The 72,089-nt window shown below is 38.2% G+C and overlaps 1 protein-coding gene and 1 long non-coding RNA gene across 2 annotated transcripts; one reads left to right on the plus strand and one right to left on the minus strand.

Moving 5' to 3' along the window:
- Positions 1-10,862: 10,862 nt before the first annotated feature.
- LOC142181751 (uncharacterized) lies at positions 10,863-23,045 on the minus strand. The gene is made up of 2 exons (XM_075255255.1): positions 22,577-23,045; positions 10,863-10,957 (listed from the first exon to the last, which is right to left on the minus strand). Exons 1-2 carry the CDS (start codon positions 23,043-23,045, stop codon positions 10,863-10,865), a joined length of 564 nt encoding a protein of 187 aa, XP_075111356.1.
- A 12,443-nt stretch (positions 23,046-35,488) lies between these two features.
- LOC107799795 (uncharacterized) lies at positions 35,489-40,726 on the plus strand. Its single transcript, XR_001651215.2, has 7 exons — positions 35,489-35,660; positions 36,979-37,133; positions 37,965-38,174; positions 38,335-38,427; positions 38,506-38,557; positions 38,692-39,047; positions 40,501-40,726. It is a non-coding gene; the product is annotated as an uncharacterized LOC107799795 (long non-coding RNA).
- Positions 40,727-72,089: the final 31,363 nt, after the last annotated feature.

The following is a 72,089-nucleotide window of genomic DNA, read 5'->3' on the forward strand; positions in this document are numbered from 1 at the left end:
CATTTCTCCCAATTAAGAACAAGATTGGTTTCTTCACAAAGGGCCAACACTCTATCAAGATTTTTCAAACACTCATCAAGTGAATCATCCACAACACTAAAGTTGTCCATGAACACCTCCAAAATATCTTCCACCATATTGGTGAAAATGGCAATCATATACCACTGAAATGTAGTTGGTGCATTACATAACCCAAAGGCATCCTAGAAAAGGCAAAGGTGCCATATAGACAAGTGAATATGGTCTTCTCCTGATCTTCCGGAGCAATCAAGAATTGGTTATATCCAGAATACCCATCCAAGAAACAGCAGAAGACACGCCCAGCAAGTTGGTCAAACATCTGATCAAGAAAAAGAAATAAAGTGATCCTTGAAGGTCACTTTATTCAACTTGTGCTAGTCCATGCATACCCTCCAACCGGTGACAGTTCTGGTAGGAATCAACTCATTTTGTGAATTTTCAACCATGGTCATGCAACCCTTCTTCGGTACACATTACACCGGCGAAGTCCAAGAGCTATCATAAATGGGGTACAAAACCTCGGCATCCAACCACTTGATCACCTCCTTTTTCACAACTTCTTGCATTGCCTCGTTCAACATCCTTTGATGATCCAAGGAGGGCTTTGCATCATCTTCCAAAATAATCTTGTGTATACAGAATGCGGGGCTTGTCCCCCGATTATCAGCTAAAGTCCATCCAATTGCCTTCTTCCGCTTTTGGAGCACCACCAATGTGGCATCAACATGCATGTTAGTAAGGCAAGAAGAAAGAATAACTGACAAAGTAGAACAAGGGCCTAAGAACTCATACCTGAGGTGTGGAGGCAACAGCTTCAACTCCAACACCGGAGGTTCTTCAATTGAAGGTTTTGTTGGTGGAGTCTTCCTATTCCCAAGGTCCAAAGATAGTTCCCTAGGCTCATAAGAGTAAGATCACATCCCATGTAATACAATTCACACACTCCACTCTGCCTTCATCCTCATTGACATCAAGATTCAACAATATGGCCTCTAGAGGGTCCTCCACATTGATCATTGCACTGGTATCATCACCTTTCACTGGTGTGACAAGGTCCACAAAAGAGAACACCTCGGAACTGTTGGGCTGCTTCATTGACTTACACACATAAAAGACCATTTTTTGATCTCCCACCCGGAAGGTGAGTTCCCCTGCTTCCACATCAACTAAGGCCTTACCAGTAGCAAGGAAAGGTCTCCCTAATATGATTGGAACATCATTATCCACCTCACAATCCAAGATCACGAAATCAGCTGGTAGGATAAATTTGTCCACCCGGACAAGCACATCATCAATAATACCCAATGGTCTCTTCATCGTTCTATCCGCCATTTGCAATCTCATGGAAGTCGGCCTCGGTTTCCCAATACCCAAAGTCTTGAAAACTGAGTAGGGCATCAAGTTGATACTTGCCCCCAAATCACATAGAGCCTTGGCAAAGTCTGCACTCCTAATGGTGCAAGGAATGGTGAAAGAACTAGGATCTTCAAGCTTCGGGGCCATTGAATGCACTGTTGCTCTAACTTGGTGGGTCATCTTTATAGTTTCACAATCCATGGATCGTTTCTTTGTCACCAAGTCCTTCATAAATTTAGCATAGCCGGGCATTTGTTCAAGAGCCTCCACCAAAGGCACATTAGTGGATAAGCTCTTCATCATATCAATAAACTTTTTGAACTGATTCTCATTTTTCTACTTAGCGAGCCTTTGAGGATAAGGTCCAGGTGGCCTTGGCAAAGGAGCCTTGGCTTTAGGCACAACCGGCTTTGGCACATCTATTACATGTTCCCTAGATGGGTTCACGTCATTTTGAGTTTCCACCTCGATATCTTGAATATCAATCCTCACTTCTTCATTCACATTCTCATCAATCACATTTTCAACCACCAAAGGAATTTCATCTTCTTGCAACTCAACTTCATCACTCACAATGTGTTTTTATTGGAGGCATTCACATCACCGCCTCTCCCACTTCTTGTAGTTACCGCCATAACATGATTGTTCCCACCCTTCCGGCTAACCACCGTATCACTAGGTAGAGCCCCCTTAGAACGAGTATTCAAGGATTGAGAAATTTGGCCTAATTGAACCTCCAAGTTTCTAATTGAAGTATTATGGGAAGCCAACTGAGCATCAGAGTCTGCATTCATTTTCGTCATCTATTCAAACATCATCTCATTTCTCCCCATTTCATTGTTAGAGGAACTCGGGCCTTGGGATGGAAATGGCGGTGGATTGTTTAGTTGTTTGTACATTAGGGCCCTTTGAAAGCCTTGCCCCCGGTTTCCTTGATTGCCATTGTTCCAACCACCTTGATTGTTGTTACCACCCTAGTTGTTGTTGTTGTTATTTCAATTACCCTGATTGTTCTGATTATTGTTCTGATTGCCCCAATTGGAATTTTGGTTGTTGTTCCCCCAATAATTATTGCCTTGTTGTTGTTGTTGTTATTGATTTCTCCAATTGCCTTTGGGTCTCCATTATTGTTGGTTGGAAGTATTGCCTCTTTGGCCTTGATAGTTGTTCACGTATTGCACCTCTTCATTCTGCCCATCATAACCATTATGTTGGAATCAACCACAATCATTGTCAAATTGCTCCAAATTCCCTTGGTTCTGTTGATCTCTTTGTCTTCTTTTGTTCAATAGCATGCTGACACCCTCCATGGAATTCACTTGGACAGGATTTTGAACTTGTTGCAACCGTGCCTTTTTCTAGTTAGTTCATTGTATTTGTCAGTTCAGCTATAGCCTGTCCATGGTCATGTAGCTCTTGTGCAAATGAGTGACTGTGGGGTCACCCTGGGGTACATTGGCTCTACTTTGTCAAATGGAGGAAGTGTCAGCCATCTCATCAAGAATGTCACAAGCCTCATCATAAGTCAGCTTCATGAAGTTGCCCCCAGCAAGTTGGTTCACTATGCGCTGGTTTGTTGTGTTAATGCCCTGGTAGAAAGTATGTTGGATCATCACCTCAGTCATATCATTGTTGGGGCATTCTTTTGCCATTGTTCTATAGCGCTCCCAAATCTCATGTAATGGTTCGGTGCGATCCTGCTTGAAAGCAAAGATCTCATCTCTCAATGCTTCCATATGACCTGGTGAGAAAAACTTTGCAATAAACTTGTCCGCTAACTCATCCCAAGTAGTGATGGAGTGGTTGGGAAGTCGCTTAAGCCAATCCAATGTGTTCCCTCTAAGTGAAAATGGGAAGAGTCTCTACCGAAGTGCATCCTCAGACACATTAGTTTGTTTGCTCCACCAACAGGTATCCACGAATCCCTTGAGATGTTTGTAAGCATTTTGATTGGCAGCGCCCGTGAAATATCCACGCTCCTCCAACAATGTCAGCATCACATCGGTAATTTGAAAATTGCCCGCCCGGATCCGTGGTAGGACAATTGCACTTGCATAGCCTTGGTTTGGAAGCACTCGAGGAGCCACTCTTGGAGGTGGCGGAGGAAGGTCTGGAATATTGTCATTGTCATTGGCCTGACAGCCTCTACGTTGTCCTTGAAGTACAAGAGGCACCTCATCATCTCCAACATCATCTACCTCCTCCCCCACAATCATATTTCCAAGAGGGTCATTGTTGTTTGCTACCATTTGGTATGACACAAACAAATTAGTAACGCAGAAGAAAAGAAGAACAATACACAAAACTATTTAGATAGATATCCAAAACCATTAGCTCCCTGGCAACGTCTCCAAAAAGTGATCGAGGCCAACCCTGTACTACTACAAAGTAGCAAGAGTGGTCAAAGAAGCTTTTACCCGAGAAGTTCGGGATCGATTTCAACAGGGAGCTCGACATTGGAATTGAGTTTCTATCTAAATTGGAGTTACATAGTTGTTCCTAATTGCACTTCTAAACATAGTTGGTTTTGATTTCACTTCTAATTATATACTATGAAGATGCTAAATTGAGCTAAGTTAAGCTAAGAGTAAACTATTGAAGGTTGTCTAAATAGGTAAAAGGCACTAGGGAAGTGACTTTCTCCTAGGTGGGTAATTGATGGATTCTCGAATCTGAGGCTAGATTGTCATATTTGGGGATTACGACATAACCATTTCATGATACTACTCACTCTATACCTCTCGGTAGTTCGAGTGATTTTGCCCTAATTGACTTTCTCATGACCAATTGGGTATGATAATTTGTGCAAGCAATTGAGGTTTAAGTCGGGTATTACCATCTCCAGGTTTAACGCTTTAATTGGGGCTACAATCTCTTGAATACACGCCAATTCCTTGTTGGACCAATTTCATAGACTTAGGCTCTCTTTCTCAAGAAGTGCCAAAGTCAACTAGGCATAAACTAGTGTTTGCAACCACTAATCCAACATTAAAACCATAATTTAGTCCAAATATCAAACACTCATAGACATTCAAGCCTTAAAAACAATACCCATCAATTACCCACACTAGGGTTGAGCCACAATCCTAGCTAATGGATCTAGCTACTCATGATTATAGAAGAAAACAGAGAAATAAATGAAGAAAACCCCATAATATTTAATTACTAGATAAAACTTGAAGATTCAATGATGAAACTATTGTTAAATTACTCAAAATGGTAAAAGAACACTATTCACGAGTGCAGCTACTGTCTAGAATACAACTGATGACATAAAAATGGGAAAAGAAACTATTTATACTAGGCCGAAAATTCTGGACAAAAATACCCCTGCGGGACTAGTGTGGACCGCACAAAATCGAGTGCAGCCACACTAAGGCTCTTGGCTGAAACATCTGCTCTCTGAACTTGATCTTTGCGGACCGCACAAAGTCGAGTGTAGCCGCAATGAAGTCAATACGGTCCGCATGAAATGCTTTGCGACCGCATTGCTTGGCTGCCTAAAATGAGCACTCTCTGAACCTTCTCTTTTTGGACCGCACAGAATGGAGTGTGGCCACAATGGTACTGTTATACTGAGCTTGGACTTTTTCTTGGTACTTGTACATGTTTCACTCCTTTTTGAGCTTGTTTTGATGAATCGTCACCTTGTTGACCAAACCATGCAATCAAGTACAACATGTGAGCCTTTGAGACTATTTTGTACACATTTCTAACCAAAACTTAAGTAATAAGGAGTGTAAAATGCATCATTATCCCTAGTTATCAGGTGGAGGCTGCTTTGTGATTTCTTGAAAGCAGTCTTCGAGTGAAGGCTTGCTCGCGCTTGGACTATCTGGAAGCGTGTTTTAGTATGAGTAGTCTTACAGTGCTATAGATAGATTCTAAAAGGGGGTTTTGTCCGACCCTGAACGTCACCCGGATCTAGGTCCGTACGGGCGACGTTCAAAGAAAAAATGCTCATCTCTTCATAGCCTGGTTCCCTTTGATGGAGATCCTTGAAATCGTGTGCCACCCTTGTGTTGGCTAAGGCGTTGTCGGCTCTCCGGAGCACAACCTTACTTTAACGGAGCTCCTCGAGGTCGGGTACCGCCTCGTGGCCGGACAGGAGGCTTTTGGTTGGCGTTCCTGATTGGTTTTGAAGTAGGCGAATTGTCACCGCCTTTCCCACATATAATATGAGGCTGCTTCCGCCTTCTCAGGGGCTTTCCCATCTTATGCAGTTGCCATTTTCTTTCCTCACCACGTTTTCGGTATTGACACGCCTGTACATCTTTTCGCCTTATAACTCTTCAACGCCTGTACAGGCTCGGGCAAAAAGATGTACAGGCGAAAAGATGTCCTCACCACGTTTTCGGTATTGACACGCCTGCACATTCTCCTCGAGAAAATGTTGCCCGAGCCTGTTGTTCCTGAAGTCTTCGGTTCCGGAGCGGTGGTTCCCCCGAGTGATCATGCTTCGACCGGGGTTGGTTCTTCTAGGACTGAGGGGACTGGACTAATCATAAGTGTGCTCGGCCTTCAAGGAAGTCCGCCGGCTTCACTTCATGGTGAGTTTTGGCATAGGCCTTCAGTGTCTCGCGTCTTCCCTTCCTTATCGAGTTTTTCTTCTGCAGGCCTTTGACAGGCTTAGGCCTAAGCTGGTCCGGTATGGAGCTAGGCTTTAGAAAGCTCTGGTCAAGGGTAGGTCCCTCAGGCTCCTCTGCGAAGAGGAGAAAGTTGAGTTGATGCACTGGTGATATGAGGCGTATCGGAGCTCGAGCTACGAGAGATATTCGATGGAGCAGGTAACTTCTCGTGGTATGCATTTCGCCTTTTACCCTTTTAGGTTAACTTCTTGCCTATCTCAGTTACAGAAAAGGCAGAGGCTCTGGAGTGCCTCAAGGGCAAAGCCAACCGAGTTAGGAATGATTGTGGCGAGCTAAGAGCTCAGGTTCAGGCCCAAGCTTCAGGGGAAAAGGGTGCTTTGGCTAAAGTTCCTGCCTTCGATGTCCAACTCCGCTTGGCTCGTGACAACGCTTCAGTTCAAGAGGATATTATCACAAAGCTCGAGTCCAAACTTTTGAAGGTTAGGGTTGAGATCGTTGATGCTCGGGCTTAAGCAATATTAAGCCGGACTAAGGCTGATCTGGAGATGGCGATTCATTTGAAGGAGGCTACTGATGCCCAAGCCGAGTTGAAGAGGGTCCTCAATCATAAAAAGAGGGTCGAGGAATATGTTTGTTGCAGATCCTGAAGATAGGTACTTGAAGAGATCGCTGCCAGGGGTTTTGTTCCCCTGGGAAAGCTGGCTCGAGCGAGGGTAGACGAGCGTGATGCTCGGTCACTTTTTGCCGATGCTGTGGAGAGTGAAGATGGGGTTGGCAGGTCGTAGCCTTCTGAAGTGGAGCGTAGATTTTGCCATTTTGTGCGTGATATTCACACAGCGCATTTGTAGATGGAGAACGTACAATTTGCGTGTGAAAATAAAAGAAACCCTAAAGCTTTATCTCTTATGTATCCCTTTCTTCTTTTCTTTTGACCAGGCGGGCTGGTTTCGGAGTTTGATGAGAATTTTTAGATTCGTATTACGGTTACGGAGCTCATCAGGCAGGCCCGAAGGCTTTTTTATTCTCGGTTAATGTGTCTTCTAACGCAAGCTAGTGTTAGAACTCTTATGCTTTGCTCAGCTATTATGGGTTTAGTCTCCGACTCAGGTTTTGACTCAAGCCTATTTGACCTTCAATCTTTTGTGCCTGCATGGGCGGATGACAATAGCTCTTACGTTTTGCCCTTGGGCATTTGTATTTTAACTATTTTGGGTTTAGTCTCCGTGTTGGGTTGCGACTCAAGCTTAATTGACCCTCAAGTTATTTTTTGTACCTGCATGGGCGGATGACAATGGCTCTTATGCCTTGGGTCGAAGCGACCTTTTAGGTATGTGGCCCTGAGGCTCGTGAAGCTATGGCTCTTACGCTGTGCCTTTAGGCATGTATAATTAACTATTTTGGATTCGGTCTTCGAATCGGGTTATGGCTTGAGCTCTTTTTAATCCTCAAGTTTTCAACTTTTAAGCTGGTGAAAGTGGCTCTTACGCTTTTGGTCGTTCCGACCTTTTAGTGTGTGGCCTTGAGGCTTATTTGGCTGGCAAAAATGGCTCTTACGCTTTTGCCCATGGGCATATGTAAGATTTGTTTTCCTCTTGTTAAGTTCTTTTTGAAATGATTTTGCCTAACCCGTCATTGGTTCGGGAAGAACCTCGATTTCAAGTCGTTAGCGGCGATGTTCGAGCACCTCGGAAGGTTTAGCTCGTAGGCTGAGTAGCTCGAAGCCTTGTGATTTGGAGTTGACATAGTTTAAGCTCGTTTGCCTATTGAGGGTAGCCTATTTTAACCGGTTCTTTTCGAAGTAGATTCGAAGTAATGGCTTGTTATTTAGTTAGCGACGGTCGAGCTTCCCCGAGTAGCGTTAATTTTGCTGGTGCAGCCATTTTGACCGTAGTCATATGTTTTTGGCCAGAGCCATTTTTGATCCCGCATGATAGTTTAGGCGTCTGTATCGAGGGTATGCCCTTTCGGGAGTCTTACAAATGCAACACATAGCCTAAACTTCAAGATTGAGTTTTATGCCTGTTGTAAGGTCTTAGAAAATTTTCATGCCTGTTGAGGTCTTACAGTTTTTTCATGCCTGTTGAGGTCTTACAGTTTTATCACGCCTGTTGAGGTCTTACAGTTTTTTTGTTGTTATGTAAAATAGATCTGGCTAGATCGATTTTGTTCGCTCGGGGTCTTACAGCCTCGGGTTTTCCAATGAATGGCAATTGGCGACAGTCTCCGAGTTATCGAGTTCACTTAGACTCGAAAGTCGTTACTCGTGAGCTCAAAATTGCCTCGTTGATATCTTACGAGCGTGGAGTTCCAACCCTGAGGTCATATGGGTATCAAATTGTTGACGCTAAGTCTCCGAGTATTTCGGGACGTACTCGATGGAGGGATCCTTGCCGTGAGTATACTGAATTTTCTTTGGAGCACGAGATGCCTTTGGCGAAAGATATTCTTTGATTGCTTAATATAAGTACATGTTGTTTCCTTGCCGTGAGCTCGGCCTGTGCGGGCACGACTCTTTTGACCGTTTGGCTCGGTACATTATTTCCTATTGGAACTTTGTTTGTCGTTCCTCGACCCTTTCAAGCAGATGTCGTCTTCAAGGGGGTACCTTCTGGAGTTCGGGGTTGATTATAAGAGAATTTTTTAGAATTTGCTGAGTTTCCCTTAGGCAGCTCGCAGACGTTGCCTCGTTAAAAACATTGCCGGTAAAACCCTTCTCTTGGGACAAAATCTCGGCCGAAGGAAAAGAGTACAATGGGTGCATTTTAGAACCTTAAGGTCTTCGGGCAGGGTTAGCGTTCTGACTGCTCCGATTAAGTGCCTGCATAAGGGTTAGCCCTAAATTTGAAACAAAAACGGAGATGGTCGTACCTTGAAGAGAGACATGCGGGCGATGCCTCGGGATTGATTCGCTACAATCGTAATGGCTGATTTGTTTCAATTGCCCGAGGTGAAGACACGGTATGGTTCTTTACTTTGTTCTGTCAAGTTTGAACGGGGTGAGGCCCGATTCGCCCTTTGGTTTACTCGGGGGCGGAGGCATGAACGTTGGTACCACATCGTGTATTGTGAATATATCCCTCGGCGCATGCCGTTCCCTGTACACGGTTTTAATTTCGTCTTATGTTGGAAATTTTATCATCTGGTGAAGGGTGGACAGTACTGCTCTCATGCAATGTATCCACGATCACCCGAATAAGGCATTATACCTCATGTCTCATTCGATGACATGGAATTTGGCGTCTTGGGTCGTGCCTGCCACGGTGACCGAAATGATGATTTCTCCTTTCGTTGTTTCGCTTGCCATATTGAATCTGTTGAGGACTCAAGTGGCAGGCATGATTTGGTTGAGCAATCTGAGTTGCTCTATCACCCTCGACCTGACAATATTAGACGAGCTACCTGGATCCACGATTACACATTTTATTTGAAAAGAATTTACAAGGAAGGAGATTACCAGTGCGTCATTGTGGGGTTGAGACAAGGTCTCAGTGTCCTTTTCACTAAAAGTGAGGGCGTCCTCGGGAATATATCCCTGAGTCCGCTTTTCTCTGGTGATGGATATTTTTGGTCTTCTAATTACGGGTTCCTGCGGGGCATTGGCGCACCCCATGATCATAAGGATGACATGTTGCGGCTCATTTGCCTCGTTCTTCTTGGTTGCCTCTCTTTCTCTGAACTGATTTTTGGCTCGATCGCTAAGAAATTCCCGGAGATGTCCTTTGTTAAACAGTTAAGCTACCTCTTCTCGTAGTTGATGACAATCCTCAAACCTGTGGCCATGCGTGTTGTGAAATTCGCATACCAAGTTGTAATTCCTTTGCGAAGGATCCGATTGTATAGGTTTGGGCCACATGGCTTCTCTGATTTTACTGATGTCAAGCACGATATCCAACACATCGACATTGAAGTTGTATTTTGACAAATGGGACGCATTCATTGTCACTACGTTCTGATCGAACCTAGCTCTGTTGATGAGCCCTCGAGGATCCTTTCCTCGATCCACTCTCCGATCATTGCGAGGTAGGTTGCGCTTTGGGGCGTTCCTTTTATTTTCAAGGTATCGCTGATACCTTTCTTTGTTTAGTTTTGGTTCCTTTTCCAGGAGCCTGCTCGGGTACACTGAACCCGAAAGGGCTCCCAGCTGGTCATCCTCGGCCCTGATCTTTGACTGGTACCGATTGTGGATGTCTGACCAGGTCACTGCTGGGTACTCGATCAGGTTTTGTTTCAGCTAGTTCGAAGCCACCGAGATTTGTTTGTTCAGACCTTGAGTAAAGTCCTACACTGCCCAGTCATTGAAGACTGGCGATAGCTCCATCCACTCTATCTGAAAGCAAGACACAAACTCCCGCACCATCTCGTTCTCCCTTTGCTTGATTTTAAAAACGTCGGACTTCCTTGTCGCTACTTTGATGGCACCGGCATGTGCCTTTATGAAGGAGTCTGCTAGCATGGCGAATGAATCTATGGAGTTAGGAGCCAAGCTGTGATACCACATCATGGCCCCTTTCGAAAGAGTTTCCCCGAATTTTTTCAACAATACAGACTCGATCTCGTCATTCTTTTATCGTTGCCCTTTACCGCACATGTGTAGGCTGTAACGTGCTCATTAGGGTCAGTGCTCCCGTTGTACATAGGGAGTTCCATCATTATAACTTCTTTGGAATGGGTTTTGGGGCCGCCTCCTCGGGGAACGACCTTTGTATGAACTTCTTCGAATCCACGCCCTTGAGGACCTAGGGCGCACCCAGGATCTGGTCAACCCTAGAGTTGTAGGTATCGACCTTCCTGTCATTGGCTGCTATCATTTTCTCGCTCGATTAGATCCTTTTGGTGAGATCCTCAAGCATTTTTGCTATGGCCGGGTCAGCTATCGACCCGTTATTGCTCGATCTCTCAAGTACCTGTTCGGCTAGGGGAGCTGTTTCCAGTGCTACTGTGCTGTGAGTCTTTGGATGGCTTTGTAACTGAGGGATAGCCAACTGTTATGCCTGCAACATTTCAAAAATAACACGAAGACTAACTTCCTATTCTTCCTGGGCTGGGGTTTTTTGGACTTCCTGTTAGTCGTCATGCCGTATGCTTCTGTCGGTGTGTGAGGTTTCGTTGACCTGCTGTGTGTCCTGCGAATCTGCGTCTGCTAAAATCGGTCCGCGAGCGTTATCAAGATTCTGCGGTGACGCGCCGACAACTGGAACAGCCACACCGTTTTCCCCGTGGTTTTCGAGGTTGTCGTTCTTGATTCTGTTTACTGAGCCAGACATTTTGTCCTAAAATCAAAAGATCTTGGACAAGAAAAAGTGTGAAACATAACTTGCGTTTTTGTAATTAAACCAGCAAGAAAATAATCACTATTATTTTTAGCCCCACGGTGGGCGCCAAACTGTTTACCGTGAAAATGGTAACAAGAATTAAATTTGTAAATGGGACTCTAAAAATACATGATCTATTTTTATGCTAGTTTTTAGAGCAGTTAATGCTCGGCGTATGAAGTTTAATGGTGAAATACAAGTTAAAATGGGGCAATAATCAAACCGAGGGGCTTGCTTTCCGGGTTTTGGATTGATCGGTGAAAGGCCTCGAGGTCGATACTCTGCTCGAGCTCGAGCTATCGGGTGTAAACAGGAAGGCGATAACAATTACGATATAATTAAAGAAGGCTCTTTATGGCCAATATCAAGCAATAAATGAAGAGCATGTATGAAAGCAATAAATAAAGAAGTAACCTCGAGCGAGTGAGTTAGATAGAAAAGAGAGAGAAATGTCATTGATCTTCAAAAGAATAGTTGAAGTTCGTCTTACAGAGTGTTAATGATTCTCCTTTTATAAGGGGGGGGGGTCCAAACTTAGTACAAGATACGTTGAGTAATAAAGGAAGTGTGATGGGACAGCTAACTAGCTTCATGACTTACACGTAGAACAATATTAGGCTGCCCAGATATACTTAATCGGCTCTGGATGCATTCTTTGGAAGCCTCCCATGCTTGTCGAGGTCTCAGCTGACATTATTCCCAGGTCGGGTATCGACAGATCTTGAGGGAAGTATTCAGCTCGAGGTCTCGAGTCTCCGAGGCAATCTCCTGAAGCACTTTGTTAACGAGAAATAGGTCCCCCCGATTTCACCGTACACAAGCCTTACTAGAAGCACATTGAATTAATGTACATATTTATACTTTGTAATGCATGTGATACCATTACTCCTAATGAGTAATAAAAATGATGCTTAGAATACAGTTTTAGAGTTTTTGCTCCACATATTTGCAAATCAGTCTGGGATTTTGTTATTAAATATGAAGTTGACATACCTTATGCATGTATCATGTTTAAGACAAGCTAATCAATGGGTTCCATTGATGGGAGTTAGCTCGCTAGTGTTAAAGATCCTGGTAAGGATAGAGTCGAGTAACTAATGTGATAAGCTTATTTAAATTGAGAATTAGAGCAGAGCACGAGTTAAAGGAGGAACAATCTTACAATTAGCTCTATCACACAATCTAGAGCATCAAATAAAGGTGTTATTCGTAAATGCAAGTAGCCTCCTAATTATAGATGTGGTCGGTAATACACCGATAAGAAGAACTCTACGAGACACGAATCCGAGACATCCTAGGACACTTTAAAACTTTAGGCTCTGATACCAAGTTTTTCATGCCCCGACCTCGGGGAGCGCTACCAGCGCTCAACCAAGATAATTCGGCCGAACAAGCCTGCTAGATTTCATTCTAACCAAACTCACTCATGAATAATGAGAAGAAATACGTTAATTAGACAACGAGGAGATCATGTATATAACACCAATTCATTACCATTAGTTACTTCATTTTAAAGTCTCAAAATACACACACTTTCATAGTTTGAAGTGGAACAAGTGATTCAAACACAACATAACTAATTTAACTTTCCCAACACTAGTATACAACCAATACTATGTATACATAGCCTCTTATAGATACAAAAGTTCTATAATATTGCTGTCAACAAGGTACTGACTATACCTCAAAACATAATACACAAGAACAAAAGATACACGACCCCGAAATGAAGTGGGGCTCACCAAGTCAGCTGAGAAGAGGGTGTACAACTATCACTAATCAATGTCGCCTGCTGTGGAACCACCTACATCCATTAAAGATGCAGTGCCCCTCGCAAAAGGGACGTTAGTACATATGGAATAGTACTAGTATGTATGACTAAACACCCTCTCAATAGAACAAGTAATAATAAAAGAAAGAACAATGATATAATTAATGGAAGCCTCAAACAATAACAAAACATCAAGTTAGGATCAAGATAAGTTTTCAAGTAAATTTCCATATGTTAGGTTGGGAGATCTTTAGTACCGATATAATACCATATTTTTACCACGGAGACCGATCTCGGCCCGATCAGCTAAGCTGTCTCATCAGACACATCCAATTACAACACCACCATATACGGTATGGCATCCGATCTCAACTCGATCAGCTAAGCCGTCTGACCACAATGTCGTGTGGGTCGGCATCACAATCCGCTAGAAATCATCTCATCCCAAATAAGGGGAATAATCTCATCCCAATTAAGGGGAATAATCTCATCACATTAATACGGGAATTTACCCCTCAATAGCTCCTACACCGGCACATGTAGTTTCGGGGTTAGGTTATTTTGACCTACCCTTCATCGGTGACTAAACGATACTCCCATAGCATTTATTATTTAAAGGATTTACAACTCATTTCATACTCTTTCGCACATCTTTCCATTTCATTGGCACTAGTTACCACAATTGTAATATCATTCTCGCCACGTCGGCTGTATTTCGTATTTCATGCTCACCTCTTTCACTTTCAAACATCATCATGGATTTTCAAAAACAAGGCATATCTATTCAATACATTAAATACAAATGTGAGCAAATAAGAGTCGTAAGCACATTGAGATTTCCTTACACAATTTGGCGTGATACCTTTCATTTGGAACACAACTAGAGGTCCTAACATTTTAATACGAAACCCATACTTTGAACACAATCCCGAAGGAAAACACCATATGATAAGAGAATTCAGAACCCATTTTTGACATATAACTTTCAACACAGAGTTTATTCGGAATAGTCAAATTTATAACAAATAACTCGGGACTTATGAGAACATCGTGGGATTCAACTCTAAGAAATAAGTTTAGCCGACATACTTTTCCTTGATCTTCCTTAAAATACTACAATGACCCGAACACTCTAGCAAACTCAGTCTATTTGGAAACATAACAAAAAATGGATACAAATTAGGAAGATATTCGTGGTTTCAGCTCATTTGAGCATTTTATCAAACACTAGGTGTGCATCATGATTTTTCAAGGTTCTTCTATGGTGGATTCCTTTATCCCACAACCCAATCCTTACCCATTTGAGCTCAACAACCTTCCTACAATACTTGGAGGATTTAGGAAAGAAATTCTTACCTTTTAGAAACCCTAGCAAGCCTCTTGAGGAAATTCCAAGGCTTGATCCAAGTTGAGTAGTGAAATCCTTGAATCTCCCTTTTAGAATAGCTCTCTCCTCTCTCTAAAATATTAGATAACCCCTAAAAATGACCCCTATGGCTAGATGAAATGATGGGGTCAGGTTATGAACTTAGAAAACTGAAGCCCTGATGTAGATTTGTGGTCGTATATGCGACCACATAACACTTCTGCGGTCTGCAAAATGGACCTCATATGACCCTCCAAAACTGGGCACTTCTATGCAGGTGTGCGACAGGTCTACGGTCCGCAGACCAATTCTATGGTCACGTATTCGACTGCAAAACCCCTTCCAAAATTTCTCATGCTGGTTCTGCGATGGATGTGCGTCCCGCAAAACGCTTATGCAATCGCATAGCTGGCCGCAAAACAACCGTAAAAATTGGCTCATTTCTCTGCTTCACTCTGTGGCAGATCTGCGGTCCGCATATCAGTTTTGCGGTTGCATAATTGACTGCAGAAATGCCCTGTTCTACAAAAACATTTCTTCAACTCCCCAACACATTCTACAATCATCAAACTCTTTAGCACACCTCAGCACCATGAAAACCTCGTGTTCTAGTAATATTTTTATGGGGCCTTATAGAGGCGGCCACTAGAAGAAGAGTAAATGAACAAGTTCTTTGTCAAAGCTCAAGATCCACAATATTATGAAATATTGTTGGTTATAGGAAATCACAAGTTCTCAAACATCATCAAGTTAGGAGAAAGGATAGAAGAAGGAATCAAGAGTGGTATGGTGACCAATTTTGAGGCGCTTCAAGCCACCAATAAAGCGTTACAGTCAGGAGGTATCTTGAAGAAGAAGGAAGTGGGTATCGTGATGGTAGTCTAGGGCCCTAAGTCTCTCTTTACCTATCAAACACCTCCACTCACATATCAACCCTTACCTCCAAAATACCAATACCCTACCACTACTTACCATACCTAAAATACCAAACCTACATATTACCATTCTCCTTCTCCCGCCTGCAAAAACCTTCCAAAGTGTTACACCTGTAGTGTTGTACGTTGAATTTGTCGTAAGATAATTGACATCAGTTCAAGGACAAGATTATTTTGAGGGTATAAGTATTTGGCTATTTCAAACAAGGGATAAGTAAATTCGTAAAGGTGAGAGGGTAAACATATCAAAGAAAATGTGTTCCGTTTAAGGTTGTCAATTTGGGATAAAATACGGTCCAAGATATAATACCACGTATTTGTGGACTAGTGCCATACAAGGTACCACATGACTATGATAGTAAGAAGTATGAAGTGTCTTAAAAGTGATAAGTATTTTAGGTAATTTGATATAATTCTTAATTATTTGTGAGAAATTGGTTAATTATTGGTTTAATTGGACTTTAACAAGCTAATTAGGAAATTATGGATAATTATTAGGTGGGGACATCACCCCAACATGATAGCAGGACAATTGAGGTGACAATGACTCTTTGGTTTATGTACTAGATGGCATATTTAGGAGATTTTTGGCTAAGTAATCACCTAAAATGGGGCCACCCACTATGATAAAAAACCACATCCCTACATCATTAAAGGAAAATGAAATTGTTTGCTAAGTAATGGATGGGAATTCTCAAAATGAATTCATATCAACCCCCACAATGTAATAGCAACGTGACTTGCAATTCTAAGGGAGCCCGGTACAATCTTTCTCAAGAATATCATACGGAGTTTCCCTACTTCGATCCACCGTTACGTGTTTTATCATAAAAGACGTATGTTAGAGGGATTTTAAGTAGAACCGGCTCAGGTATGTTAAGGCTATCCATTCTTTCCTTGTAGCATGATCCATACTATACAAACGGAATGAGCAAATGCACAACTTTCATAAATGACTCTATTCATAAAAATACTAGAGGTGCCTATGTTCTTGATTCCCCATGTGTCCTATTATTCTATCATCTGTTCATGGGTCTCAGAAAATATGTAAATTAATAAAGTTTATTACATGATATTAATCAAAGGCATATTGATCTTTTGACATACCGAAATCTTATAAACTCACTTCTTATGCATTGCATTCAGTTATACATGCACATTGACCCATGTCTTAATGTTGTTATATATATATATATATATATATATATATATATATATATATATATATATATATATATATATAGTATGTTGAAAAGATTATGGCGTTATATACGCACCACCACCTGATCAGCTGGTATATGTTGATGATTTTGCCCACAGTGGCCGAGATAATATGATGGGATGCCCTCAGAGGCTTGATGATGTTATGTACACATATACCTATGCATGATATGACATTTATACACATATGCATGACATTATAAATTTTTCATGATTCACAGATCTATTCATACGATACAAACGGAATGAGCAAATGCACAACGTTCATAAATGACTCTATTCATAGAAATAGTATAGGTGCCTATGTTCTTGATTCCTCATGTGTTCTATTATTCTATCATTTGTTCATGGGTCTCATAAAATAGGTAAGTTAATAAAGTTTACTTCAGGATATTAATCAAAGGCATATTGATCTTATGACATACCGAGAAATCTTATTAACTCACTTCTTATGCATTGCATTTAGTTATACATGCACATTGACCCATGACCAAATGACGTTATATACGCGTATATGTATATATATATATATATATATATGTATGTATATGTATATATATGTATATGGGGTATGAGGAAAGGTTATGGTGTTATATATGCACCACCACCTGATCAACTGATATACGTTGATGATTTTGCGCATACTGGCCAAGATGATATGATGGGATGTTCTCAAAAGCTTGATGATGTTATGTATGCATATACCTATACATTATATGGCATTTATAAGCATATTCATGACAATGTAAATGTTTCATGATTAACAAAGCTATTCAGACTTGTAAGTCGAGTCTTTTACTACATGTTTCTTTCATGTCTATTATATACGACTTTTCCTGCTTTACATACTCGGTACATTATTTGTATTGACGTCCCTTTTGCCTGGGGACGCTGCGTTTCATGCCTGTAGGTTCCGATAGATAGGTTGAGAGTCCTCCACTTAAGTATTAGCTCAACAGAAGGTGTTGGTGCACTCCATTTGCTCCGGAGTTGCCTATTTGGTTAGTATGATTTGGACATGTATTGACTGGTATGGCGGAGCCCTGTCTTGACTTTTATGACATTTATATACTCGTAGAGGCTTGTAGACAGATTTCATGTATACAAATATTTTTATGGCCTTGTCGTCCTATGTTTTGAGTATACAAAGCATCATGCCGGCCTTATAGGCCCGTACATCATATGTATAAGTCGGTATATCAAGTTAGGTGATCTTATATCGAGTATTTCCTCATGTTTTATTCTAGTTATCTCATGACAACCTTTCTCGTTCATTTACCTATGATAATATGATACGAAAGATACGTTATGTTGGTACTTAATTGAGTAAGGCACCAGGTGCCTGTCGCGGCCCATTGGTCTGGGTCATGACAAAAATGGTATTAGAGAAATTCTATCCTAGGGAGTCTACAAGCCATGTCTAGTAGAGTCTTGTTTATGGGTGTGTTGTTCATTACACTTATAAGTAGGAGGCTACAGGGCATTTATGACTGTCACTCTTTCTTCTAACTCTAGATCGTGTAGTAGAGCTCAGTTGTAAGAACTCAAAATTCGAACTTCTATTTTATTTGTAATACAATGATACCTACATCTAGAAGGACGATTGGTAAAAGATATAGCTATGGAAGAGTTAAGTTAGAAGAACTCGATTTTACATCATGCATATGATGAGTAAATGTAAGGTCTTCAGCAGATCATGTGTATAGTAAAATGTGTAAGCTTATTGATAAGGAGCCCTAAGGCATGAATATCTATCCACCCAGATGGTAAAATGAATAAGAGAATCTGAAGGTAGATACAATTTCAACAAGTAAAAGAAGCAAGGTAAAGAAGGGTATGAGCTACCCAGCTAGTGAAGATTATCATTAATTACCATTCAGGAAGAGAGATATAAGCATTTTGAGTTACCTTCAACAGTAACAGAGGTATGTATAATTGGCCACACCGATCTAAGTTATGCTCTATTGGAGCTAACAGATATAGTTTAAGAGAAGGACGAATTATCAGGATCCGGGCTAGGGTTAGAGTTACCCAACATGGTGGATGGATTGTTTACATTAGTTGACATTTCCGAAGGATATTGCAAATGTGCTAATAGATCTTCTTGTGAGACACCCAGATAGTGCACTCTAGAATAGTACCGCTAGATTTGAATACTAGAATGCTCAAAAAAAACTTAATTACAAAGATAGGCACTGGAATCCTGGAAGGGACAAATATTACCTTAGTATGACTCTCGTCCCTAGTAGATAGAGAGTGTTAGGCAACCCGAAGTGCCAATGGATAGAGCAAGAGGAGCGAAAAGTAAAAAAATGTCTTGTTGAGGTTTTCAGAATAAAGTGATAGACGGAAATATTAGCAGGGAAATAAAAAGAGAGATAATGAAGCATTATGAGTAAGATGTGATACATGGATGACAACGGTAGATAAAAAAATGAATGACACTATTACAGAGTCTATAGTCAAGGAAAGGAACAGACGAGAGGTGATAGGCCTTGAGACAATAAAAGAGTATAGGCCATAAAGTCATATCCTCATTTCGAGAATTAAGTTCGTGACTCCAACGCGACTACCAGAAGGAAAAGTTAGACCCCAGAGTAATAGCAATCAGTATGGGCTGGTGAATAAGATAAACTAAGTATGAATTATGGACTGAGTGATTTGATAATAGTCGGCATCATGAAAATTTCAAAGATTGCATTCCGGCGATAATACAATGGACGACAGAAGAACTACCTTTAAAGGTCATTCAGGAAGACTCTTCCCTAAAGCAAGCAATGTGAGTAAAGTTAATCTTAAGGAACTATGTGTGCCAGTTACATTAGGTGTCACCCTCGTGGGTAAGGAATTTTGTTATAATTGGTACAAAAGGATTACCGTAAGGCGAGTAAGGATCATCGATGATTTGAAAAGATGGCAAAGATAAAAAGGTAAAACATCTATAGGTAGATCGTCGTAGCTCTGAACCTTAGTACTCCCCTAAAGGGGGTAATATGGAGTGATGTGGCATTAATTCGGAATTAAGTGGTTCTAGTAACTATGAAATGGTAAAGGAAGAATGTGATAAAAATTAGAAAGGGGTGAGATTGCAGCTATTCAAATCCTATAAATATACTACGATTCTAGAATATTATGCAAACATAATGTCAAAGAGAGGAAGTAAGGGTTCCTGCCCGAGATTTTATTGATAAATAAGGAGCTAGAGCGAGAGGTAAGTTAAATAACCGAAGAAAGATTATGCGGAATATTTATATGAGAATGGACCACCGAGTAGTTAGTAGTTTATTTAGGAAGAGCCTAGTTATGGCTAGACAGGAGGTTACAGACAAATCAGCAAATCTACAAGATAAACATAGTAAAACCCAATATAGTGAATTCAGCCTCGCAGTTATGACATTGTAATACTCGAGATATATTCAGATAGGAGTTGGGGTAGTTAAATGTATTGTATGAGTGTTACGGAAATAAAAGAGAGTGCCAGTGGGAAGACAGTCAAAATATTAGTTCAGAGGCAACCCTACAAGTACAGGGGTGTGGAGATAAGTAACTACGGATAATTATAGGTGAGGAAGAACATCAAAAACTTCGTCGAGTATACCATGTAATATGCTCACATCTTTACAAGAGTTATAGGGTCCTCCTTAAGTACCACAATGAAAGACTAGATGAGGAAATAAGGAAGAAAGCTTCAACCTAAGCATAGTAACTTGAAGAACAAATGGTCATGTAAAAACAGTCTCACTATAATATTGTATGCATTCTATAAGAAAGTGGCACCTACCGTGGCTAATGAACGAGTAGTAAAGTCAAAAGTAATATTCGAGATCATATGAGTTGCATGAAAATTCTGGCATGTGTGGGAACTAAGATAAGCTAAGTATGCACACAACAAGGGGGTAGAAAGACCAAAAAAAGTAATAGCTTATGTTTAAAGATAGCTGAGAAGTAACAAAAGGTATTATTCGATCAATGATCCAAAGTTAGTTATGTTATGTACGTACTTAAGATTTTGGAGTATTAGCCATAAATCATATATGTTGACAATCATACAACCGTAAAAGATTTCGGTATAAGTTAAAAGAAAGAATTGAGTCCAGGTCATAGACAAAGGATTGAATTATTAGAAGATTGTATCATGGATGTTCCATAGCATCCATGAAAGGCTAAATATAACTAATACCATGAGCCACAGATCGAAAGATAGCTTAATCCTAGATAATGGTTGATCAGAGGGAAGAGGAAACAAAAGAGTTACACCAACTAAGTAAATAAAAAGTCTGATTATTGGAACCAGAAAACTATAGAAATCGTGATTGAGAACATTGCAGAATAACTCTTAATATCATAGGTACAAGAGAGATAGTACAACAACATATTCTATAATGGCGCTACAATAAAGCGAGTTAGAAGAGTACCAGCCTCATAAGAAGTTAGTATGGAGCTCCCACTGGATTATGTATGCACTAGAGGTGTAAGTATTATAATAGAGTTTCAAGTTATGAATGTAAATTATACCTATATGGAAGGGAGGTCATGAAAGTAATAGAAGATGTGATGCGAGATTTTAAGGTAAGTAAGGTAAATGTGAAAAACGTATGAGATACTTAGGTGCAGAAGGTTGTGAATAATCTATACTTTAGGTAGAGAGCTAGAAGCACTGGGATTTAGTATCCAGGAATGATAGCGGTGTCATTAGTGGAATATCTTCCAGCCTATGGTTTCTAGGTATCAAGAGGTCTAGCTAAGAGAGTAAAGAAGAGTTAGAGACAATGCGATGTCTCATTTGATGTTCCAGAATAACACAAGGAAATCTATGGTGTAAGTAAGTTGAAGGAAGGTTGCGAGTAGTATAAATAGATATGTATAGGCCGCAAGCTAAAGTATGGTAAAACAACAAGATTTTAGAAGGACATGAGTAAGGATAAGAAAGGGCGAGTGAGAAGGTGACGAGAATGAGTAAGTCCTCAGGATTAAGCATTAGTCCAAGTAAAGAGTTATGCGGACCGAAAGGTTCGAGATGTGGCCAACATGGCAGGTGAGAAGGTTCCTCTCTAAATGTCGCCTATAAAAGGCATGATGCATTTTGGGAAGAAGGGCAAGTTGATCCCGAGGTTTATTTGGCCGTTTGAGATCTTGTAGGGAGTTGGAGAGGTTACTTATATGCTTGAATTGCCTCCTAGTCTAGCTGGGGTACATTCGGAATTTCATGTCTCCATGCTTTGGAAGTACCATGGAGATAGATGACATATTTTAGACTTCATCACAGTACAACTTGATTAGAATTTGACCTTTGAAGAAAAGTCGATGGCTATTATAGACCCGCAGGTTCAAATGTTGAGGTCTAATAGTTTCCCTTCTGTGAAGGTGCATAGGAGAGGTCATCCGATTGAGGAGGCTATGTGGGATTCTAAGTCATATATGCAGAGTAGATACCTACACATTTTCACCAGTCCATGTATATTTCTCTATCCATTTTAGGACGAATGTTTCTTTTACAGATAGAGAATGTGATGACTCGATTGGTCATTTTGAGTAATAACTTTATTTCTATGTTCCGAGACCTTCCATAGCTTTATTTGATGTTATATGACTTGCGTGTGTGGTCCGTATTATTTTTCGAAAAGTTTTTATGTGATATTTTAAAGAAAAAGTTATGTTTTGCTTAAAATGAAGCTAGAGTTTACCATGGTCAGTATTTTGGTAAATACATCGGATCAGTGTTTTGACTATTTCTGTAGTTTTTTTAATAATAATCCAATCACCCAAGTTTTCATCTCCTGTGGTGTTGGGGGGGTTTGGCTCGGATCCCTACCTCGTCGAATATAATAACAAAAAGGTACAACCAAGGGGGACATAAACTTTACCTCAATGGTGTCATTCCTACAATGTAATGAAGGGTGTATGGGCAAAAAAAACAATTAGTTGACCCCTTCTTCCTATTATATACAACTTAACTAACATAAAAGTTAGACTTTTCATATCTAATTCTAAATGATGGTACTTGCCATTTATCCATAAAGAAAGGACCTTTGGCGTCTTTGGGAATTTGCTGGAAATGATCTCTTCTAATGAAGTAGTGACATTCTTTGCAAAACAATCCGCAACCTGATTTGCCTCTCGATAGCAATAACTGATAGAGGCATTAGCATGTTCTAATATCTCAACAATATCATCGATCTCCTTCCTTAGAGTATAGTTGTGCAAAGTTCTGTTTTGAAGTATGTTGTGAATCACCAAAGAATTAATTTCCACCATGAAGCTGTTGATTCTATTGTTGACACACCACTCGCACCCAAATTTAATCGCCCTCAACTCTGCGACATTGTTGCTACCACATATGATAGGGATTGAGAAAGCCATGATAAATTCTCCTTTATCGTTCGTGAGAACCCCTCTTATCCCTGCTTTGCCACTTTGTTTGTCGAAACTCCCATCAGTGTTAATCTTTAGTTTCCTTGTTGGGGCTTTTCCCATAATAGACATCTCCAAATTGGAATAGGTTTGAGTCTCTCGAATAACCCACAGTTCCTATACCAATTATTATGAGTGAGAATAGAGGGAAACTTTCTGTTTATAGTAGCATTGATGTTCCAGAGAATTTGGGATTTCATCTTGTATTGATTGAACTTTATACCATCCCCAAATTTTCACAATGTATAGCTTCTCCAGATTTCCCAGCAAACAAAGATTGGCATAATATGTAATATCATCTTATACTAAATTCTTTGGTTTCCTCTGCCACCATTGGGTGAGGACACCACTAATGGAACCAGAGATATGTTGGATTCCCAAAGGATTTCCAAAGAACTTCCATAGGCAAATAGCAGCTTCACTATCAAAGAAAACTTGTTGTATATTTTCACATTGGGGGATACTACAACAATTGCATTTTGAAACTGGTTGATTGCCAAACCTCCTGGTAGTGTCATCAAAAGGAAGCTTTCTCTGAATCATTCTCCAAATAAGAAATGACATTTTGAAAGGGATATCGTCATGCCAAACTTTACCAAGAAAAGGATTTCTCTGTTTAGTGGTTCATACCATGTGCCAAGAAGTGGTATTAGAGTAATGACCGTCCTCGATGACCTCCAAGAAGCATAGTCATTTTGATCTTGTCTTCCTCTTGGGATACAATTGATATGTTCAGCAATTTCAATGGGAAGGACTCTTTCCAATTTATTAAGATCCCATCTCTCACATCTGAAGAACTCTGCAACTAAAAATTTCCCAGAAGTTCTAGAATGATTGACTATTTTAGCGAGTGGTCCTTTACCTGTCAAATCATCCCACCAGAAGCTACATTTCCCTGTATTAATATTCTAGTATATATTCTTTTCAGCTCTATCTCTAATTTGAAGCATACCTCTCCAAGAGTGTGAATTCCCAGATGTAATAGCTTTAGAGACTGGGTGTGCTCTAATGTAGTTTTTGGCTTTTAAAAAATCAGCACACAAAGAGGGGCATGTTCTGAACCTCCACCACCTTTTGATTGAGCAAATGTCATTTATCTCCTCCATTCTTCTAATGCCTATTCCTCCCTCTTCTTTTGGAATGCATAGGTTCTTCCATAAACTCCAGTGAAATTTGTTCTTATTACCATGGGAACCCCCAGAGGAATCTAGCAAAGTGTTTCTCAATGAGATTAAGCGTAGCTTTTGGAGGGGACATTGCAGAAAAGGTGTATAGAGGGAGAAATTGTAGAACATTTTTAATAATAACCACTTTCCCTCCATACGATAGCATCTTTCCTTGCCATCCGCTTATTTTCTTATAAATCTTTGCAATCATATAGATAGGGCATCCTAGACACTTGAAAGGAAATTGTTTGTCCATAAAGCCAGTGGTTCTCCTGATTCTATTTATCCTTCCAGCTTTAGTATTAGGAGTTGTAATGAAGAAGCTCTTATTGACGTTGAGTTTTTGCTCGGATGCCTTACCATAGTTCTTGATATTATTCACGATGAGCTTGATGGATTTATTGTTGCCTGCCATGAAGATGACAATATCATCCACATAAGCAAGATGATTAATTTGAGGACTTCTTGTTGGCATGTTAAAAGGAGTGAAATTGTCGTCTCCATGAATCTTGCTAAGAGATCTGGTGAGAACTTCAGAACCCGGAATGAACAAGGAAGGAGAGAGGGGATCACCTTGCTTCAACTCTTGTAAAGATGTAAAGAAACCATGCCCTGGTGCCATTAAGAATAATAGAATACCAAATATTGGAAAGTAGATTCTTTGTGATATTAATCCATTGTTATGAGAAATCGAATTTCTCCATCACTGCAGTAATGAAGTCCTAAGAAATTCTATTATATGCCTTTTCTATGTCTAGTTTAAGCACAATATTACCCCATTTGTTGGAGCCCTTTATACCCTGAACAATCTCCTGAGCAAGAAGATTGTAGGTTCATATGATGTTTTGGACTTGCATGCATGTTTGGTTGGGGTCCTGGTGACCCAAGTGCATTTCGGTGCATTATGTGAAAATTGGCAAATATTTGAGTTGTAAGTTAAAAATAATGCGTTTTGATGATTGATTCTTGATATTTGATGTTATTTTGATGATTTGAGTTAGCAAGCGAGTTTGTATGATGTTATTTTACTTTTGTGAATGCTCGGATTGGATCCTGAGGGGCTAGGTAAAGTTTTAGATGTGTTTTGGGAAGTTTTGGAGGGGCTATTATGCATGTGCAGACCTTGTATTTGCATGGTCTTGCTCGAAAATTTGAGCATTGCTTTAGCGGTCAATGTATCACATTTGAGAAATGGGCTTGGGCTGGGTGTGTTCGCATTTGCGAGGGCAGGTTCTCTTCTGTAGAGATTGGGCCTTTGCATTTGTGAGCAACTTTGTCACATTTACGACTCCTCAACATTTAGGACAATTTCACAATTGTGAAGCTAGGATCGCATTTGAACACATGGGGGTTGTCGGAAATGTGAGGCTTTTGCAGACTTTTGTTCGCATTTGAGGGACTGTGGTACAGTTTGTATTTGCGGACTATGGCACCTTTTGCATGGGGGTTGTCGTAAATATGAGGGACTGTGGCACAATGTGCATTTATGAATTGTTGTTCGCATTTGCAGGCATCGAAATTGTGAACTAGAGTTCCCAATTGCGATTCCAGTTGTCACGCCCTAGGGGTTCTACGTGTGAAATTTCTTTTAAATTGTGTTAAAAGAGAAGAGTCTCCACCTAATGATTTTGAAGGTGCATTAGGGGAAGGATTTGCAAATAACTTTGTTTTAACTAGTCTGTGTCAGCAAAGATCGGTTAAGGGTTCAAATTAACTCAAAGAGAATGTGTTAGGCACTCTTCGAGGTCCTTAACTGTGGGTCCCGACCGAAATTAACTCTATATAGGATTATTGGATTATAATTGTCCTATGTGACCATGTAAATTAAAGGAAAGTAGGGAATTCAATTATTTGACTACGACACAAAGCAAGTGTGAAGAAGATTGCACGCAAGAAGGAATTAAAGAATACATTAATAAATGATTAGTACAAGTCTTTAGAGATTACAAAGTACAACCTAAGTTATTCTAAGTCCGATGAAACAAAGATGCGAGCAATGGGCATATTTGGGCGGGGGATCCTAAGTTTTTTAGCCTAAAGGATCACCTCGTGCAACACAAATAATACTTCACAACTCCTTTATGCTAGGGGTTACTCATATTATTCAACGGGCACAGACTATCATCTCATGCTACCTGATTACTATATTGAAGTTGCTTACCAAAAACGCTCTAGTCAAATTCTTGGTCGTATCTATACGTGCACTACCTGTCCCATGCCTATGGTCCAGGAGGCTTTGGACCTATTATTTGGGTTGTTATAGTCTTTACTTAGGGTGATCAAAGTGATAAAACTACGCACACATCCAAAACAAGTAGGACTACACATAATAACAACGAATGACTCAAGTTAGCTTCCACAGATAAGCAACAAAAGCATGCGAACAGATTTCACATTCTGCAGTAGATAGTTTTAGAATCTAGATGTATTAGAGTCATTTATAAACTATAAGCAAGTATTCTATGTGACCACAAGGTTTAAACATTTCATGGATAGTGCTTCTATTTAGATTATCGAAACTACAGATTAAAAGTGTTATAAAAAATACTACAATTGCTCAAGTTAAGCAAATAATGAAAGATGTTTGGTTCCTATAGGCATGCTATCTAATAGTGCATAGAAGTAAGCATGTTAACAAGTGAAACACATAGGTTCTTATAGATATGTTTCTGATAGTGTGCGGGATTAGGGCATGTAAAGCGAGTGAAGTGTTTAAGTTCATATAGACAGGATTTATATTAGTTTATAGAAATAAAGCACATCAAACAAATAGCAAACAAGCAATTAAACCATAAGGATAAGTTCTCTACGCATTCATGCGAGTATTAGAATACCCCAGCCCCCATTTTCACTAATATCCCCATCGTTCAGTTTTACAATTTATTACAAACCACATTGAATACTTACAGGCCCAATTACAAAAAATAAAATAACCCAGTAACGCATTTGGGCCTTCGCCTAGGCTTAGAACTTCATGCGGACAACAGGCTCAAACTCCAGGTGCGAACAATGTACTTCAGACCTCCAGTTCAAAAAGAATGCCCAACATACCAGGCCAAAACGACTTCTTTAACTACCCATTTGTATACCAAACTAGCTATAATAATATGAGTGACAAATTATATGCTCGACCAATTAAGCAACATTTAAATCTAAGCACTTAACCTTTAATGCTAAAAGGAATATAGGCTTCTCAACTAGAGGCATACAAACAGGATTACTCAAAAGTCTCATCAAGCATACACATCATACACATCTTTTACTTCCCAAAAACAGGTTAAGAGATAGTGCACCAAAGTTAAATAGAGTTTCCAAATAAAACATGGTCTAGAATTAATCTAAAGGTATTTTTGACCCAGGAGTCTTAGTCATGGCGGTCTAATAGAGTCATATCCAGGAGAACAACGATAACAATAGGATAGTAGGCATGATCCATAACGACATAACATGCTGAGTATACACAAAGATTCCATAATCTGAAGAACTCATGGTATGAAGACATTTGACTTAAATTTAATTGAAAATACAGACTCTAGGGCTTATGCCAGTTGACAATGCACAGTAGAAGAGGCTAAGTATATTGGAGTTCAATTAGAAGTTTTAGGCCGACCCTAGAGAATGCAGGATAGAACAAACTTCATAGAGAATTCTCAACAACATGTTAAGACATTAAGACAACAATTGGCACATAACGTTCATATAAGCATAAAGTGGGGAGAAACAATGGAGTGTAACAATAGGTGATCAAGACAGCGGAGCAGGCTAAAAATACACAAGATCGTTCAAGCTAGACATAATAAGCATGTATTGAAGTTTAGATTCTAGGCAGATTGTGACTAGGGAATTCAGGAATGCGGGATAAATTCAAAGCAAGTAGGATTGCAAAAATAACACACTAATAAAGTCATATTGATTCACAAAGATTAAACAACCATGAACATACAAAGCACAGAATACAAGCAGAGATGAAATAAGATTGCAAGAACCGAGGTATCATAATAATTCAAAACAAAGTAAAAAGACAAACTTAAGCTAATCATCAAGTATCAGCAGAGACAGCAGAATAAATAGGTTTATGAGAACCAGAAGTCGTTTAAGCTAAACACATATTATAGGCATATATTATAATTAGAAACTAGGAAAATTCAGATGCTAAATGTATAGAGTCACATGAATACTTCAGAACAAATAATGCTACAAACAAGATGGAGTAATAGAACATGAATTCACACAAGTCTTAGTGGCACAAAACATGAATATGAACGAAATAAAAGGAAATTTCTAACGCCAAGAGATTTACCAGTTGCAAATATATGAGCAAAATAAGAAGAATGATCTCAGCACTATCCCAATCGTTAGTAGAAAAAAAAGCAACATAACCCCAAAATCCTATTGCGTCAGAGTTCCCAAAAGTTTTAGGTGAACTCCGAGCAGTGCTCACACTAGAGAGGTTGGTAAAGAAAATTTGGTGGCCTTGGCTTTCAGCCAGCCAAAGTCCGAAGTTTAGAATAGTAGAATGAGTGATAATGAGAGAGCAATAGAAATAGTTAAGGCCTGTTTGGGGAAACGAAAAATAGTTATGGAAAACAATCAATTAAGACAAATAAGGAAATAAAATATCAAATGCAATTAGTAATAGTGCCAATAAAGGGAGAAATCGAATTCCAAACCCTAATTAGGGTTTTGAAAATTAGTATGATGGTGTGAGAAATCAACCCTTTTTCCATTTATATGGATGTGATAATGTACAGATCTTAGAGATCAAAGTTGAACGGGCCCGATTCTGAGAGATGGTACTCTCCAAGTTTAGACAAGTATTAAGTAACACCATTGTTGCGTAGATAATGATGCGATACCAAAAATAAGGAAGGTGCATCACAAGGATATTCAATTGTCTAGCTGGAATAGGAGAATGATTAGAGATAAGGAGGATAAGGTTTCACAGGGGGGAAAAGCATTGGGAGCGTTTGAGGGCGCAGAGACGGGAATTATCTCTAGGGTTTAATGGGAGGGGATATAAGGAGACAGGTAGGGCTGTTGTAGGCTGTTGATCATTTAAGGTCAATGACCATTATCGAAGGGGAAGAGGGGCGAGTTATTGATGGAACGCGACCGGGTTAAGTCAAAGGGGCGCTTGGTTTGGGCTACTGAGAGGTAAGATGAGATGGGCTAGGTATTTGGGCCTGATCTTTTGTCTAAAATAGTCTAAAAATTAGGCTACATATTAAATACACAAAATTCAAATTTTTTTTATTTATAGAAAATGACTAATAAAAATACTTAAAAATATATGCTATTATTGTAACTAGTGTAGTTACAATAGAGAAAATGCAAATATAATTATATGAAAATGAGAAAAAATATTATAAAATGCACATGGGTATAAATTGATAAATTTTGATGATTAATTAACTCTAAATTTAATTTAAAGGGATGATTAATAAATATTTGAAAAAATTAAATGCAAGAAAATCAATTTTAAAATATTAAAAAGTGTAGAAAATTATAGAAAATACATATATGACTCTTGTAAATTGAGTAATAATACAAAATGATATTTTAAAAGTGTATAAAATATATTATAAAGTATGAGTAAAAAATTGGGTATCAATAGCTTGCCCTTTTATCCAGGAATGATAAAAAAGTTGTCGGGCAAAAAAAATGGTGACCAATTTTGTCCGAAAAGCGAGGATGAAGTGTTTTTGAAAAAATGGGAGCCAAACCCTGGTTCCCGAGTTGCTTACATATCCCTAGTATTATAGGAATCACGACATATGTAGTTCTGGATATAACGACGAACGAAACAGATGGAGTTGTTATAAGGATGGTCATACTTTCCGAGGAAGGATCTTTTGGATAGGATAGTGTCACGAGTAACAAATAATTTCAGGTGCAACTATGAATGTGAATTTGGATGCTACGTATATTCAAGATAAATGTTTGGGTGGTTGTGGGATGGAAATGGTCATTGTTGGTTATTTGTTACATTTGACGTGATCAAAGGATGTGAATGTTGTGAATGGATACCAAAGAGAGAATTGCTCCTATTTGTAGAACGGTTACCTTCCGAGTTACGTACAAAGCATAAAACATATTGCGCACATATATATGTTGTTATTGCAGAAATTTAAACATGATGCATATTCCCTTTGGACCATGATAGCTGTCTTCAGACGATGAGGATGATGTTCTTTGACCATGACGTCCTGGGCCATGAAGTGTATGATAAGGGATTTGCAGGCCATAAAATGGTGTCCTCGGGCCATGAGGATGGTGCCTTGGGACAATGACGCCTTTGAACAAGTGATGCTTAGTCGTATGCGAGAGCACAACAATGTGGTGGTATTTCACCCTGTCCAGGTAAACAGTTATGCAGACTGGAAGGTTTGAGATGTGGCCAACATGGCAGGTGAGAAGGTTCTTCTCTAAGTGTCGCCTATGAAAGTCATGATGCATTTTGTGAAGAAGGGTAAGTTGAACTCGAGGTTCATTGGGCCGTTTGACATCTTGTAGAGAACTGGAGAGGTTACTTATAGGCTTGCATTGCCTCCTAGTCTAGCTGGGGTACATTCGGTATTTCACGTTTCCATGCTTTGGAAGTACCATGGAGATAGGTGACATGTTTTAGACTTTATCACATAACAACTTGATGAGAATTTGACATTTGAGGAAGAGTCAATGGCTATTATGACCTGAAGGTTCAAATGTTGAGGTCTAAGAGTTTCCCTTCTGTGAAGGTGCATAGGAGAGGTGATCCGATTGAGAACCCTCTATTTCTTACAAATAACCAATAGTGAACCTTGTTGAGAGTTTTGAGTAATCCTGTTTGTATGCCTCTAGTTGAGAAGCCTCTATTCCTTACAGCCTTAAAGGTTAAGTGCTTAGATTTCAATGTTGCTTAATTGATCTAGCATATAGTTTGTCACTCGTATTATTAAGGCTAGTTTGGTATTCAAATGGGTAGGTAAGGCAGTCATTTATGCCTAGTATGTTGGGCCTGCTTTTTGTACTGGAGGTCTGAAGTACACTGTCCGCACCTGGAGTTTGGGCATGTTGTCCGCATGATGTTCTAAGCCTATGCGAAGGCCCAGATGTTACGGGGTTATTCTATATGTTGTAATTGGGCCTATAAGTATTCAATGTGGTTTGTAATAAATTGTAAAACTGAGTGATGGGGAAATTAGTAAATATGTGGGCTTGGGTATTCTAATAATTGCAAGAATGCGTAGAGAACTTGTCGATAGGGTGTAATTGCTTGTCTGTTATTTGTTTGATGTGCTTTATTTCTATAAACTAATAGAAATCCTGCCTATAGGAACTTAAGCACTTCACTTGCTTTACATATCCTATTCCCGCACACTATCAGAAACATATCTATAAGAACCTATGTATTTCACTTGTTAACATGCTTACTTCTATGCACTATTAGATAGCATGCCTATAGGAACCAAACATCCTTCATTATTTGCTCAACTGGTGCAATTGTAGTATGATTATTAGTTAACATGCCTATAGGATCAGGTTAAGTAATTAAGATATGCTTCCGCCAATACTCATCTAGATACCATGTCTATAGGGCCTTAATTGATTAACTAATTTGCTGTTTGTTCTTCTTATCACACTGCCGCCTGGAAAACATGCCTATAGGAATAAGCACAACAAATCTGTGTTCAAATACCAATTATTAGAGAACCTCCTATAGGATACTGTTACTCGTTTAGAAAGCATGCCAATATGATAAAAAAATGAGTAATTTTGAGTTTTCCAATAGCTTCACTGCCCCAGGTGCGAATCACTTACAAATCATGTTTATAAACTTTTTTTATAACAGTTTCAATCTGTAATTTCGATAATCTGAAGAGCAGCACTACCCATGAGATGTTTTTAAACCTTTGTGGTCATATAGAAGACGTGCCTATAGGTTATAAATGACTCCAATACATCTCGATTTTAAAACTGCCTATTGCAGAATCTGAAATCTGTTCGCATGCTTTTGTTGCTTATCTGTGAAAGCTAACTTGAGCCATTCATTACTATTATGTGTAGTCCTACTTATTTTGGATGTGTGCCTAGTTTTATCATTTTTAGCACCCTAAGTAAAGACTATAACCACCCAAATAATAGGTCCAAAGCCTCCTGAACCATAAGCACGGGACGAGTAGTGCACACATAAATACAACCTAGAATTGAACTAGAGCATTTTAGGTAAGCAACTTCAACATAGTAATCAGGTAGCAGGAGATGATAGTCTGTGTCTGGTGAATAATATGAGTAACCCCTAGCTTAAGGGAGTTGTGAAAATTATTTATGTTGCACAGGATGATCCTTTAGGCTAATAAACATAGGATCCCTCGCCCCAATATGGCCATCGCTCGCATCTTTGTTTCTTCAGACTTAGAATAACTTAGATTGTACTTTGTAATCTCCAATGACTTGTACTCATAATTTATTAATGTATTCTTTAATTCCTTCATACGTGCAATCTTCTTCACACTTGTTTTGTATTGTAGTCAAATATTTGAATTCCCTACTTTCCTTTAATTTACTTGGTCACATAGGACAATTATAATCTAATAATCCTACATAGCATTAATTTTGGTCGGGACCCATAGTTATCGACATCGAAGAGTGACTAACACCTTCTCTTTGAGGTAATTTGAGTCTTTACCCGATCTTTCCTGACACAGGCTAGTTAAAACAAAGTTATTTGCAAATCGGTGCCCTAACGCACCTTAAAAATCGTTGGGTGGCGACTCTTCTCTTTTAACACCCATTTAAAAGAAATTTCACACGTAGAACCCCTGGGGCGCGACAACGGGCTAGTTCGGAATTTTGAGGCCTGCAAATGCAAACTACAGTTCGCAAATGCAAATTGTGCCACTGTCCCTCATATTTCCGACAACCCCCATGCAAATTATGCCACAATCCGCAAGTACAAACTATGCCACAGTCCCTCAAATGCGAACAAAAGCCTGCAAAAGCCTCACATTTTGACACACCCCATGTGCGCAAATGCGATTCTAGCTTCACAACTGTGAAGTTGTACTAAACGTTGAGGGGTCGCAAATGCGACAAAGATGCTCACAAATGTGAATGCCCAATCTCTGCAGAAGAGAACCTGCCTCGCAAATGCGAACACACCCATCCCAAGCCCATTTCTCAAATGCGATACATTGACCGCTAAAGCAATGCTCAAATTTGCGGGCAGGACCTTGCACATGCAAGATCTACACATCCATACCAGAAACAGCTGTTATTCAGCCACTCCAAAACATCCCAAAACATATCTGAAACTTCACCAAGACCCTCGGGATCCAATCCGAGCATCCATAGAAGTGAAATAACATCATACAAACTCGCTCACTAACTCAAATTATCAAAATAACATCAAATATCAAGAATCAATCATCAAAATGCATTATTTTCAACTTACAACTCAAATATTTTCCAATTTTTACACAATGCGCCAAAATGCACTTGGGTCACCCAGGACCCCAAACAAATATGCATACAAGTCCAAAACATTATATGAACATACAGAAACAGTCAAAACACTGATCCAATGTATTTACCAAAATGTTGACCATGGTCAACTCTAGCCTCATTTTAAGTAAAAAATCACTTTTTCTTTAAAATATCACATAAAAACTTTTCGAAAAACAATACGGACCATGCACGCAAGTCATATTACATCAAATAAGTCTATGAGAGGTCTCAGAACATAGAAGTAAAGAATATTACTCAAATCGACCTATCAAGTCATCACATTCTCTATCTCTAAAAGAAACATTCATCCTCAAGTGGACAGAGAAATATACATGGACTGGTGAAAAGGTGTAGGTATCTACTTCGCATGTCTGACTCAGAATCCCACGTAGCCTCCTTAATCGGATGACCTCTCCTATGCACCTTCACAGAAGGGAACCTCTTATACCTCAACATTTGAACCTACGGGTCTATAATAGCCATCGACCATTCCTCAAAGGTCAAATTCTCATCAAGTTGTACCGTGATGAAGTCTAAAACATGTCACCTATCTCCATGGTACTTCCAAAACATGAAGATGTGAAATACCAAATGTACCCCAGCTAGACTAGGAGGTAATGCAAGCCTATAAGCAACCTCTCCAGCTCTATACAAGATCTCAAACGGCCCAATGAACCTCCGACTCAACTTTTCCTTCTTCCCAAAATACATCATGCCTTTCATAGGCGAAACTTAGAGAAGAACCTTGTCACTTGCCATGTTGGTCACATCTCGAACATTCCAGCCCGCATAACTCTTTCCATGGACTGAGCCGTACAAGGCTTCTCCTTAATCACCATAACCTTTTCGAAAACATCACGGACAAAATTAGTTCCGAACAATCTAGCCTCGCCGGGTTCAAACAAGCGAATCGGGTATGACATCGCCTCATATATAAGGCCTCTTATAGAGCCATCTAGATGCTCGACTGATAGTTGTTGTTGTTGTAGGAGAACTCCTCTAGAGGTATAAACTGGTCCCACTGACCCCTGAAATCCATAGAGTATGCCTGCAACATGTCCTTCAAGATCTAAATAGTGCACTCAGATTGTATGTCTGTCTGAGGATAAACATGGTACTCAGCTCGACATATATGCCCAACTCACGCTGCATGGATCTCCAAAAATTGACTGTGTACCCCAGTCAAAAATGATAAATATGGGTACACCATGCAAGTACATAATCTCCCCGATGTAAATCTGAGCCAACCTCTCTGAAGAATAGGAAGTCATCACCGGAATGAAGTGTGCGAACTTAGTCAATCTGTCCACAATAAACCAAACAACGTCATATTTCCTAAAGGTCTGTGGTAAGTCTACCACAAAATCCATAGTGATGCACTCCCACTTCAACTCTATTATCTCCAATGTCTGATGCTCGTACTTTACTTGTTAGCAATTCAAATACCTAAAGACATGACTGACAATATCTTTCTTTCATTCTGCGCCACCAATAATGTTGTTTCAAGTCGCGGTACATCCACTACAAGAAAAAGCCTTATCTGCGACCAACATTTTGGGACGAGTTAATAATCCCATCTCTAAAAGTATATGTATTGGGATGACATTATATTGTGGTCCTTAATTTTATATTCTATAGCGAAGGTACTAAATCTTGTCCCAAAAGAAATTAATAACTGGTCCCAAATGATATTAATAGTGCCAACAGGGGCGATTGGTGGGAGAACTGCCGCTAAATATAATATTAAAATATTAAAAAATTATTATTTTCTAATTTTCTAAAAAATAGGCACCAAAACTAATATACTAAAACTAAAAATTCCAAAAAATTAAAAGAAACTCTCTGTTTTCCCAAAACAAAACTCCCAGCTCTGCCCTAGTTTCTAAACATCCACACATATGTCGTCTGCCTAGATCTCTATTCACAACTCAAGATCTGTGTTTTCTCAAAGTAAAGGTTGTGAATTTGTTGGTTTGTGAATCGCAGGTCTACCTAGTTTTCAACCTCGCTCGTTTGCGAATCCCAGGTATGCCTCCTCTTCTGAGTTGCTCTGTTTCTTCTATAAGTTGGAATTCGCTTTATTGCTTCGTTTTATTCAACTTCTTCTTCTTCCTCTTGTTGTTGTTCTTCTTCTCTAACATTAAATTTGATTTCTCTGAAGTGTATTCAAGTTTTTAGCATGTGTCTGAATATTATGTTTCATACAAAGTGAATATCGAAAAAGCAAATTATTTCATGAATGACAGATTTAGTTTTATGTTATGAGTGTTGAGATATAATTTTAGTGTATTCGATGAAGGAACAACAGACAGACCATACGGCCATTGTTTACTTACAAGTATAAGCAAATATCCAAAAAAGTAATTCGATAAGATTCAGCCAAAAAAAGAAAGAAATCACGAGTTAAGGCTTTTATTAAGCTCGTTAATTGCAATCATATTATGCCGACTCGTTATACACTTGATGTAGATCTGAAGGATGTTGTTAGTGTAGATGTTCTTCAGTTTCGTGATAAGAAGGTTACTGCTGCTAAGAAAGCTATAGCTCGGCTTGAGGAAAGGTTTAAGACCGGGAAATATCCTTGGTTTTTTACTAAGCTTAGGTTCTAATCTCTTGATTTTTACTTTAAAATTGAGGTTTTGTCTCTGTTATTGAAGAGATCAACAGGAAATATTGTTATTATTGTCTAATAGGAGTAGTTAATGTGAGTTTGTTTTGTCTTTGAACAATTTCTTAAAATGAAAAATATCCAGATTTGCTTTTTAAAAAAATTATTGTTACTCCTATTGAAAATTTTATTTTACCTCTGAAAAGATTTAAAGTAAATGCATTTATATCGTAAGACATTTTAACAGTGTATTCACAAATATATTTCTTCCAAATAACTTATCTAGGGAAATATGAGTGTTTGTCTATAAGAAGAAAGAAATAGCAGGGAACATGATTATGATACATGTTAAGAACTCAGGGTAATTCACTAACAAGCAGACTTTTTAGTTGCAAGCGATATTTTGGATGATCTTTTGTCGTAAACTATATTGTTTGCACTTTTTTTGGATGTAAGTACTTACTTCGATCTCGGGGCGGGCCAGAAGCAACCATGTATACATGTTTTAGGAATTAGCATCTTAATTACAAGTTAATTTATAATCTTTTATTTATCTTAGTGCCAACTGATTGTACATTGCAATGCATTAGCTGGAAAAAAAGGGAGCCTAATCTCCTAGTGCAACCTTAGAGTTCAACACACAGTTTTGTGCATTTGATCGTAATAAGTATTGCGTATCTTAGTATTTTTCTTATTCTTTATCTTTTTTTAATCTAATTTTTATCTACTCTCCAAGGTTATGGCACCTAGTAAGCAATGGATGCAACTTGTTGATACTCGACTCGATGAAGCCTACTCAATGGTGTTAACCTTGTGTCTTAGTAGTTGAAGTAAAATCAACATATGAAAACAAAAATGTTTTTTTCTAGAAAAGATAGCACCTCCAAACTGGTAAGTCAATCCTTCTAATTTCAAATTCAAAAAGATGTGGTTTTGCAAAGTTACTTAGTGAGGGATGTCCATACTTCTTACTTATGCGAAAGCTAGGGAGTCTTAGAAAGAACATTACTGCTAGCAGTAGAAAGAGGTATTTGGCAAGGTTGATGCAAAAATAAGCAAAGCACTATATGAACTGTTAGTAGTAGAGCAGACGTCTGTCTTACACAAGCTGAAAAAGATAAAAGACTGAATCTGAAATTGAACTGCCAAGGAAATTAGTATTAAAAATAGAGTTGCCTACAAAAGTAGATTGTTTCATCTGGGCTGCACTTTTTTTTGAAGCTTGTTTGACTCAGAACCTTTGGAAAAGGAATATGCAACCAATAAACAGATACTACAACATCTCTATGCTTGGTCTTTCTCTTTTTCAATGAAATACTTGTTTACAATATGTATGAAGGTTTGGGTTTGTATCATTTTTTGTACTATCACTATTATTCAAGTCCATCTGAATGTGTAGTCCTAAAGATATTGTTTTGTTATTTATGTTATATTCATCATGTTCCGGAAGATTTGTCATTTATGTTATGAAAGATCCCAAATAATATGTATTTTGAAGATTTTATCAAATGGAGTTTTGCATCGTCTGCTCTCTAGCTGTACTTTCATGCAATAATAACTAACAATATGGAGCAGCTTATCAAATTTAGTGCTTGCATATTAGTTTGAACAGTGCATTATTTTTCCACACCAGAAAATTTCTATGATCATCATGATCATATTTGAACAGTGCATTATTTATCTTGTAATGCATTAACTCAATGGATATTTTGATTATTGTAGGATAAATTTGAGAGTGTTGATATGATTGATCATCATGATATTATATTGGGATGGATGAAAGAGTTATGGAACAAATGGAGAGGACACTTGCATGCTAAATATGTGAAGGATAAGCTAATCTATCAGGCTCTTAAGAATATTCTAAAGGGAGTAGACAAGAAAGAATGAGAGTGGTTAGTAAAGGAACATTTTTCTTCAGAAAGTTTTCAGGTATGCCCATTGATTTAATATTCTATTTTGCCAAAGCATCTGTAGTTTGATTTCCCTCCCTAGCACCATATATCTTTTTTCTGCTATACCTAGAATCAAACCTAAGTATACTATTTAAGTTTATTATAATAATTATATATAAGCTTATTGTTTCACAAAGGCGAGAAGCATCAGGAATGCAGCAAACCGATCTAAGTTGAAAATGCTTCATCATATTGGTAGCAAACCTATTCGCGAGATAATTTATCAAAAGGTATTATCATAAAATCTCTATTTTTTTAAAGAAAATATTTACGAGGTGTCTTTTGACATGTTTGCCTTTGATGTGAAGGACGGAAAAGACTGCAATCCACCAGATTTGGCAATAATTATCTTTGAGATTGGTAAGAAAAATAACAAGCTTGTTGAACCTAAAGCAACTGAATAATATGTATATTCGGAAAATTAAATAAGTAAATTAATTAAAATGATATGGATTCTGGTATAAAATATTTCTTCGTATGTTTTGTAAGGTCAGATTGAAGAAATAGTTCAATCGGATCCGTCTCTACCTAGCATAGAGATAGTAGAAAAATATTGTGGACCTCAAACTTGTAGCCATGTATTGGCTTTGGGGGTGGAGTAACGGCGAATGACATGAAAGGTGGCACTTTTTCAAAGGTTGAATTACTGTCCGCGCTGCGTTCAACTAGAGAGGAAAATAAATCTTTGAGTGAGGAAAACAAATCCATACATGATCACTTGTCTACCATAGAAGATGAGATGAAAGAAATGAAGAAAATAAAGGAATTCTTTGCTGCTCAACAATCACATGTCTCGCCTACGACATCGCTCGTTTCAACTGAATGATCACTTTTTTTGTCTACTGATCAAGTTAGTAACCATAGACCTTGTTTTTAATTTTTTTTGTTGATTTTTATAGTCATTTCTATCTTATTGCTATCTCTGTTGCATACATGAATTTATATTCCTTCAAATTAAAAACTATGGGCAGACGCACTCAACTCAACTGGTACAAATAGAAAGGCTCGTCCACTGAGTAATGATGCTAGTGAGTAAACTACGAGTTTTATACTCCTGTTTATCTGTCATGTTTGGTGGAGGAAAATTCCCTTCAAACTCCCCAAATAGTGGTTCCTTTTTTGTAGCAGATGCTCTTAGGAAATTAGGAAGAATATTAACTCATATGTAAGTTGATGCAGAATTAATACTATTCTGAATTAACTTTGCCATGTTTTGTGACTCTAAGACTAATTCTCATTTGTAGTAGTATTAACTAGACCAACTATGTTGAAAATACTATTCTAAAAGAATTTGGAGTGGGGAAGCTCTTCACCTTCTTACATAAAGATAAGTAAGACAAGAGGGGAAAAGATGAATAATCTCGTAAAGTTCAAAGCAAATTTGCAATTCCTTGCAGCAAAGTAACTGGCACAAAACTTTCTGGCAAATGCCAGAGGTCTTGTTCTTATAGTTTTTGTAAGTTGATCAAGTGTTCATGAATTGCAACTTCTTTTACAAAGGAGTAATAGTTATGAAAACTAAAAGAAGTTGACTGGATTTTGCTATTCCTTTCATATCCTTCTAGTAACTCGAAGTTCTGGTTGACTCGAAGTAACTCGAGGTTGACTGAGAGGAGAATTATTCTGGTTCCACTATCTTAAGAGGCAAAGTTGGAGTTACTTTGATTGTTTGCCACCATAAGATATCTAGAGAAAAACTAAGACACATCATGCCACGGAATTCTTCCCTACAAGTGTCTATAGCAGTAATATTATCAATAAAATATTTTTGAAGTGCAATTACTTTGTCTGCCTTTTTTGCTTCTGCCATTGATTTTAAGTCCTTGTGTAGGTTCATGTACAAATAATTAGTTGTTTCTTGTTTCAAGATTCATGTGTGACTTGTTACTCGAAGAGCCTAAATTGTCAATTCCAGCAAATTTTGATGAAGAATGTAGACTTTAACTTTGGAAAAGGCAAAAAAAACATACATAGCAAAATAAAAAGGAAGAAGGAGAATATATTCAGTTAGTTGCACTTGACGCGACACATGATATGTTCTGGTGAAAGTAGCTGGACTTATATAAAATAACAAAATAAACCTTCTCCTCTTCTTTTAATATGGAATCGAAGTTTAATTTACCGTTCCAATACTTTTATAATTAATTTTCTTATATTCTTGTAGCCTTGTTCATGTTGTTGGATAATACCTGATGAATTTAGACTGTTTTTAGGGTAAACGATTTAACCATTTCTAGTATAAATTTACATATATTATTTTATCAATAGTTATTTATCTTTTTTTCAAAATTTTGTACTTACAGGTTTTGAAGATTGAAGCTACAACTCAAGATACATGTTTAAAAGAAACACAAGCTCATTATTATTTTTCTAGGAATGTTATGTAAAACATGATATCATAGTCTAGCTCAGGATGTTAGCTATCATTTTTTGCTAAGGTGTTGAGAAAATATTGAAACTAAAATCATGGGATATCAACATTGTAATTAATAACTTTTTATATAGCAATTTGATATTTATTGATAAAAATTAATGTTTTGTGACATCGAGCTTTAATATTACTTGTGGTTAATAAGAAACCAGAAATATGGTCGTTATAGTTAATACAATTATTTTAAATAGGGACCAGTGCTGCTCGTCTCTAAAAGATAATCTACGACCAGTTAAAGGTTGGTCGCTAAAATTGGTTAACGACCGGAAAATGTATATTTTCCATAATATATTTATCATCTATTAGGGAGGAGAAGGCTGGTCGCTAAAACTATTTAACGACGGGCAGTAGGCAGTTGTTGACAAACTCAAAGAGGACTTTGTGCTGTGGCTTCATTTCACTCTTGTGCACAAACTTGGCCTCATTCACTTCTTCAACATCACAGAATCTCCTAGTGATTTCCAGGGCAGGAGGAAGGGAATCCAAACTTGGCCATCTTTGCCTTGGGTAGTCATCATTTCCCTCAGTAGGGATGTCAAGAATCTCTCCCAGCTTTTCTGCATCAAATGTCACTTGCACTCCTTTTACTTGGCTAGTGACTCTGCCATCTTTGACCTCAGCATTTGCCATGAATTCAATGACCTCATTCCTGGCTAGCCTTCCATCCATCTGAAGGACCATGTCCTTCCAGCCCTGATAGCTAGGGCATCAACCAAACGAACCATTCCTGGTTCACCATCAAACTTGGACAGCTTGTCTTGTTCACCATCAGACTCACTTTCTTCTTCACCACTCCATTCCTCATCTTCAGAAACTCTAGCTTGTTTGCTTTTCATTGCAGACCTTGTCCTTTTGACCAATGAAGGTTCAACAGCCTTAGACACATATGAAGACTTCTTGGAAGAGGTCTTAGTCTTTTTGGGCTTGGGAGTTTGAACCTCCATTGTTGTATGGTCCTCTTGATGGACCTGTTCCATCTTCTCAACATCAATAGCTTCAGAGGACTCTGCTACCCTACCTCTTCCTTTATCCATTCTCTTCTTCTTACTTTCAGCCAAAGCCTTTTGTAGGTCACTCTCACTCTTTTTCACCTTGCTTCTTGTGGCTCTTCCCTTGGCAAGGGAGTTTCAGTAGTTATTGGGGAGGAAGACTTTCGTTTCTTGGAAGGTTTAGCAGCACTTGGGGCTTTTGGTGTTGGATTTCTCCTTTTCTTTAAATCATAACTGACACCTACTTTCTTCAGAAGGTCTGCTAGGGCCTCCTCAATAGATGAAAAAGATTCATCTGCCTGTGAACTTAGATTAACCAACCCTTCAGCAGCCTCCCCTAAACCACTTCCCCCTGACTTCTTGACACTTTCTTCCATAGTTGCCTGTATAACCCCATAAATAGCTAGTAACAGCAATTCAGAAATAGATGAACCAGGTTCATCTGCCTGTGAACTTAGATTAACCAACCATTCAGCAGCCTCCCCTGAACCACTTCCCCTTGACTTCTTGCCACTTTCTTCCACAGTTGCCTGTGCAACCCCACAGATAGCTAGTAACGACAATTAAGAAGTGGGAGAAGAACCAACCACTCGTTTCACTTTTCCCCTCACATCACCACATACACCCTCTCTCTCTTTTTCTTTTTCAATTTTCTTTTTACCTCCATTCCTTCCTAATTTAGGCATTTTCACATCCCTAATAGGCCCAACCAAAACAAACCTATTTTCTAAATTTTCAGCCAAAGCAGAACTTACCTTTGAAGGAAAGTTTTGAGTCTTCTTAGGGTCAGAAGACCCAGGTCCTTCCCCCTCACTCGCAGATTTGAACGAATCGTCTGACTTCTCAGAATCTTGGGCTTGTGTAGCCTTCAATTGTGCATTTAATTTCTTTGACAATACACCTGAGGCTACAGTTTTTCAGGCTAGCATTTTAACACGTCTTTTCTTATGCTGGGGGTTTGTAATGGGTGGAGAAGGCATGGAGGAACCAGAAGGGGATAGTGGTGGAGGATTCCCTGGGTTAGCTTGAGGGTTTGACATTGTAGCTGATGGCTTGAGAGAGTTTGTGAGTTAGGCTTTTGGAGAGGAAAACAATTTAGAGTGAAAAAGGATTTTTGACGGTTTCGAATAATGAGGGTGGCAGAAGGTAATAATGGATATTTAAAGGGAAAGAGTCATTTAATGGATAACGGTCGATTTAGCTGTCAATAGTGGTCTAATCAACCTGAAATTGCAGGTTGAATGAACGGTTAGGCTTTCCTAGATTTTAAGCATTTTTTGTGGTAAGAATTCTAATAAGGATGGAATTGGTTCAAAAACAAACAGATAGGATTTTCTAATGTGTTGAACAATGGTAGGACTCTGCTCATGATTTAAATATTTATATTTATAATTGTGCAGAGTATAGAAAACATACCTTGTCATTCAGATGAACCAAATACTGATGAACCCGGTTCTTCATTAAGAATTCTCTTGATCATGCCTCAATTTACCACAATAGATAAAATTTTGTTAGAGATCAGTGAGTCATATCAACACATGTCACAGGAGTATACTATTTACAATATGAAGCTGAGTAAAAACAATCAAGATATTTACACAAGTTCCAGATTTCCTAGCCAAAAAAAAATGTTTTTTTCAATTTTTTTTAATTTTTTTTCATTGTGCATTCTTAGCTGGTCCTATTAGATGATCTTAATCATCCCTAGTTCTAACATGTTCCTTTCAAAGCTTTCTCTATTTAGTGCTTTAGTAAAGATGTCAGCAATTTGTTTATCAGTAGCACAAGAACCTATAGGCATGTTACTTAACAAGAACCTATAGGCATGTTATCTAATAATCACACTGCAATTACATAACACGATTCTATAGGCATGTAATCTAATAATCACACTGCAATGGCACGAGTTGAGAAAATATTTAAGGGTGATTCAATCCTTTAGGCATGTTATCTAGTAGTGCATAGAAGTAAGCATGGGAAGAAGTGAAACACATAGGTTCATAAAGACATATTTCTTATAGAGTGTGGGAATATGAAATGTAAATAGAGTGAAGTGCTTACGTTCATATATGCATGATTTCTAAGCGAGTAGCAGTATCATATAGGCAGTTCTCTAATAATTGGTATTTGAACACATATTCGTCATGTTTATTCCTATAGGCATGTTGTCTAGGCGACCAGTGTGATAAGAACCACAAACAACCAATTAGTTAATCAATTAAGGCCCTATAGACGTGGTATCTAGTTGTGTATTGGTAGAAACACATCTTAATTACTTAACACGGACTTATAGGCATGTTATCTAATAATCACACTGCAATTGCATAAGTTGAGAAAATAATGAAGGGTGTTTCATTCCTATAGGCTTGCTATCATATAGTACATAGAAGTAAGCATGGGAAGAAGTGAAACACACAAGTTCTTAAAGACATATTTCTGATAGTGTGCGGAAATAGGACATGTAAGCAGTGCGAAGTGCATAAGTTCATATATGCATGATTTCTAAGCGAGTAGGAGTATCATATAGGCAGGTTCTCTAATAGTTGGTATTTGAACACGTATTCAACATGATTATTCCTATAGGGATGTTGTCTAGGTGGGCAGTGTGATAAGAACCACAAACAACCAATTAGGTAATCAATTAATGCCATATAGAAATGGTATCTTGATGTGCATTGGTGGAAGCACATCTTAATTAATTAACACGATCCTATAGGCATGTTATATAATAATCACACTATAATTGCACAAGTTGAGAAAATATTGAAAGGTGTTTCATTCCTATAGGCATGTTATCTAATAGTGCATAGAAGTAAGCATGTGAAGAAGTGAAACACATGAGTTCATACAGATATGTTTCTGATAACTGTGCGGGAATAGGACATGTAAAGCGAGTGAAGTGCTTAAGTTCCTATATGCATGATTTCTAAGCGAGTAGCAGTATCATATAGGCAGATTCTGTAATAGTTGGTATTTTAACACATATTCGTCATGTATATTCCTATAGGCATATTGTCTAGGTGGGCAGTGTGATAAGAACCACAAACAACCAATTAGTTAATCATATAAGGCCATAGAGAAATGGTATATAGATGTGTATTGGTGGAAGCACATCTTAATTACTTAACACGATCCTATAGGCATGTTATATAATAATCACACTGTAATTGCATAAGTTGAGAAAATATTAGAAGGTGTTTCATTCCTATAGGCGTGTTATCTAATAATGCATAGAAGTAAGCATGTGAAGAAATAAAACACACAAGTTCATATAAACATGTTTCTGATAAATGTGTAGGAATAGGACATGGAAAGCGAGTGAAGTGCTTAAGTTCCTATATGCATGATTTCTAAGTGAGTAGTAGTATCATATAGGAAGGTTCCCCACTAGGAGGTATTTAAACACATATAATTCATTTTTATTCCTATAAGCATGTTTTCTAAGCGAACAGTGTGAAAAGAACAACAAACAACTAATTAGTTAATCAATTAAGGACCTATCGACATGGTATCTAGATGTGTATTGGTGGAAGCATATCTTAATTACTTAACACGATCCTATTGGCATGTTATCTAATAATCACACTGCAATTGCACGAGTTGAGAACATAATGAAGGGTGTTTCATTCCTATAGGCATGTTATCTACTAGTGTATAGAAGTAAGCATGGGAAGAAGTGAAACACACGGGTTCATAAAGACATGTTTCTGATAGTGTGCGGGAATAGGATATGTAATGAGAGTGAAGTGTTTAAGTTCCTATATGCATGATTTCTAAGCGAGTAGTAGTATCATATAGGTAGGTTCTCTAATAGTTGGTATTTGAACACATATTCGTCAGGTTTATACCTATATGCATGTTGTGTAGGCGGGCAGTGTGATAAAAACCACAAACAACCAATTAGTTAATCAATTAAGGCCCCTATAGACATGGTATCTAGTTGTGTATTGGTAGAAACACATCTTAATTACTTAACACGAACCTATATGCATGTTATCTAATAATCACACAACAATTACTTAACACGAATCTATAGGCATGTTATCTAATAATTATACTGCAATTGCACGAGTTGAGAAAATAATGAAGGGTGCTTCATTCCTATAGGAAAGTTATCCAGTAAAGTATAGAAGTAAGCATGGGAAGAAGTGAAACACACATGTTCTTAAATACATATTTCTGATAGTGTGCGGGAATAGGACATGTAAACAGTGCGAAGTGCATAAGTTCATAAATGTATGATTTCTAAGCGAGTAGGAGTATCATATAGGCAGGTTCTCTAATAGTTGGTATTTGAACACAATTTTGTCATGTTTATACCTATATGCATGTTGTGTAGGCGGGCAATGTGATAAGAACCACAAATAACCAATTAGTTAATCAATTAAGACCCATATAGAAATGGTATCTAGTTGTGTATTGGTAGAAACACATCTTAATTACTTAACACGAACCTATAGACATGTTATCTAATAATCACACTGCAATTACCTAACACGAATCTATATGCATGTTATCTAATAATCACACTGCAATTGCACGAGTTGAGAAAATAATGAAGGGTGTTTCATTCCTATAGGAATGTTATCTAGTAGAGCATAGAAGTAAGCATGGGAAGAAGTGAAACACACAAGTTCGTAAAGACATGTTTCTGATAGTGTGCAAGAATAGGACATGTAAAGAGTGCGCAGTGCATAAGTTCATATATGCATGATTTCTAAGTGAGTTGGAGTATCATATAGGCAGGTTCTCTAATAATTGGTATTTGAACACATAATCGTCATGTTTATTCGTATATGCATGTTATGTAGGCAGGAAGTGTGATAAGAACCACAAACATCCAATTAGTTAATCAATTAAGGCCCTATAGACATGGTATCTAGTTGTGTATTGGTAGAAACACATCTTAATTACTTAACACGAACCTATATGCATGTTATCTAATAATTACACTGCAATTGCATAAGTTGAGAAAATAATGAAGGGTGTTTCATTCCTATAGGCTTGCTATCATATAGTACATAAAAGTAAGCATGGGAAGAAGTGAAACACACAAGTTCGTATAGACAGGTTTCTGATAGTGCGCGGGAATAGGACATGTAATGAGAGTGAAATGCTTATGTTCTTATATGCAAGATTTCTAGGCGAGTAGCAGTATCATTTAAGCAGGTTCTCTAATAGTTGGTATTTGAACACGTATTCAACATGATTATTCCTATAGGGATGTTGTCTAGGTGGGCAGTGTGATAAGAACCACAAACAACCAATTAGTTAATCATATAAGGCCATAGAGAAATGGTATATAGATGTGTATTGGTGGAAGCACATCTTAATTACTTAACACGATCCTATAGGCATGTTATATAATAATCACACTACAATTGCACGAGTTGAGAAAATAATGAAGGGTGTTTCATTCCTATAGGCATGTTATCTACTAGTGCATAGAAGTAAGCATGGGAAGAAGTGAAACACAGGTTCATAAAGACATGTTTCTGATAGTGTGCGGGAATAGGATATGTAATGAGAGTGAAGTGTTTTAGTTCCTATATGCATGATTTCTATGCGAGTAGCAGTATCATATAGGTAGGTTCTCTAATAGTCTGTATTTGAACACATATTCATTATATTTATACCTATATGCATGTTGTGTAGGCGGGCAGTGTGATAAGAACCACAAACAACAAATTAGTTAATCAATTAAGGCCCTATAGACATGGTATCTTGATGTGTATTGGTGGAAGCTTCTCTTAATTACATAACACGATCTTGTAGGCATGTTATCTAATAATTATACTGTAATTGCATAAGTTTAGAAAATATTTAAAGGGGTTTCATTCCTATAGGCATGTTATCTAGTAGTGCATAAAAGTAAGCATGTGAATAAGTGAAACACACAAGTTCATACATATATGTTTCTGATAACTATGCGGGAATAGGACATGTAAATCGAGTGAAGTGCTTAAGTTCCTATATGCATGATTTTTGAGCGAGTAGCTGTATCATATAGGAAGGTTCTCTACTAGGAGGTATTTGAACACATATTCGTCATGTTTATTCCTATAGGCATGCTGTCTAAGCAGGCAGTGTGATAAGGACAACAAACAACCAACTAGTTATTAAATTAAGACCCTATAGACATGGTATCTTGATGTGTATTGGTGGAAGCATCTCTTAATTACATAACACGATCTTGTAGGCATGTTATCTAATAATCACACAACAATTGCTTATGTTGAGAAAATAATGAAGGGTGTTTCATTTCTATAGTTATGTTATCTAATAGTGCATAGACGTAAGCATGTGAAGAAGTGAAACACAAAGGTTTGTATAGACATACTTCCGATATTGTGCAAGAATAGGACATGTATAGCGAATGAAGTGCTTAAGTTCCTATATGCAAGATTTCTAAATGAGTAGCAGTATCATATAGGGAGATTCTCCAGTAGTTGGTATTTTAACACATATTGGTCATGTATATTCCAATAGGCATGTTGTCTAGGTGGGCAGTGTGATAAGAACCACAAACAACCAATTAGTTAATCAATTAAGGCCATAGAGAAATAGTATCTAGATGTGTATTGGTGGAAGCACATCTTAATTACTTAACTCGATCCTATAGGCATGTTATCTAATAATCACACTGTAATTGCATATGTTGAGAAAATATTGGAAGGTGTTTCATTCCTATAGGCGTGTTATCTAATAATGCATAGAAGTAAGCATGTGAAGAAATAAAACACATAGGTTCATATAGACATGTTTTTGATAAGTGTGTAGGAATAGGACATGGAAAGCGAGTGAAGTGCTTAAGTTCCTATATGCATGATTTCTAAGCGAGTAGTAGTATCATATAGGAAGGTTCTCTACTAGGAGGTATTTGAACACATATTCGTCATTTTTATTCCTATAAGCATGTTTTCTAACCGGACAGTGTGAAAAGAACAACAAACAACCAATTAGTTATTCAATTAAGGCACTATAGACATGGTATCTAGATGTGTATTGGTGGAAGCATATCTTAATTACTTAACATGATCCTATTGGCATGTTATCTAATAATCACACTGAAATTGCATGAGTTGAGAAAATAATGAAGGGTGTTTCATTCCTATAGACATGCTATCTACTAGTGCATAGAAGTAAGCATGGGAAGAAGTGAAACACACAGGTTCATAAAGACATGTTTCTGTTAGTGTGCGGGAAAAGGATATGTAATGAGAGTGAAGTGTTTATGTTCCTATATGCATGATTTCTAACCGAGTAGCTGTATCATATAGGTAGGTTCTCTAATAGTTTGTATTTGAACACATATTCATCATATTTATACCTATATGCATGTTGTGTAGGCGGGCAGTGTGATAAGAACCACAAATAACCAATTAGTTAATCAATTAAGGCCCTATAGACATGGTATCTAGTTGTGTATTGTTAGAAACACATCTTAATTACCTAACACAAACCTATAGGCATGTTATCTAATAATCACACAACAATTACTTAACACGAATCTATAGGCATGTTACCTAATAATCGCACTGCAATTGCACGAGTTGAGAAAATAATGAAGGGTGTTTCATTCCTAAATGAATGTTATCTAGTAGAGCATAGAAGTAAGCATGGGATGAAGTGAAACAAACAAGTTCTTAAAGACATGTTTTTGATAGTGTGCGGGAATAGGACATTTAAACAGTGCGAAGTGCATAGGTTCATATATGCATGATTTCTAAGTGAGTAGTTGGTATTTGAACACAAATTCATCATGTTTATACCTATATGCATGTTGTGTAGGCGGGTAGTGTGATAAAAACCACAAACAACCAATTAGTTAATCAATTAAGGCCCTTATAGACATGGTATCTTGTTGTGTATTGGTACAAACACATCTTAATTACTTAACACGAACCTATAGGCATGTTATCTTATAATCACACTGCAATTAGTTAACACGAATCTATAGACATGTTATCTAATAATCACACTGCAATTACACGAGTTGAGAAAATAATGAAGGGTGTTTCATTCCTATTGGAATATTATCTAGTAGAGCATAGAAGTAAGCATGGGAAGAAGTGAAACACACAAGTTCCTAAAGACATGTTTCTGATAGAGTGCGAGAATAGGACATGTAAATAGTATGAAGTGCATAAGTTCATATATAGATGGTTTCTAAGCGAGTAGGAGTATCATATAGACAGGTTCTCTAATAGTTGGTATTTGAACACAAATTCGTCATGTTTAAACCTATATGCATGTTATGTTGGCGGGGAGTGTTATAAGAACCACATACAACAGATTAGTTAACCAATTAAGGCCCATATAGACATGGTATCTAGTTGTGTATTGGTAGAAATACATCTTAATTACTTAACACGAACCTATCGGCATGTTATCTAATAATCACACTGCAATTACTTAACACGAATCTATAGGCATGTTATCTACTGTAATTGCCCGAGTTGAGAAAATAATAAAGGGTGTCTCATTCCTAAAGGAATGTTATCTAGTAGAGCATAGAAGTAAGCATGGGAAGAATTGAAACACACAAGTTCGTAAAGACATGTTTCTGATAGTGTGCAAGAATAGGACATGTAAAGAGTGCGCAGTGCATAAGTTCATATATGCATGATTTCTAAGTGAGTTGGAGTATCATATAGGCATAAATGTATGATTTCTAAGCGAGTAGGAGTATCATATAGGCAGGTTCTCTAATAGTTGGTATTTGAACACAATTTTGATCATGTTTATTCATATATGCATGTTATGTAGGCAGGAAGTGTGATAAGAACCACAAACAACCAATTAGTTAATCAATTAAGGCCCTATAGACATGATATCTAGTTGTGTATTGGTGGAAACACATCTTAATTACTTAACACGAACCTATAGGCATGTTATGTAATAATCACACTGCAATTACTTAACACGATTCTATAGGCATGTTATCTAATAATCACACTGCAATGGCACGAGTTGAGAAAATACTGAAGGGTGTTTCATTCCTATAGGCATGTTATCTAGTAGTGCATAGAAGCAAGCATGGGAAGAGGTGAAACACACAGGTTCATAAAGACATATTTCTGATAGTGTGTGGGAATAGGACATTTAAACAGAGTGAAGTGCTTAAGTTCATATATGGATGATTTCTAAGCGAGTAGTAGTATCATATAGGCAGGTTCTCTAATAATTGGTATTTGAATACATATTCGTCATATTTATTCCTATAGGCATATTGTCTAGGCGGGCAGTGTGATAAGAACCACAAACAGCTAATTAGTTAATCAACCAAGGCCTTATAGGTGTGGTATCTAGTTGTGTATTGGTGGAAACACATCTGAATTACTTAATACGGACCTATATGCATGTTATCTAATAATCACACTGCAATTGCATAAGTTGAGAAAATAATGAAGGGTGTTTCATTCCTATAGGCTTGCTATCATATAGTACATAGAAGTTTTCATGGGAAGAAGTGAAATACACAAGTTCGTATAGACACGTTTCTGATAGTGCGCGGGAATAGGACATGAAAAGTGAGTAAAGTGCTTAAGAACCTATATGGCATGCTTTCTAAGTGAGTAGCAGTATCATATAAGCATGTTCAATAATAGAAGGAATGGGAACACATATTCATCAAGTTTATTCCCATAGGCATATTGTCCAAGCGAGTAGTGTGACAAGAACAAAAAACAACCTATTAGTTAATCAATTAAGGTCCTATATACATGGTATCTAGATGTGTATTGGTGGAAGCATATCTTAATTACATAACACGATCCTGTAGGCATATTATATAATAATCACACTGCAATTGCATAAGCTAAGAAAATAATGAAGGGTGTTTCATTCTTATTGTCATTCTATCTAATAGAGCATAGAAGTAAGCATGTGAAGAAGTGAAACACAAAAGTTCGTATAGACATGTTTCTGATAGTGTGCGAGAATATGACTTGTAAAGCGAGTTAAGTGCTTAAGTTCCTATATGCATGATTTCTAAGCGAGTAGCAGTATCATGTAGGTAGATTCTCTTATAGTTGGTATTTGAACATATATTCGTCATGCATATTCCTATATGAATGTTGTCTAGGCGGGTAGTGTGATAAGAACCACAAACAACTAATTAGTTAATCAATTACGACCATATAGAAATGGTATCTAGATCGGTATTGGTAGAAGCACATCTTAATTACTTATCATGACCCTATAGGCATGGAATCTAATAATTACACTGTAATTGCATAAGTTGAGAAAATATTGGAAGGTGTTTCATTCACATAGGCATGCTATCTAATAATGCATAAAACTAAGCATGTGAAGAACTGAAACATACAGGTTCATATAGAGAGGTTTCTGATAAGTGTGCAGGAATATGACATGTAAAGCGAGTGAAGTGCTTAAGTTCCTATATGCATGATTTCTAAGCAAGTAATAGTATCATATAGGAAGGTTCTCGACTAGGAGGTATTTGAAAACATATTCGTCATTTTTATTCCTATAAGCATGTTGTCTAATCAGGCAGTGTGATAAGAACAACAAACAACCATTTAGTTAATCAATTAAGGCCTTATAGACATGGTATTTAGATGTGTATTGGTGGATGCATATCTTAATTACTTAACACGATCCTATTGTCATGTTTTCTAATAATCACACTGTAATTGCACGAGTTCAGAAAATAATGAAGGGTGTTTCATTCCTATAGGCATGTTATCTAGTAGTGCATAAAATTATGCATGGGAAGAAGTGAAACATACAGGTTCCTAAAGATATGTTTCTGATAGTGTGCGGGAATAGGACATGTAAAGAGACTGAAGTGCTTAAGTTCCTATATGCATGATTTCTAAGCAAGCAGCAGTATCATATAGGCAAATTTTCTAATAGTTTGTATTTAAACACACATTCGTCATGTATATTCCAATATGCTTATTCTCTAGACGGGGAGTGTGATAAGAACCACAAACAACCAATTAGTGAATCAATTAAGGCCATATAGAAATGGTATCTAGATGTGTATTGGTAGAATCACATCTTAATTACTTAACAAGATCTAATAGGCATGTTATCTAATAATCACACTGTAATTACAACATTAAGAAAATATTGGAAGGTGTTTCATTCCTATAGGCATGCTATCTAATATTGCATAAAAGTAAGCATATCAAGAACTGAAACACACACGTTCATATAGACATGTTTCGGATAAGTGTGCAGGAATAGGATATGTAAATCGAGTGAAGTGCTTAAGATCCTATATGGCATGATTTCTAAGCGAGTAGCAGTATCATATAAGCAGGTTAAATAATAGTAGTAATAGGAACACATATTCGTCATGTTTATTCCCATAGGCATATTTTTTAAGCGGACAGTGTGATAAGAACAACAAACAACCAATCAATTAATTAATTAAGGCTCTATAGACATGGTATCTAGATGTGTATTGGTGGAAGTATATCTTAATTACTTAACACGATCCTATTGGCATGTTATCTAATAATCACACTGCAATTGCACGAGTTGAGAAAATAATGAAAGGTGTTTCATTCCTATAGGCATGTTATCAATTAGTGCAAAGAAGTAAGCATGGGAAGAATTTAAACACAAAGGTTCCTAAAGACATGTTTCTGATAGTGTGCAGGAATAGGACATGTAATGAGAGTGAAGTGTTTAAGTTCCTATATGCATGATTTCTATGCGAGTAGCAGTATCATATAGGTAGGTTCTCTAATAGTCTGTATTTGAACACATATTCATTATATTTATACCTATATGCATGTTGTGTAGGCGGGCAGTGTGATAAGAACCACAAACAACAAATTAGTTAATCAATTAAGGCCCTATAGACATGGTATCTTGATGTGTATTGGTGGAAGCTTCTCTTAATTACATAACACGATCTTGTAGGCATGTTATCTAATAATTATACTGTAATTGCATAAGTTTAGAAAATATTTAAAGGGGTTTCATTCCTATAGGCATGTTATCTAGTAGTGCATAAAAGTAAGCATGTGAATAAGTGAAACACACAAGTTCATACATATATGTTTCTGATAACTATGCGGGAATAGGACATGTAAATCGAGTAAAGTGCTTAAGTTCCTATATCCATGATTTCTAAGCGAGTAGCAGTATCATATAGGCAGGTTCTCTAATAATTGGTATTTGAATACATATTCGTCATATTTATTCCTATAGGCATATTGTCTAGGCGGGCAGTGTGATAAGAACCACAAACAACCAATTAGTTAATCAATTAAGGCCCTATAGACGTGGTATCTAGTTGTGTATTGGTGGAAACACATCTTAATTACTTAATACGAACCTATATGCATGTTATCTAATAATCACACTGCAATTGCATAAGTTGAGTAAATAATGAAGTGTGTTTCATTCCTATAGGCTTGCGATCATATAGTACATAGAAGTTTGCATGGGTAGAAGTGAAACACACAAGTTCGTATAGACACGTTTCTGATAGTGCGCAGGAATAGGACATGAAAAGTGAGTGAAGTGCTTAAGATCCTATATGGCATGCTTTCTAAGTGAGTAGCAGTATCATATAAGCATGTTCAATAATAGCAGGAATGGGAACACATATTCATCAAGTTTATTCCCATAGGCATGTTGTCCAAGCGAGCAGTGTGACAAGAACAACCAACAACCTATTAGTTAATCAATTAAGGTCCTATATACATGGTATCTAAATGAGTATTGGTGGAAGCATATCTTAATTACATAACACGATCCTGTAGGCATGTTATCTAATAATCACACTGCAATTGCATAAGTTAAGAAAATAATGAAGGGTGTTTCATTCTTATTCTCATTCTATCTAATAGAGCATCGAAGTAAGCATGTGAAGAAGTGAAACACAAAGGTTCGTATAGACATGTTTCTGATAGTGTGCGAGAATAGGACTTGTAAAGAGAGTTAAGTGCTTAAGTTCCTATATGCATGATTTCTAAGCGAGTAGCAATATCATGTAGGTAGATTCTCTTATAGTTGGTATTTGAACATATATTCGTCATGCATATTCCTATATGAATGTTGTCTAGGCGGGCAGTGTGATAAGAACCACAAACAACTAATTAGTTAATCAATTACGACCATATAGAAATGGTATCTAGATCGGTAGAAGCACATCTTAATTACTTATCATGACCCTATAGGCATGGAATCTAATAATTACACTGTAATCGCATAAGTTCAGAAAATATTGGAAGGTGTTTCATTCCCATAGGCATGCTATCTAATAATACATAAAACTAAGCATGTGAAGAACTGAAACATACAGGTTCATATAGACAGGTTTCTGATAAGTGTGTAGGAATAGGACATGTAAAGCGAGTGAAGTTCTTAAGTTCCTATATGCATGATTTCTAAGCAAGTAATAGTATCATATAGGAAGGTTCTCGACTAGGAGGTATTTGAAAACATATTCGTCATTTTTATTCCTATAAGCATGTTGTCTAATCGGGCAGTGTGATAAGAATAATAAACAACCAATTAGTTAATCAATTAAGTCCTTATAGACATGGTATCTAGATGTGTATTGGTGGATGCATATCTTAATTACTTAACACGATCCTATTGGCATGTTATCTAATAATCACACTACAATTGCACGAGTTGACAAAATAATAAAGGGTGTTTCATTCCTATAGGCATATTATCTAGTAGTGCATAGAAGTATGCTTGGGAAGAAGTGAAACGTACAGGTTCCTAAAGACATGTTTCTGATAGTGTGCGGGAATAGGACATGTAAAGAGAGTGAAGTGCTTAAGTTCCTATATGCATGATTTCTAAGCGAGCAATAGTATCATATTGGCAGATTCTCTAATAGTTGGTATTTGAACACACATTCGTCATGTATATTCCAATATGCTTATTTTCTAGGCGGGAAGTGTGATAAAAATCACAAACAACCAATTAGTGAATCAATTAAGGCCATATAGAAATGGTATCTAGATGTGTATTAGTAGAAGCACATCTTAATTACTTAACACGATCCTATAGGCATGTTATCTAATAATCACACTGTAATTACAAAGTTGAGAAAATATTAGAATGTGTTTCATTCCTATAGGCATGCTATCTAATATTGCATAAAAGTAAGCATGTGAAGAACTGAAACACACACGTTCATATAGACATGTTTCTGATAAGTGTGCAGGAATAGGATATGTAAATCGAGTGAAGTGCTTAAGATCCTTTATGGCATGATTTCTAAGCGAGTAGCAGTATAATATAAGCAGGTTAAATAATAGTAGGAATTGGAATACATATTCGTCATGTTTATTCCCATAGGCAAGTTTTCTAAGCGAGCAGTGTGATAAGAACAACAAACAACCAATCAATTAATTAATTAAGGCTCTATAGACATGGTATCTAGATGTGTATTGGTGGAAGCATATCTTAATTACTTAACATGATCCTATTGGCATGTTATCTAATAATCACACTGCAATTGCACGAGTTGAGAAAATAATGAAAGGTGTTTCATTCCTATAGGCATGTTATCGATTAGTGCAAAGAAGTAAGCATGGGAAGAATTGAAACACAAAGGTTCCTAAAGACATGTTTCTGATAGTGTGCAGGAATAGGATATGTAATGAGAATGAAGTGTTTAAGTTCCTATATGCATGAGTTCTAAGCGAGTAGCAGTATCATATAGGTAGGTTCTATAATAGTTGGTATTTGAACACATATTCATCATGTTTATACCTATATGCATATTGTGTAGGCGGGCAGTGTGATAAGGATAACAAACAACCAATTAGTTAACCAATTAAGGCCCTATAGACATGGTATATAGTTGTGTATTGATGGAAACACATCTTATTTACTTAACACGAACCAATAGGCATGTTATCTATTAATCACACTGCAATTACTTAACACGATTCTATAGGCATGTTATCTAATAATCACACTGCAATTGCATGAGTTGATAAAATAATGAAGGGTATTTAATTTCTATAGGCATGTTATCTAGTAGAGCATAGAAGTAAGCATGGGAAGAAGTGAAACACACAGGTTCGTAAAGACATGTTTCTGAATGTATGCGGGAATATGACATGTAAAGAGAGTGAAGTGTTTAAGTTCATACATGTATGATTTCTAAGCGAGTAGTGGTATCATATAGGCAGGTTCTCCATTAGTTGGTATTTGAACACATATTCATCATGTTTATTCCCATAGGTATGTTTTCCAAATGAGCAGTGTGATAAGGACAACAAACAACCAATTAGTTAATCAATTAAGGCCCTATTGACATGGTATCTAGTTGTGTATTGGTGGAAACACATCTTAATTACTTAACACGAACCTATAGGCATGTTATCTAATAATCAAAATGCAATTACTTAACACAATTCTATAGGCATGTTATCTAATAATCACAATGCAATTACTTAACACGATTCTATAGGCATGTTATCTAATGATCACACTGCAATGGCACGAGTTTAGAAAATAATGAAGGGTGTTTTATTCCTATAGGCATGTTATCTAGTAGTTCATAGAAGTAAGCATGGGAAGAAGTGAAACACACAGGTTCGTAAAAACATATTTCTGATAGTGTGTGGGAATAGTACATGCAAACAAAGTGAAGTGCTTAAGTTCATTTTTGCATGATTTCCAAGCGAGTAGCAGTATCATATAGGCAGGTTCTCTAATAATTGGTATTTGAATACATATTCGTCATGTTTATTCCTATAGGCATGTTGTCTAGGCGGGCAGTGTGATAAGAACCACAAACAACCAATTAGTTAATCAATTAAGGCCCTATAGACATGATATATAGTTGTGTATTGGTGGAAACACATCTTAATTACTTAACACGGACCTATATACATGTTATCTAATAATCACACTGCAATTGCATAAGTTGAGAAAATAATGAAGGGTGTTTCATTCCTATAGGCTTGCTATCATATAGTACATAGAAGTTAGCATGGGAAGAAGTGAAACACATAAGTTCGTATAGACACGTTTCTGATAGTGCGCGGGAATAGGACATGAAAAGTGAGTGAAGTGCTTATGTTCTTATATGCAAGATTTCTAGGCGAGTAGCAATATCATATAAGCATGTTCAATAATAGCAGGAATGGGAACACATATTCATCAAGTTTATTCCCATAGGCATGTTGTCCAAGCGAGTAGTGTGACAAGAACAAAAAACAACCTATTAGTTAATCAATTAAGGTCCTATATACATGGTATTTAGATGTGTATTGGTGGAAGCATATCTTAATTACATAACACGATCCTGTAGGCATGTTATCTAATAATCACACTGCAATTGCATAAGTTAAGAAAATAATGAAGGGTGTTTCATTCTTATTCTCATTCTATCTAATAGAGCATCGAAGTAAGCATGTGAAGAAGTGAAACACAAAGGTTCGTATAGACAGGTTTCTGATAGTGTGCGGGAATAGGACTTGTAAAGCGAGTAAAGTGCTTAAGTTCCTATATGCATGATTTCTAAGTATGAAAACTCGGCCCATCGTCACGTGACTTACTTCCCCGTTTCCCCCATTTTATGCTTCTTCATGTTTCGTTATCGGTATTCGGTGTGTTAAAGTTAAATCGGTTTGGTTTTGATAGGAAATGAGACACTTAGTCTTTTTAAGGAAGGCTTGTTTTAAAAAAGTCAACCGGATGTTGACTATTGAGTTAGAGGGATCGAAAGTGATTTACGGTGATTTGGTTATCTTCGGAGGTTGATATGTGGCTTAGGAGTGTGATCAGAATTGATTTTGGAGGTCCGGAGTAGAATTAGGCTTGAATTGTCGAAGTTAGTATTTTGGCAAATTCCGGTTGGTAGGTGAGATTTTGATACGAGGGTTAGAATGGAATTCTGAGAGTTGCAGTAGCTTTGTTAGGAGATTTTGGATGTGTGTGCAAAATTTTAGATCATTCGAAGGTGTCTTGGTCGGGTTTTTTATCAAATGCGTATTTCAGAAGTTTTTAAGAAATTTAGGCTTGAATCTGATGTAATTTGATGGTTTTTGTGTTGTTTGTGGTGTTTTGAAGATTGGAACAAGTTTTAATGATGTATTAGGATGGGTTGGCACTTTTGGTTGAGGTCTCGGGGGCCTCGGGGTGATTTCGGATGTTCAATCGGACCAATCTTGGTTTTTGAAGTTGCAGATTTCAGCTGAGTGTTGCAGAACATTTTTGTTCTCTGCGATCGCAGGAGTGCAATTTAAATCGCATAGAAGGTTTGGGTAAGGCCGTTCTGATTGTCCATTGCGATCGCATGAGGAATAATGCAATCGCGTAGTGTTAAATGGACCTGAGGTTCTGAGGAGTACTTTGTTCAATGCGATCGCGGAGTAGTGTATGCGATCGCGTAGGTTTGATTGGTGAAGCAGTGCGATCGCAGTTAAGGGGTCGCGTTCGCATATGACAATTTGGAGGCCTGGGAAAGTTGAGCTATGCGATCGCAGAGGCTTGGATGCGTTCGCATAGAGTAAAATCTGGGCTGACAGAAGGATTTTAATAAACATTTCATCCACGAACCAAACCCATTTTTTCCACCATTTTTGAGCAACCTTGAGAGCTTTTGGACGGGAATTGAAGGGGTTTTGACGGGAAGTGATTGGAGGTAAGTCCTATGAATTAAATACATGATTATATTGTGAAATCATCCTTGAAATTCATGAAAATATAGCCAAATTGTATGAAATTAGGGCTTGAAATTGAAATTCTAAATTTGGAATTTGAGGGGCCATTTATGGTTCGGTTTGTAAGATTTTTGTATGTATAGACTCGTGGCGAGATAAGGAACCCGATGATGTAAAAATTTCTGAGTTTCGAGACGTGGGCCCGGGGCTCGGATTTTGTCAAATTCGTTAATTTTGATATTTTTCGAGTGTTTTCGATTGGGTATTGTCTCTTTAGCATAATGCAACATATTCGTTGTGATTTTGAACAGATTCGTCGCACGAGGAGGCTAATTTGAGAGGCAGGGGCATTGCGAGCTAGACTTTGACCGTCTTGAGGTGAGTACTGATTTTAAATGATGTCCTGAGGGTTTGAAACCCCGGATTTGCACAACATAGTGCTATACTAAGTTTAGATACACGCTGTGTGATGAGCGTGAGGTTCAATGCTATGGGGATTGTGACTTGGTCCACCCCGAACGATATTTTACTACATTTTTTATTGAGACATATACGTTATTATTGTGAATTGGGCTAGTTGCCATGCTTGGGGCCTTGTGCCGACCTATAGAACCCTTAGGGGATTTTTGAATGGTTTTCCTCACTTATTTTGTTAAAGAATTTATATCCTCAGTCATGTTTCCAATTGTTTAAGAATGATATGAACCAGATTTTTGAAACGTTAATCATAAATAGGAAGAGATATGAGGGCTAAGATCCCGACCGTACATTATGCCCGAGAGGCTGTGATTTTAAATGACTGAGAGGGGTCGAGGACCCAATAGTTAGGATATTTTACATATTATGGAACGGGCTGCACGCCGCAGCAATTACATATTATGGATCGGGCTGCACGCTGCAGCAGATATATATTATACATATTATGGATCGGGCTGCACACCGCAGCAATTACATATTATGGATCGGGCTGCACGCCGCAGCAATTACTTATATGGATCGGGCTGAACGCCGCAGCAATTATATAGAGCTTGGGCTGAAGGAGCCCCTCCGGAGTCTGCACACCCCCAGTGAGCGTAGTCGACTATTATTATTATGGATCGGGCTATACGCCACAACAATATACAGATCGGGCTGCATGCCACAGCGGTATATATATTTATTGATTCGGTTATCGTGAGAAGTATATGAATTGAGAACTGAGGATAAGAATGAATAAATGAACTAAAATGCTTGAGGAGTTGATTTATACTAATTATATCTGTTTTACTTGGTTTAAAGAATTTCACATGATTTCCTCATTCACTGCTGCTTAAATGATTTTTACTGTTTTGATATAGAACTGCTTAGTGCCTTTACGTGATTTCATACTGTCAGCCATTATTTATTGTTATTACTCACTGAGTCGGAGTACTCACATTACTCCCTGCACCATGTGTGCAGGTACAGGTATTCCTGAGGCATAGAGCGAGCTTTCCTGCAGTTCTGTTTTCATCGGAGTAATCGAGGTAGCTGCATGGCGTTCACAGACTCGATTTCTCCTTCTATCTCTACTTATTATTTCGCATTTTAGACATATTTCTTTATTAGATTGTTGAAACCTTGTATTAGAGGCTCAGGCTTGTGACACCGGATCAGTGGGCTATTTTACAGAGATTTTTCGTGATTATGGTTTCCGCACATTTCACTTGTTAAATTCATACTTCTATTTATATTAAATTGGTATTAAATCCCGAAAATTGGTATTGAAGTATAAAGAAAGAGGTTGTGAGATGTTAGTTGGTCGGGCTTGCCTAGCATTGTGTTGGGCGCCATCACAACCGGGGTTGGGGTCGTGATAAGTTGGTATCAGAGCCTAAGTTACTTGGTCTCGCGAGTCATGAGCCGGTTTAGTAGAGTCTCGTGGATCGGTACGGAGACGTCTGTATTTATCCTCAAGAGGCTGTAGAACCTTTAGGAAAACTTCACATTCTTGAATTCTTATCGTGCGTCCTTGATTCATCTTGAAAAGAAACTTTTGAAATTCCTTCCACGCGTTCGTATGCGCACATGAGCGCTCAGTATCAGATGTGCCTCAATGGCTTGTGATTCCCCGATCGAGGGGCGAGGTGTAATCTTTGTGAGTTTATGGTGGTCCAGTCTGAAGGACTTGAGGTTGGATCTTTGCCTATGGCTGGAGCGCCGAGGTGCTGATTGTGTAAACAAGTATTTTTGAACTTATATGTTCAGTAGTGTCCCTATTATTGGAAATGACGGCTGTGGCTATGTGAGGAGTATGTTTGTACTACAAGGCGTATCCATACGAATTGGAAGTGATGAGAAGGGGTCTGTTGAATGATGGAAGAGTTAGTAGATGCTTGAAGTCTATCTTGATTCAAGTTATAGCCCGAGTTATGGGCGTTTGAAGAATCTTTTCATGACTCCTAGTTAGGAATTAAGTAAATTTCATGTTGCGGTATGAGTACAGACTCAGGAAGATCAAGTTACTGCATAATGCTTATGGCGATGGAAGGTATACGAAAATGTTATATTGAGGCGATGTAGGTGGGTTATCTCCCGTGAAGTGTGCTGAGGCGGTGTGATCCTCATGTGAATGACAGAAGATCTCATGTGAAAATGAATTGTAAGTGTTGAAGTTTGAAATTTTTGGTTCACTTAAGAGAGTGAGTTTAACTGTTGCGAGATTTCCAAAAAGTTGAAGTACTAGATGAATTGTGTTTACACAAGCTTATAGAGGATTTGAGTTTAACCTCACTATGGTATTGAGGCAACAATGGAGTATATGCGTTATGAGTATAGTGTGTTGTGATCTATGGCTTCGAGCCAAGTTGGGGAGCTTGCTATTGGTTAGCGTATTGTGCGGTTATGTACTATGTTAGTTTCGATTTGATGCATGCTGGTGAATCAGTTCTGGTTGTGGAAATTGGGCCGAGAATGGCATGAGTGAAGGAAATTTTTTGACAAGATGTCTTGAGCTCTGATGAGCAGGAGATAAGTTTCAATGTTTATGGTAAGTTGGTATTATCTTCAGAGTCACCTAAGATCGGTATTTTGTAAAAAAGGTTTTGCGTCCTGGTTAATGATTCTTGATTGCTCTTCAGCGTTAGTGCGACCGGTGGTTTGGAGGTACGCTCCAGATATTGTTGTGGTAGGTTGTGGGAGTGTGTCCCATGGGAAGATTATATAAGTGTGGCATGTGATCACTTGATTGATTAAAGATGTAAACCAAGTATGAAGTTTGTAATGGTGTCGTTAAGTTGAAGATTCATGCCTAGAGGGCACTTGGCATATTGGGTTGTGAACTGGGGAGGATTAGTCCGATTGTGATGGTTGTTCTTGTGTGTTATGAGAAAAATGGGAGTTATTATGGACCTTTAAAAGGTTATCAGACTAGTTTAGTGTGATCAGAATCGGCTTGAAGTCGATGGATAGATTTAATGTGAATAATGGCTCTATATCAGGCCAGATGTGTGCATTTTAGTAACGTGGTCCTCATGGAGGAGTAGTTAGGTTGATGTTTCATTGTCAGATATTTCGCGTAGTGATACATTGCGCCGTATGAGTTGTGAGATGACTTGAGAAATTGCTATGTGTTGAGAATCTGTGTAGGAATGACGTTATATGAGCATCTTGGCTCTTGAAATTCAGATTGTACATCGCACCTCAGTTGTGCTTGAGTTTTGTAGCTTATAACGCTATATGTCCCTCAGAGATATTATTATGCACTTAGCATGCTTACGACCGATACTCGGTATTTTGTTGTAATGAGCAAATTTGGCTCGATGTGCATCTCCTTATGTGAGATCTATGTGTGGATCGGGTGGCACGCCGCCATGGGTATGTTATCTGGATCGGGTTGCACGCCGCAACAGTGTGATGTTGAGTATAGTTTTCTATATGCTATTTTGTATGCCTTGCTTCCTGTTTTCTAAATAAAGTCCGTATTAGTGCATGAGATTGGTAATTCCTTCCAGAGTTTGTTTTCTTTTTTGTATCGCGTTCGAATTGGTAGCCTATTGGCATATTGGGGCATCACATGCGACTTTTGATTATGTCTGGGGTGGCTTATTGCCTAAGTAGTTCGTAATGGGTGAGACGAGATCATTGAATTCGAGATCAGTGCAATCTGAGTATATGAAGTAAATTAAGGGGCTAAGACCATTGTTTGGTTCATAATGAGGTGATAGTTCTTGCCAAAAGTATAAACCCAATGAATTGTTGATTCGGCGGTGTTATAATTTTATACAGATCTCATCCGTCGTGTCGGTATTGTAAGAATTTGAACAAGACCTATGTATGTCATGTAGAGCATGGGATGTGTAATGATTTTTCTTCTAGATGGGATCAATGGAAGTTCTTGACTAGTTGAGTACGTAAACGTTCATGGTTCGGAAGGGAGGTGAAGTCCTCATGTTACCTTAGGATGATATGGTATATGTGATATGTTGTGAAAGATTGAGATTTGCGTGTGTAAGGTTATGGTTCAGTTCTGAATGGAAATTCATAACATTCTTAGGCGGTACGGGCAGCTTTAGGTGATTAGAGAAATGAGCTTCAGATGATTAGGGTGAATGATCTTCAGATGATTAAGGAAATTGTATTTCTAATCATAGTGATTTGTAGAGGGTATATGTTTCAGAAAAAGGCCAATGTGATTAAGTTGATCGCACTTCAATGGTATTGCGGCACTTTAAGGCTGGATCGACTGCTGATATTCGAGTTGCTTGTATGGCACATGGAAATTTTAGAGTATTTATCGTGGGATGATTGGGTATTAAAGGTGTGCATTTATTCGCATGGTGGAAACTAGAATCAGGTATGGTGATTTGTGTGCCATATGGAGTTGGAGACTGGGAGTTCTCATGTACAGGCTAGGTTGTGGTGGTGGATCGTGTGTATTCGGCACCGTTTAGCGGCAATCGGGATTCAGAGGCTCGAGTGGATATTTGTTTGCTGGTAGAGTTTGCCTACAATAACAGCTATCAATCCAGCATTCAGATGGCACCATATGAGGCCTTGTATGGGAGATGGTGTAGATCTCCAGTTGGTTGGTTCGAGCCTAGCGAGGCTAGGATGTTGGGAACAGACTTGGTTCAAGATGCCTCAGAGAAAGTGAAGGTGATTCAGGAAAGACTTTGTTCAACTCAGTCACGTCAGAAGAGTTATGCAGACCGGAAGGTTCGAGATGTGTCGTATATGGTTGGTGAGAAGGTCTTGCTGAAGGTTTCGCCCATGAAGGGTGTTATGAGGTTTGGAAAGAAAGGCAAGTTGAGTCCGCGGTTCATTGGACTTTTGAGGTGCTTCGTAGGATTGGGGAAGTGGCTTATGAGCTTGCTTTGCCACCCAGCCTGTCGAGTGTGCATCTGGTATTCCAGGTTTCTATGCTCCGAAAGTATGTTGGGGACCTGTCTCATGTTTTAGACTTCAGCATGGTCCAGTTGGATGATGATTTGACCTACGATATGGAGCCAGTGGCTATTTTGGGTCGTCAGGTTCGCAGATTGAGATCAAAGGATATCGCTTCAGTGAAGGTGCAGTGGAGAGGTCGGCCCGTGGAGGAGGCTACTTGGGAGACCGAGCGGGAGATACGGAGCAGATAACCTCACCTGTTTGAGGCTCCAAATATGTTTCTTGACCCGCTCGAGGATGAGCGTTTGTTTTAGTTGGGGAGGATGTGACGACCCGGACCGTTGTCACGTGTCTTACTGCCCCTTTTCCCCCATTTTATGCTTCTTCATATTTCGTTATCGGTATTCGGTATGTTAGAGTTAAATCGGATTGGATTTGATAGGAAATGAGACACTTAGTCTCTTTAAGGAAGGCTTGTTTTGGAAAAGTCAACCAGATGTTGACTATTGAGTTAGAGGGCTCGGATGTGATTTCCGGTGATTCGGTTAGATTTGGGGGTTGATATGTGGCTTAGGAGTGTGATCAGAATTGATTTTGGAGGTCCGGAGTAGAATTAGGCTTGAATTGACGAAGTTAGTATTTTGGCGAATTCCGGTTGGTAGGTGAGATTTTGATACGGGGGTCAGAATGGAATTCCAACAGTTGCAGTAGCTTCTTTAGGTGATTTTGTATGTGTGTGCAAAATTTCAGATCATTCGGAGGTGTCTTGGTCGGGTTTTTGCTCAAATGCGTATTTCGGAAGTTTTTAAGAAATTTAGGCTTGAATCCGATGTAATTTGATGGTTTTGGTGTTGTTTGTGATGTTTTGATGATTGGAACAAGTTTGAATGATGTTTTAGGATGGGTTGGCACTTTTGGTTGAGGTCCCGGGGGCCTCAGGGTGATTTTGGATGGTCAATCGGACCAATCTTGGTTTTTGAAGTTGCAGATTTTAGCTGAGTGTTGCAGAACATTTTTGTTCTCTGCGATCGCAGGAGTGCAATTGCGATCGCATAGAAGGTTTGGGGGAAGGCCGTTCAGGTTGTTCATTGCGATCGCATGAGGAGTAATGCGATCGCGTAGTGTTAAATGGACCTGAGGTTCTGAGGGGTACTTTGTTCAATGCGATCGCGGAGTAGTGTATGCGATCGCGTAGGTTTGATTGGTGAAGCAGTGCGATCGCAGTTAAGGGGTCGCGTTCGCATAGGACATTTTGGAGGCCTGGGAAAGTTGAGCTATGCGATCGCAGAGGCTTGGATGCGATCGCATAGAGTAAAATCTGGGCTGACAGAAGGGTTTTAATAAACATTTCATCCGCGAACCAAACCCATTCTTTCCACCATGTTTGAGCAACCTTGAGAGCTTTTGGACGGGAATTGAAGGGGTTTGACGGGAAGTGATTGGAGGTAAGTCCTATGAACTAAATGCATGATTATATTGTGAAATCATCCTTGAAATTCATGAAAATATAGCCAAATTGTAAGAAATTTGGGCTTGAAATTGAAATTCTAAATTTGGGATTTGAGGGGCCATTTGTGGTCCGATTTAAGAGATTTTTGTATGTATATACTCGTGGCGAGATAAGTAACTCGATGACGTAAAACTTTCTGAGTTTCGAGACGTGGGCCCGGGGTTCGGGTTTTGTCAAATTCATTAATTTTTATATTTTTCGAGTGTTTTCGATTGGGTATTGTCTCTTTAGCATAATGCGACATATTCGTTGTGATTTTGAGCAGATTCGTCGCACGAGGAGGCAAATTTGATAGGCAAGGGCATTGCGAGCTAGACTTTGACCATCTTGAGGTGAGTAATGATTTTAAATGATGTCCTGAGGGTTTGAAACCCCGGATTTGCACAACGTAGTGCTATACTAAGTTGAGATACATGCTGTGTGACGAGCGTGAGGTTCAATGCTATGGGGATTGTGACTTGGTCCACCCCTAACGATATTTTACTACATTTTTGATTGAGACATATACGTTATTATTGTGAATTGGGCTAGTTGCCATGCTTGGGGCCTTGTGCTGACCTGTAGAACCCTTAGGGGATTTTTGAATGGTTTTCCTCACTTATTTTGTTAAAGAATTTATATCCTCAATCATGTTTCCAATTGTTTAAGTATGATATGAACTAGGGTTTTGAAATGTTAATCATAAATAGGAAGAGATATGAGGGCTGAGATCCTGACCGTACATTATGCCCGAGAGGCTGTGATTTTTAAATGACTGAGAGGGGTCGAGGACCCAATAGTAAGGATATTTTACATATTATGGATCGGGCTTCACGCCGCAGCAATTACATATTATGGATCGGGCTGCACGCTTCAGCAGATAATATAGATTATACATATTATGGATTGGACTGCACGCCGTCGCAATTACATATTATGGATCGGCCTGCACGCCGCAACAATTACTTATATGGATCGGGTTGCATGCTGCAACAATTATATAGCGCTTGGGCTGAGAGCCCCTCCGGAGTCTACACACCCCCTGTAAGCGTAGTCGACTATTATTATTATGGATCGGGCTGTACGCCACATCGATATACGGATTGGGCTGCACGCCGCAACGGTATATATATTTATTGATTCGGTTATCGCGAGAAGTATATGAATTGAGAACTGAGGACAAGAATTAATAAATGAACTAAAATGCTTGAGGAGCTGATTTATACTGATTATATCTGTTTTACCTGGTTTAAAGAATTTCACATGATTTCCTCATTCACTGTTGCTTAAATGATTTTTACTGTTTTTATATAGAATTGCTTAGTGCCTTTACTTGATTTCATACTGTCAGCCATTATTTTTTACTATTACTCACTGAGTCCGAGTACTTACATTACTCCCTGCACCATGTATGCAGGTACAGGTATTCCTGAGGCATAGAGCGAGCTTTCCTGCCGTTCTGTTTTCATCGGAGATATCGAGGTAGCTGCATGGCGTTTGCAGACCCGATTTCTCCTTCTATCTGCACTTATTATTCCGCATTTTAGACATATTTCTGCATTAGATTGTTGAAACCTTGTATTAGAGGCTCAGTCTTGTGACACCGGATCAGTGGGCTGTTTTACAGAGATTTTTCGTGATTATGGTTTCCGCACATTTCATCTGTTAAATTCATACTTCTATTTATATTAAATTGGTATTAAAACCTGAAAATTGGTATTGAATTATAAAGTAAGAGGTTGTGAGATGTTAGTTGGTCGGGCTTGCCTAGCATTGTGTTGGGCGCCATGACGGCCGGGGTTGGGGTCGTGACACTAAGCGAGTAGCAATATCATGTAGGCAAATTCTCTTATAGTTGGTATTTGAACATATATTCGTCATGCATATTCCTATAGGAATGTTGTCTAGGTGGGCAGTGTGATAAAAACCACAAACAACCAATTAGTTAATCAATTAAGGCCATATAGACATGGTATTTAGATGTGTATTGGTAGAAGCACATCTTAATTACTAATCACGATCCCATAGGCATGGAATCTAATAATTACACTATAATTGCATAAGTTGAGAAAATATTGGAAGGTGTTTCATTCCCATAGGCATGCTATCTAATAATGCATAAAACTAAGCATGTGAAGAACTGAAACATACAGGTTCATATAGAGAGGTTTCTGATAAGTGTGCAGGAATATGACATGTAAAGCGAGTGAAGTGCTTAAGTTCCTATATGCATGATTTCTAAGCAAGTAATAGTATCATATAGGAAGGTTCTCGACTAGGAGGTATTTGAAAACATATTCGTCATTTTTATTCCTATAAGCATGTTGTCTAATCAGGCAGTGTGATAAGAACAACAAACAACCATTTAGTTAATCAATTAAGGCCTTATAGACATGGTATCTAGATGTGTATTGGTGGATGCATATCTTAATTACTTAACACGATCCTATTGGCATGTTACCTAATAATCACACTACAATTGCACGAGTTGAGAAAATAATGAAGGGTGTTTCATTCCTATAGGCATGTTATCTAGTAGTGCATAGAAGTATGCATGGGAAGAAGTGAAACATACAGGTTCCTAATGACATGTTTCTGATAGTGTGCGGGAATAGGAAATGTAAAGAGAGTGAAGGGCTTAAGTTCCTATATGCATGATTTCTATGCGAGCAGCAATATCATATAGGCAGATTCTCTAATAGTTGGTATTTGAACACATATTCGTCATGTATATTCCTATATGCTTATTTTCTAGGCAGGCAGTGTGATAAGAACCATAAACAACCAATTAGTGAACCAATTAAGGCCATATAGAAATGGTATCTAGATGTGTATTGGTAGAAGCACATCTTAATTACTTAACACGATCCTATAGGCATGTTATCTAATAATCAAACTGTAATTACATAAGTTGAGAAAATATTGGAAGGTGTTTCATCCCTATAGGCATGCTATCTAGTAATGCATAAAAGTAAGCATGTGAAGAACTGAAACACACACGTTCATATAGACATGTTTCTGATAAGTGTGCAAGAATAGGATATGTAAAGCGAGTGAAGTGCTTAAGATCCTATATGGCATGATTTCTAAGCGAGTAGCAGTATCATATAAGCAGGTTAAATAATAGTAGGAATTGGAACACTTATTCGTCATGTTTATTCCCATAGGCATGTTTTCTAAGCGGGCAGTGTGATAAGAACAACAAACAACCAATCAATTAATTAAATAAGGCTCTATAGATATGGTATCTAGATGTGTATTGGTTGAAGCACATCTTAATTACTTAACATGATCCTATTGGCATGTTATCTAATAATCACACTGCAATTGCACGAGTTGAGAAAATAATGAAAGGTGTTTCATTCCTATAGGCATGTTATCGATTATTGCAAAGAAGTAAGCATGGGATGAATTGAAACACAAAGGTTCCTAAAGACATGTTTGTGATAGTGTGCGAGAATAGGATATGTAATGAGAGTGAAGTGTTTAAGTTCCTATATGGATGATTTTTAAGCGAGTAGCAGTATCATATAGGTAGGTTCTCTAATATTTGGTATTTGAACACATATTCGTCATGTTTATACCTATATGCATTTTGTGTAGGCGGGCAGTGTGATAAGAACCACAAACAACCAATTAGTAAATCAATTAAGGCCCCTATAGACATGGTATATAGTTGTGTATTGGTGGAAACACATCTTATTTACTTAACACAAACCTATAGGCATGTTATCTAATAATCACACTGCAATTACTTAACACGATTCTATAGGCATGTTATCTAATAATCACACTACAATTGCATGAGTTGATAAAATAATGAAGGGTATCTAATTGAATGTCACGACCCGAATTTCCCACCATCGTGTGTCGTGATGGTACCTACTATCGGAGCTAGGCAATCCAAATATTTAAAACACCTTTCCTGCTTTCTTTCAAACAATATAATAAACGAGATAAAATCTAAGCGGAAGACTTTAAATCTAAAGCAACTGAAAACCAAAAGTGCGGAAGTTTGAACCAAAATGCTACCCAGAGTCTGGTGTCACTAGCTCACGGACTACTACAGAATACTACAATCAATGTCTGAAGGGAAAATACATCATGTTTGTCTGATACAAGATAAACAAACAAAAAAAACATGGAAAGGGACTTCGGCCTGCGAACGCCAGCTAGGCTACCTCGAGAGTCCCTGGACTGAAGATAGCTCCCAGAAGTCCTACTGCTGCGGTCCGTAAGCTGCTCCCTGATCTGTGCACCAAAAATGCACAGAGTGTAGCATCAGCACAACCGACCCCATGTGCTGGTAAGTGCCTGGCCTAACCCCGGCGAAGTAGTGACGAGGCTAGACAGTACCTACCACAATTAACCTGTACAAATATATATACAACAAGTGCAAGAAAACAATAACAAGATAATACAAAGTAAAACTGAGAGGGGACATGCTATCGGGGCGTAACAGATAAAAATGAAATATCAAAAATAAACAGAAGAAACTCCGGTTTCCATGATATATATATATATATATAATACACATAGTGGACGGCATGCCACACGATCCCATAATATCATACATAAGTGGACGGTGTGCCACACGATCCCATAGTATAGTATATAAGTGGACGACGTGCCACCCGATCCCATAATATTATATATAAGTAGACGGCATGCCACAAGATCCCATAATATCATATATAAGTGGACGGCGTGCCACACGATCCCATATTATAATATATAAGTGGACGGCGTGCCACACGATCCCATAATATCATATATAAGTGGACGGCGTGCCACACGATCCCATAATATCATATATAAGTGGACGGCGTGCCACACGATCCCATAATATCATATATAAGTGGACGGCATGCCACACGATCCCATAATATCATATATAAGTGGACGGCGTGCCACACGATCCCATAATATCATATATAAGTGGACGGCGTGCCACACGATCCCATAATATAGTTCATAATATCTGACTTCATATAGTAGACCCCTTCAGGGGAGAATAACAACTCAATACCTTTAACCCGGCAAGGGTACAGCTAACAGCCCAAAATATCCCGACAAGGGAGAATATATATATCAGTCTACACATCCCGGCAAGGGAGTATTCACAACACATTCTCCTTTTAAATCATTCTTCCTCAACCGTTCACATTATATGAAACTTTCAAATAAACAAGGAGCTTGTGACACATTATTCGAATTAAAAAGAATCAAGACTCACGGTCATGCTAGACTCCGGTGCATAGATAACCGTCACCATGCCTATACACCATACTCCACATTAGCAAGTAGCAAATATCATCCTAATCCTATTCCCTCAAGCCAAAGTTAGAACAAACACTTACCTCGAATGCTCCAAACTCAACTCACGCTTCTAGTATAGCTTTACCTCTTGATTCCACCACCAATCCGCTCGAATCTAGTCATAAGTTACTTAATCACATTAATAATTACTAAATGAATCATCCCCAATGCATGATAATAGATTTTTCAAGGTTTTTCCCAAATAGGTCAAAAATACCCCCGGACCCACGTGGTCGAAACTCGAGGTTTGGACCAAAACCCGGTTACTCATTCCCCCATGAATCCAAATATATGATTTCTTTTTAAATCGGACCCCAAATTGAGGTCCAACTTCTCAATTTGTAAAAAACCTAGGTTCTACCCAAAACACCCAATTTTTCCCATGAAAATCTTTGATTTGAAGTTGAAATTATGTTAAAAGATGTTAAGGAATAAAGAAATTAAGTTAGAAATCACTTACCAATCATTTTGGAGAAGAAAAGTTGTTTGGAAAATCGCCTCTTAGGTTTTGGGTTTTTGAAAAGTGAAAAATGACTGAGATTTTCCGAACTTGTATACCTTTATGAGGACCTGGCGTGGACCGCACAAAAATTTGTGTTGCGGCCGCGCCGAGTGGGAGAAAAATTGGTGCTTCTTTGAACCCTTCCAGCGTGGACCGTACTGTTTTGGTGCGCGACCGCGCTGGTTGACC

This window comes from Nicotiana tabacum, chromosome 6 (genome assembly GCF_000715075.1).
Source record: "Nicotiana tabacum cultivar K326 chromosome 6, ASM71507v2, whole genome shotgun sequence".
Classification (NCBI taxonomy): Eukaryota; Viridiplantae; Streptophyta; class Magnoliopsida; order Solanales; family Solanaceae; genus Nicotiana; species Nicotiana tabacum.

Excerpts from the sequence above, each read along its gene's own strand:
- LOC142181751 (XM_075255255.1), bottom strand. The coding sequence starts at position 23,045 with ATGGGAAAAGCCCCAACAAGGAAACTAAAGATTAACACTGATGGGAGT. Across the intron at positions 10,958-22,576 it reads CCTTTCTTTATGGATAAATG|GCATAACAGTTGGCTATCCC; the intron begins GCAAGTACCATC and ends GAAATGTTGCAG.